Genomic DNA, 72,089 nt, shown 5'->3' with positions numbered 1-72,089 from the left:
ATCAAAGGAGGATGAGGATACCTTGGGCTACATGTTTAACTGGTGTGAGTAAAAACCATGTTTAACACAGCTTTAAAAAAGGCCGTCCACACCACATTCACTAAAAATAAATTCTTGGAGTGGTTGAGACTCTCCTTATAATTCAATCCTTATTATCACTACATCAAAAGTATAGATGACTTAGAACTTTATTATTACTGCATAATAGACATATGCAAATGGACCAAAAATGATTCAGACAACTTTTTGTTTGTTTTTGACCCATTAGTTTTCGGGCAACAAATCTGGTTCCCTGCCTGTTCAGTTCAGATGGAAATCGGCGTTTTAATCTCACATACTCTGTGGGCCATTTCCACTTCTGCCAGCCACTACCGCATCATCTTGTTCTTCATCTTCTAAATTCTGTCTTTCTCTTTTATCTTCTATCTTTGTCTGCATCTCCAGGGACATAACTTGAAATTAAAATATTGATGCTTTCGGTGACGTCCTCTCCCCCGATTGAGACTTGGGGAGATGACGTCACCGAAAGCAATGCTATTTTGGTGGAAGTTCGCACCAGCTTATGTCCGCGAACATGCGGACGACGATAGAAGATAAAAGATGAAAGAGAGAAGAATAAAGATAGAAGATCAAGAAGAAGGAGATGCTAAAGTGAGAGGAGTTGGTGGAAGTGGCCGGCAGAGAAGGTAGGGAAACATTTAGAGAGCGTGAGAGAGAATGAATCAGAATTTTATGGGGAGTCTGGCCTTATTTTCGTGGTTCTGTATGAATTTGCTAAAAAAAAATGTCTTGGTTATGACATATACATATACCAGAATTGAAATGGTAAAATTGTCTCAATTATACTGCATGTTAACATTTTGTGCACATTTGCCGGGTGAATGTTACAACTTTTTACAGCAGGTAATTTGCTTAGATGCATTTAAATATTTGTAGACAAAAGTAATTGATGGTCTCAAATTTACAAGTGAAAATATATCCATTTTGATGCACTCTATGTCTAATGGACCTGTCCTCCATTATATAAATAATTGGGCTAAATGACTACATATTCCTTTACCAAATTAATTTATTTCCACCTTTTTGCCTCGTTGCACCAAATTCTTACTCCAAGCAGAAGTGGTAGTGGTTAATACGGTTATTCAAACATAGGATGGGATAGGCATATGGCTGCCCTGACTTTAAGACAAGACCAAGGTCAGTGACGTTATAAACCAAATGGTTATCAACTGCTGTCAAATTCTGCATTTCTACCTTTCTGGGTACCTCTGCTGATTAAATGGGGGAGGAATGGGGGAGCTTCGGTGGTGATGTTGGGGGATCCTTTAACCTTAACTAATACATACAGGTGCAATGAGTTCGTTAGTTGGTAAGCAACTTGGCCTTCGATGGGCAACTCACCACACTTGTCGTGCACGAGTTGGCAGCACATTTTCCTGAGCTCTGCAAAGTCCTCAGTGTTTATCACCCAAGCAATACACAATCTTCCGAAATGAAATGATTCCTTACCATACATAAATATCAATATTTCCAGAATCCGCATCTAACGTGTTCGGCAAATAGCAGGTAAGTTCAGTAAGTAGTAGTGTCACGGTGGAGACGCATTCAAAGTCTGCCTTGAATTCTTCATTCTCTTCATCTTCGTGGTGCCAAGAGAGACACGTTACTGATTAGTACACACGCTAAAATTAATATAAACTGGTAAAACAATTATGCTAGATGTATTAATTATGTATGTACAGCGCTTGTACACTTACAGGTATGATAATGGTGGATTCATTAAGAAACAGTAGGGTAGCTTTTGATTAATAAATAATTACTGACCTGTTCTAAGCTCACTGGCCCAGCCATTTTAACCATAACCCTGCATTCTGTATATATCAATCTGCGCTGATAGAATATGATATTAAAGCCTCCTTAATAACGGCTCTGAACGTTTAATGACCAGTGAACATGCCATCATATGGCATCATTCATTCTTTATTCCACGATTGTTCTTTACGCACATCCCAAGCGTTCCTGAATCCCTTTACTGTGTTTACACAGATTATGGAAACAATTTGGTCATAATCTGCCACATCAAGGGCCCATGTCGAGGCACTGGAATATGATGTCATATACTCTTAAAGATGAAAGCGAGCCTTCAGGAGATATGAACCTGGTGTCATCTGTCCTCTGTGCAGCTCCTCTACTTATACTGCTGTTCTAAGACATCTTCAAACCTTCAAATGTAACTTTTTTTTTTTTCGATATAATTTTTTATTTGGAGTTTTTATGTTTCATATTGAAGTTGTACAGGAGAGAAACATCCAGAATTTGCTTTTACATTGTTAAAGAAGAAACTCTCCATAATTCATAGAACAAAAAGATGATTGAAAAACATAAAACAATAAAACAACTTATAGTGTAGTCCAAAGCAATATATCGGCATACATGAAGATGAAAAGGGGGAAGTATTGTGTATGTATTGTATATAATTGTACCCCAATTTGATGTGGGCTATAGATTCTTTGTTAGATTTAATATCTATGTCGGTTGCTACAGCAAATATTGCACAACCCCCTCTGTTACAGGCAAAAGGTTATTGTATATCTCAACATCCATCTAGGTCAGAGTTTCCCAATCATGGTCCTCAGATACCGGTAACACAGCAAGTGCAGCACCTCTGCATGTTAGCATGGGGGGTAAATTAGAAGCACTGACCTAAAAAAGAAGTTCCAGGTGGCTTGAGGTTGAATTCTACAATAAGAACAGTTTTAGAAAGTCAAAGGTGATGCGTGAGTGTTTGGGGGGATTGTAGGGCAGATTTGGCAACCATGGTGTTGATTATTTGGAGAATGTCATGTTTAAATACTTTAAAGGTGCACTAACTATATTTCCTCCTGCTTATCAAACATATAATAAATCCTTATTTATTTAATTGGATTCAAGAACAATTGTCCACTAAAAATACTTTTATAGTATGTCTTGTTGCTGTGGGCTGGCCAGGCCAGGTCCGTATGTGTTATTGGATCCTCGTTGTTGGAAGTTGGGATCTGATCGTACGTGTGGACGCTGCCAGTGACTGTACAGTCTCGGGCTTGGAGGAGTCAATCACTCAGGTTATGGCATAAAATAATCAATGGCATCAACCAGCAATGTACGTTATGAGATAAGGAAAAATATCTCCCTCCCCATCACAAGATTCTCTTTTTCTCTTCCTCTTCAGCTCTTCCTCATTCTCTTTTAGTCCCTTTTCTTTGCTCTTGTCTTTCTCTAGTTCTTTTACATTCTATTACTCTCATTCTCTTCCCTTATCTGTCACTCTCTTTCATGTTCTCTCTATTTCCCTTTCTGTCTTCCTCTTAAAATACCAACTTTTTTTGAATAATAAGAACCTAACAAACCATCAACTCTATTTTTCTGTGATTTGATCAGGTTTTTTTCTCCTCTCATTTAATGCTCACCTAACGTTCCGCACTGAGCATTATATTTTTATAACCCCAAGGTATAGAGTATTTGTTAGAAAACCAAACTCCATAAGGCTGCTATTTCATACCTTGATCCTCCCGTTTGCAAAAAGAGGGTTAAAAGTTAAAACTATTTCATTATTTTGTTCTGGTAAAGGTAATACATCAATTATAATTTTATGATAAAATTCATAAATGTATAAAGGCGCGATGCACTTAAGGCTTTGGTTTACTAACACTACAATGTCATAGGCAACAGCATTCGAATATACACACAGAAATATACAGCATTTGTCTGAAATGCTGTGACTTATAATGTAGGGGGTCAAAAAACTTTTTCAGGGTCCCCTACTCCCTCTTTTCAAAGGGACTGCTCAGTAAATTATCTTAAAAACCTTCAAATCATTTTATTAATGTACATATTTGTGTCTTTTTTGAAGAATTTTGACTACTGTGCCCATTCTAGTTGTATAAAATAATTATCACAGTGATAATAATACTAATGATAATAATAATAAAATAGTGATGATAACATTACTAATACTTACCAAACGGTGATGCTCCACTCTCTCCAAGAGCTGAATGGATTGCTAGCAGTAGAATTCCGGCAGCCATATAATTCATGACAGCAGCGACTGCTGCGGTCGATGCGCTCCCCAGTAGCACCCTGTCTCGCTTTTACAGAAATGTTTAAATTGATCACTTTTTAAACTAACCTCAGTCAGGAGGAATTGCGAACAAACCAATGATGGTAAAGAACAGAAATAGGAAGCAAATGTTTAATTTAGCTGTGCACAAACCACAAGTGTTTACGTGTTATTTGCCACAGAAGACTTAACCATTGCAGAACCAGCTAGCATCAGAAATACTATACAATTTGAAAGAAGTTAGCTCAGGAAAGTCTTTAATATTGAGATACAGTGACGTCACAAACGTTGGTAACCTATGGACCTCCTCCCGTACCAGACCACATGCACAGTCACGCAAGCACAGTTCTATAGACACACAAACATATACATACACACAGCCACGCACACAGCCACATAGACTGTCAGCCACTACTCTGCACGTGTAGGGGTTAAAAAAAATGGTGGCAGCTTCAGCCCTGATGAAGTTCAAGTATAGATCAAATAAGCAGCACAAGGAAACGCAACATCGGCAATATAGATCAACTGAATAAGACATACAAACCCTGTATTTGCAGATATAGAGTAAATAAATAACACATGGAAATATAGCACTGCAGGTGACTGAAAGTCACACGCAAACTCAGCATTAAAGGTTTGGGTCACATAAATAACGCATTGAAAACCCTAAATTGCAGGCATAGGTCACAGGCCGCACACCCCAAAGGGCAGCCCTGACACCCAGATTGCACACATAGAAATTGCCCAGCACCCAGATTGCATCCACGGGACTAGCTTGCCTTAGACCAGGGGCGTCCAACATGCCAAATGCGGCCCGCGGAACCTCGAGGTGCGGCCCGCGTGAGATCGGCAGCCAGGATCACGAGAGCCCTGCTGCTTTCTTGTGGGAGGGTCTATTCTCTGCTCCAGTCCTGCTTTGTGGGGAGAACGAGGCAGGCGGCGCCCCCTTCTTAAGTCTGTGAGCGGCATCGAGAGCTGTAGAGCAGGTAAGGGGGTGGGGGAGGTTGTGTGAATGAGTATGTCTGATTGAGAGAATGAATCTGTGAATGAATGAGTTTGTGTGTTTGTGTGATAGCATGGATGTGTAAGTGCCGGAACCTAGGCATGATGGGACTGTGATTGCTGTTAGCAATCACACTCCTATCATGCCAAGTCAGCCAGTACATGCTGAAACCTGGCTAGCTGCCCCCCTTGTGTATTGATGCTGCCAGCAGTATGGGGTCTGCACTTACAGCCACCCTGTACCAGCATGTATTGGCTGACTTGGGATGATAGGAGTGTGATTGCTAACAGCAATCTGCTAACAGCAATCACAGTCCCATCATGCCTTGGTTCCAGCATTCACTGGTTGCCTGGGTATAAAAAGAGTGTGTTTGCTGTTAGCAATCACACTCCTATCATGCCAAGTCATAATATGACTTGTCCAATTGTGGTGTGTTACTTTTAATAAAAGCGTGGTTACACACTAAAATTGGGCAATAAATACAATGCCCAGCCAACCAGTACATGCTGGAATCTGGGTATGCCTGAGATTGCTGTTATATATCATAATATATAATTTTTTTGTACAATTTTTGTGTGTAACTTACTTTTATTAAAAGTGTGTGGGGGGTCACTTTCAGTTTCAGCTAAGTGAACCCTGAATTTTCGGTTTTGGTCTTGAATTTTCATTTTAGTGCATCCCTAAAATGAATAGAACTATTTTATTTTTACTTATTCAGAATCCTGAATTTGTAGGCCCAGAAATCCCAGAATTTAATGAGAGGAAAAGTAAAGGTTTTGTGTCATTTACTTTATTTTAATCTGCATATTTTATTAAAGGCCATATTTTGTCTCAGTGAAAAATGAGTGCAGCCCGCGCACGTATACAATTCTGATGAAGTGGCCCACTGCAGAAAAAACTTGGACACCCTTGCCTTAGACATACTTGCCCTAACATACAAACACTTTCAAAACACAAACTCTCCATTCCTTCCTCATATGTTCTCCCCTATCTCATATCTCTCTTCCTTCTCATTACCCTGCCCTTTTCTGTCTAATGCTCCTCTCTCATTACCCTCTTTATCTCATTTATCTCTCCCCCTCTCTCTTAATCCTTCCCCTGTCTCCCTATTTTTACCTTTTATCTTTATCTATCCCTTTTCTTTTTATCGCTCTCCTTTCTGTTTATCTCTCCCGGTTTCTTCCTACCTCTCTCCTTTCTCTTTATCTCTCCCCTTCCCTTTGACCCTCTTCACATTTTCTCTTGTCGTCTTTATCGCCTTTCTGTCTCTCCTATGTTTGTTCTCTTTATCTTCCCACCCTTTCTCTTTATCTGTCCCTTTTCTCCCCTTTCTGTTATTTCCCTTCCTCTTCTGGCTTTATCTATCATCATCTTTGCTCCCCTTTCTCTTATCTCTCCTTTCTTTAAATCTCCCCCTTTTCTCCCTACCTCTCCCCGTTATCATATTCTCATCATCTCTTCATTTTCTCTTAATCACTCTTTCACCCTTTTGTCCCCATCCCTCTTCCTCCTCCTCATTATCTCTTCCCTTTCTCACTAACGCTTCCCTTATTCATCATCTCTCTCCTTTCTTATTCTTTCTCCCTACTTCCCCATGTCGCTTCTTTCTCATTACCTCACCCTTCCCACTCTCTTCCGTTTTCTTCCAATCTCTTCTGTTTTTTTTTTTAATTCTCTTTCTCTTCTCTCTCTCCCTCTCTCTCTCTCTCTATCTCTCCCCAATATATTTTCTCTATTTTCTTACTATGTATTCTATACTATGTCTCCCCTTTCTCCCCATCTCTTACCTTTCTGAAGTTATGTGGTGGAAGTGTGAGGTCTGTTCATACAGGCATCTGTCTCAGTGCTCCATCCCAGTGCACAAGGCTTCAGTGTTGAGCACCAGGGGGGAAGGTCTGTCACCTATTTTTTTTTAAATGCTACTGAGCCAGATAGCAGGTAGATGATCTCCCTAACTGGCTCTGTGTCAGGGAGCCCAAAAACCCAGACGGAAAAAGGAGATGCTGATAAAAAAAACACCTTATATTAAATAATAGAAAAATACCAAAAATAAATGTAAAGCACAATCCGGAATTAATAGCTGCAACAGCAGGAATGCACAAGGAGGTCTGAAACCACACAAGGGCAGTGAGGTACTGAACCTGGCAGCTTAAATAGCCAGAGCACAGCAAAAAGGCGCTGGCCAATGAATGAGCGATCAGGTGGAGGTGTGTACCTGTTTACTGAGCAGAAAGCAAGTAGGAGGGGGGTAGGTGAGAACCCTGACACTCTGCTTCATGAGGCACCATGTGAGTGTGTCTTCTTTTGCTTTGTACCAAGGATCCAAGAAATCCTAGGGCTGACAATGAGTATGATTTTGCAGTGTACAGCGACAATTAGGCTGCATTCCCAAACCGGAGCCATGTAGACAAGTGGGAAATGCGAGGCTCGGACCATATTTTGATATATATTTGGTATTAGATGTAATGGATTGCTTACAAGACACCATATAGACAGGTCTAAAACTTTTCTTAAGTTGACAAGTGTCTTAAATGCCTAGCCGGGAGAAGTGACATTTGCCCACTGCTTGCCCACTTTTTCCTACTCTCCTTCCCTCAAAAGCCTAACTGGGGTTAGTCCTTTTCATAGTGAGCCCTGCTCCAGTGGAGGGTTGGCACCTTCTGGCCAGAGGGACAGGTTAAGCCAAGTGTTCCTCCAGCCCCTACCCACGCTAACTAATATTCACACTCCGACACATGACTGTTATCACACCTATAACACATTACACCTCACTCGGTCCCACCTATAACACATAACTCCTCACTCCCTCACACCTATCACATCACACCTCACTGCCATCACACCTATCACATCACAACTCACTGCCATCACACGTATTAATTACACATTACACATCTTGAGCAATCTTTCCATAAGATCCTGTGGTTTTGGCAGGTCTATCTCTAAAAGCTTAGCAAGCCATACTATAGCATTACTGTAACAATATTTATAATTGGTTGTCGGGTGATGTCAGAAAACACATAAAAACCTTTCTAACTTGTATCGGTGTCTTGGAAACGCACATGTGAAAAAATATGCTGAAGTCTGTTCGATAGTAATGGTTTGTCTTAGCATTTAATTGCAATTTATATTTGGGGAAATGTTCAGTTACAGGATCACATTCTGTAAATATATTTGTGATTCTACCAATTGTGTTAAAATATTATCTGATTGTGTAAAAGATAGTTGCAGAATTTGCTGAAATTTACACATTTAAACATTCATGTCTTATGTGTATTTTGGTTGCTATAGCAAATAGAAAAAAAAGTTCTGTATTTTGCAAATAAAATTAGGAATGGTAAAAAACTGGACCATTATGAATTGAATAAACAGCTCTTGAAATATAATGTGGATTAGTTCTGACATCTCAGCTGCAATTGTTCTAGGATCACTATTAAAGTGAATGTCACCTAAAGAAAGAAACTTAAATCAGCACAGTATTTTAAAAACTTCTGTGTACTTCGATGGATTACACTTGTCTGAGACAACCGCTCTGAGCAACTTGGCCTGGAAGGAACTGGGATTTTAGTCCCCCTCACAAGGGGCAAGGGAAGGTACATCTCTGAGCAACTTGGCCTGGGGAGACCAATGGCTTTGGTGCCAGGACTTAAAGGTCCGTAAGACGGACTCTATTGGTCGCTGGCAGCTGCCATTCATTGGGTGATGCCAGAGGAGCCCCCTGCCAATAGAGTCGCTCTTACGGACCTTTAGAATCCTGGCACTAAAGCTGTTGCTAACTGTTACAGCGTTTACCCTGTGTTAACCAAAACGTAGAGAAAAACAAATACAAAGTAAAAAAACGTACATGAATATTTGACGGAAACTAATATGGGAACGGGCGAATATTCCTGGAATACGAAGGGTTATTTAGAGATAAGGTTTTCAGTTGTTGTGTAACAGTTTTGTGCTGTTTTACTAAATCAACATTCTTGCTTTTTATCTCCATAATGCCTTTTGTTTGGTTATTGGGTTCTGGAAATATTGGCTCACTTGGTGTTGCCGTAGTCATGTTTAGTAACTGTCTGGCCCTTATTTTTCTAAGTTGTATAAGGGAACACATCCATATTAGGAGATTTTCTTGTTTCCTGAAGGGATCTAGGTACAGTTGGAGACTATGCATCTAAGTAGCAAATGAGGTCTAACATATGAAAATATAATGCTATGCATTTGCGGAATACAGAAGCGTTGTACAGACATTATTGGACTAATAGGGTAACGAGATCTACATTCAATGATTAAAGTAATTATAGACCTTAGTCATTGCCATATTATAACAGCTAAGATGATAATGTGGTAGATTCAAAGGTCGGTAAATGTTACGCTGCGTAATAAGAAGCTATGACTACCTCGCCATGTATGTTTTTGGCACGGAGGCCTGTGAACTGGATAGAATGCCAGTAAACATAATGGTTGCTATAGAAACAACTACAACAAGGGACTTGGGGGGGCTTTATTATTAAAAAATGAAATAAAATAATATAAAAAGTATATTTGGATTCATTGTTCTTTTAGGATAAATGATAACGTTCAAGAATTGGCATTTTCTGTGCATTTCTTAATGTATTTTTTTGTAAATATACATTAGTAACATAGTAAGCAGAGACGTTATGTTGTTTAATAGATATTTTGTTGTCGGAGACCATAGGCTGCCAAAAACTGTTTTTGTTCATTTTGATTCTTGCACAAATTACACAACAAAAGAAACCACAAAGTGCATAAAAGAAAGTGCGTGTCCCAGGAAACATGCTGTGTGTGTGTGTGTGTGTTTACATGGTTTTAAGCTATGAAAGTGGAAACTGTATGTTCATTCCCTCTGTGTGCACCACATCAAGGCAAAATGCACGCGGTGTTTATACACGGCAGATATCAGGGATGAAACATTATTTCCTTTACTAAAAAAAACAATGTAGTGTTCTTGTAAACATATTGAAATCAAAAACACCTTCATTGTGCTAATGCTATAATTCTAATGTCATATTAAAGATAGTTCATTAGTGGTAATATGACATATTTTTTTGATTTTTTTTTATATTATTATCTGTTTAGCCCAAACATACCTAACAACCAGACCATTTTTCATGGGCTAGTTATAATTTTTGGAGCACTCTGTCTGGCTCTGCTCCTCCTTGACTCGCTTCTCTTTCTCCACGGATATGTCTGCATTATTGTGGCTTCTTGCAGCATTTCCGCATCATGGCGGAGCCTCGGCGAGCAACACAGGGACAACCTCACCGCCATTCATCCGACCAGGGGAGAGGTTGTCCCCATGGTGTGCATAGAGTCTTCGCCCTGATTGTGAAGTGCTCCAGGAGACCAGGGTGACACAGCAGGGACAAAAAGTAAAGAGAAGGTAGGGATCCATGAAAGAGCGTGACAGAGACTGAGTGTACAAAATGAAATCCAAATGAAAATTTGGAGCTTCCACTTTAATTTTTGTTTGTTTTGTTGGGACCCCTTCCTTGTTTTCAGTCATTTGTACGAATTAACAAAATTTGCAAATTTTGTTAATGTTTGTACATATCCGAATGCACAAGTCTACCGGACCCAATGATATATGGTGATTACAGGGACTGAAGCAGACATTTTTCCTAATTTATTTTTAAACAAAACATTCAGTTTTTTGTCCACACAAAAATATTCGCAACAAAATTAGGCATTGACTGTCTTGTTTAAAATGTAAAACCTTTTCCTGAGTAGTTTAAGAAAGCTGCAAGCCAAACCTGTAATTTGTGCACAAGATATTTTTTGTAATTTTCATTCTATCATATCATCTGTTATTCTTCATTGATAGATACATATTGGTGACAATATAATATAGATATGATATATAATATTGTGGAAATTCAGTCCTGCCCCACGGGGCTGCATATGACTATGATCTGCCAGTTCCTGCTGCCCAGGCCCACTATCATGGATGTTTTATTTCCTATTTAACACTTGTCTCAATCTGGAGGTTTTGGGAAATTAGGTGGTCACTACTAAGTGGGAGACAACTAGGCCCGGACTGGCCATCGGGCACACCGGGCCTTTTCCCGGTGGGCGGGGGCGGCCCAGGGCCGGATTGACGTAGGGGCTGGTGGAGCTGCAGCTCCAAGCCCCTACCTTAAAATAGGCTCAGTCAGGACCGGAGTGACTGGGCCTATGCGGCCGCATTAATGCAGGGCATAAGGGGCACCTGCCCCTTAAGCCCGCAGCAACTGCGACTGGGTCCGCCGCTCTATGGGCCGGGCAGTCCCAACCAGGATTTTTTACTTTATTTAACATCCTTCATGTTAAATAAAGTTTGTTTAACTTTATTTAACATGGAGGATGTTAAATACAGTTAAAAAAACAACAACAAAAAAACCCCGATGTTTTAATTTAAGCCCTGTGCGGCCGCGCACCCCTAAGGCCGGCCCTTGTTGAGGCTGCCCAGCCCCCTAGAGTGGCGGACCCGGTCGCAGTTGCTACTTACCCCGGCAACAAGGTAAGTAGGGTAAAGGAGGAGGGTGCAGTGAGAAGGGGCAGAGGGGGGAGAGGGGTTAGATAGAAAGGGGTAGATGTGATAGATAGTGAGAGGGGGTACATAGTGATAAGGGGGAACATAGTTAGAAGGGGCAGATAAGAAGGGGATGGGGAGAGGGGGTAGTGTGAATGCGTACGAGAATGAATGAGTAAATGTGTGGATGAAGTGTGTGAATGTGTATGAGAATTAATGAATTCATGTGTGGATAAATTGCTTGAATCATTTTTGAGACTGCATTAATGAGTATGTGTTAATGATTTGTGTGAATGAGTGAGTAAGTGTTTGTGTCTATCATGAATGTTTAAGTGATTTGGGGAAATGCAAAGATGGTACATAAAGTGTGGGCTTTAACAATAAATAAATAAAAATGGGCTGCTCAGTCTATTTTTTGTCCCAGTCCGGGCCTGGAGACAACAGACACTTTTATAGGGGTGAGGAGAATAAAGCAGTTGAAGGAGGCTGCCGGCGAGGAGAGGGGTTGAGGTTGATATGATGCTCAGTTGTAACACCTAGTTAACCTTGAGAATGTCAAAGCAGGAAGTGGTTTTCATAGACTCAGTCTAGAAAATGATTTTCTGTGCAGTACCCCACCCCTGCCAAAAATCTTTTGTTTTTCATTTTTGCAGCGTGTGGCAATACTTTTATGGTTAATTGCTCTTTCCTCTCCTTTTCTCTCTCTACCCCCTCTTCCCCTTCTCTCCTTATTTTCTCCCTTCCCTCCCCTCTTTGCCTTCTTTGTCCCCCATTTCTCCCCTCTCTCTTGTGTTTCTCTTCCTGCTTTTCTCTATGCCTATCCTCACCCCTCCTTTTCTGTCTCCTATATTTTCTTTCTCTCTCAACTGCTCATCACCCTTCCTCCTCTTCTCTCTGTCTCTATCTCCCTCTACTCCTAACATCCTTCTCTCTTTCTCCTCCTCACTCTCTCCCTCTTTTCTGTCTCCATTGCTCCCATCACAAAAAATGCTTCTGCCTTACATGGATACCTGTGCACATCCCAGGGTAGAATGCACAGAACAGTCTCTTTTCTGGGGGAGAAGCTTTATAAAAGGGTGAGGCTAGCCATGGGACAGGGTTAGCCAGGCATGAGGATAGACCTAGAGTGGGCGGAAAGTAGGAGGAAGGGGCGTGGCTAACAGCTGCTCCTGTTCCCGGGAAGGGGAAAGGGAATAAGAGGAAGCAGGACTCCACACAGAGATTCTAGGCACTTCTGTGTGCTTAACTTGTAAGGCACCTGCTCCTTTTCTTGCTTCACTATTATTTAAAGAATCAATTTAAATAATGCTACCAATTACTACTATTTATAAGAAACATGACGTTTATGGGAAAATGAAATGCATTTGATCCTTTTAGGAAGAGTGTGGATCACGTTCTCTCCATGCAGTGACTCCAATGCTTTTATTGTGTTCACTCACTTTCCACCTTCCACTAGCTGGCTGTACCGAAAGCAGGAAGCATACTTAGGTACACTTCCTGCATATGCATTGTAAGATTTTTATTGAAAGTAGTGAGGCTTGAGGCATCTAATTACACGAATGCTAGCTTAATGCAGAATTGGCTTTATTAATTAAGGGGGGGTAATACAGCAAATGTGCACGAAGCAGAGGCAGACAGGAGAAGGGTAAAATAGGAGAAAAGACAAATTCTCTGAATCCAATAACCAAAGAATGCATGTATTGATTTGCATGTAGTGATTGTATGACACCAATGAAACTAGGACTAGAGTGTTCCTTTAAAGTAATAAAAGGGGCCATTACAACTTTATTTGTAAGAAAACTATATTACAGCATTATATCTTTTTCAACGATTCTGCATCTCTGCTTGACCCTCCAAGGGTCCCATTAGACGAAAAGAGGCCCTAAGCAGTGGTCCCTGAATAAGTAGATCTTTTGTTTCCAAGCCGCTAGTTCATTCAAGCTTTCTGGAAGATGTAAATGTGCTAATGCTAGTCTCTCTCGTTGAAGCAAGTTAAGATATAATATGAACCTGTTTCTTTGAATAATACAAATTCTAGCAATGCATCTCCTGCTGCATTAAATTCTTAGTCTGAGTGACCTCTGCATTGCATCTTGTTGGGTCCAGGCATCTGTGAGTGGGGGGAACAACTGATATCTTGTCTTCTGTATTGTTTTCTGGGTGGGATTGGGTTTGTCCAGCTGATAATTTGACTTGGCTGATCTCACGGCTGATCTCATTCCTGAGGGGCATGTAGCAAGCTGCCCCCCATTTGGGTTTCCTTGATTGGAAGGGAGAAAGCACAAATAACACATCAATACTTTGAGTTTTTGTACCATAGGAATATTGAATGATGTTCTCCAATAGCGACATGATCTGCGCACCAACTAAGGTGGTAGAGAAGCCGGCGTGATTTAATGGTGAACGCTTAGACCTTCACCTCTATTAAGCTACACCACTGAGGCTGAAGGGGCCCTGGAGCACAAATGGCTGCGCTTGGATACTTTAGGGGGCTGCCCACTAGGAGAAGCTTACCCTGGGCCTCGTTATGATTTGACACTGTAACTTAACCCTTATATCTAGGAGAGCCCATTTTTTACATATGGCCCCTAAACTCCTCTGCCAGTGCTTAAAAATGGTCACAGATTCAAAACAGGCCAAACGAACAGAAATTCAGAGTGAGGAGGCCTGGGGTACTGTGCTTAAGAACACGAGTGTAAAAGATTATGATACAGGCTTCAGAAAAGGAAGTAAAATGAAGGGTTAAATTTAAACCTTTTAACAGCCTGTCAGCGGTCTGAGATACATACTTTCAACGCACCTATCATGCTTCTAGCACTCGCAAGGTTAACGTGTGCCAGGAGCATGCCCAGTCAGTTCAGTTAACCCTTTCAGTTACAGAAGCGTAATCAAATCGGTGTAAAGAATCAAAATGAATACAATTAATTAATTAAGGTTTAAGTCTTTACATCAGGAACAAAAAGCAGACTAGATGTGCCAAATGGGTCTTATCTGCCGCCACATTCTATGTTTCTATGGCATCAAAATTTCATACGCCCCTCTAATTTAAAAGGAAACACATTACCTGAAACAAGCTGCGTCTGTAAATGTGACAAGTCTCTAAAGTATCCCTGGGTAGGTTTCCCAAACACTGCGTGTCCTTTCGAGTCGGTCGTGAAGACATTACGATCAAGCCCTGGAAATTCCTCTGCTTTTTCAGGCCGGTTTTTGAGGAAAGGCCACTTTTGAATCACTCCACATCTTATTTTCAATTCCAGTTCTCGCTGTGTAAATTGAGGATACGTGGCAGTTAACACCACTGACATGCAGACAATCGGAAGCAACTCAGCCAATGATTGTTCCTTGAAAGCGGGTGTAGGGCAGGGGGTATTACAGACTGCCCCACCAGAAGGACACAGCCTGGGTAAGAATGCCATAGAACGGGATCCAATGGAAAATTGCGTCTTTCAGCGTGACATAAATTTCCTGCTTTGAGGGAGGCCTCTTAATAGTATATTTTTTATATTTATAGTTGAAGATTCGCCTCCAAAAGTTCTACCGCCAGATCCAGGCTTCTCAGATACTGTTTAGCTGCCGAACAGTCACTGATAGTTCCTTAGATTAGTGTTCCTTGGTTACTAAGGCATTGTCCTCAGTTGTTGGTCTGAATAGAGTCTTGGTAACTAGGAATGCCATGAATGGTGAATTAACTGTTTCCTTGCCTGCTGCAGTGTGGTAATGGGACAGCTTTGCTTAAAGTGTGACATGACCAAATGGCTCCTTTAATTAGATAACAAAGGAAACAGCCGTAGTTTTAATCTAGGTGTGCAGTACACACACACGGCTACAGCCTTATGTATCATAGTATCTCATGTGCGCACCGCATTACTTCCTTGTGTGGCTTCAGGCAACCTACCCTCTGAAGTATGATTGGGAACCTGTAGGCTGTCGTGACTCACATCTTTTCTACATACAGAGGGTAGACTTGCGCATTCATTTTCGGATGAATGCATTTTCGTGTCTCATTTTACTGTTAAGTCCATTTGTCCGCATAGAGAACGAACAAATGCAATATTGGACAAAAGAAACGAAAAACTAACGTGCACAATATAAAAAATCTTCGTTCTTTCGTTCCGTTGCCGCGGCCGCCGTTTTAACTACACTAAGAAGGAGAGACATTGAGTGAGTTTGTCCAATCAGCTCACTCCTGTCACATCATGCTGACAGCTTGTCCAATGGCTGTGCTGCATCTTTCAAAGAAAAGAAAGCAGAATAGTAATGGAGAGCCTATATAAGAGCAGCCTAGCCAGGGGATCCGTTCATTTCACTGCTTTAGTAACACTTCTCTGCTGAGCATTTTACTTTTTGGTGAGCTTCAGCCTGCCATTTCTCACAGTGTCTAAGACTCTCTAAAGTTTAGATTTTTAAAAATTTAATTTTATTTCATTAATAACACCTATTACAAATTAAGTTCATTTAACTCTAAGTTAATTTTGATCCTCTTTCTTCCATCCATTGGTCTCAAATTCCCTATTGAACAACTTCTACATGTTTATATCTTGTTTCCATGGCAACTGGGCAAACACATGGGATGTCTGAAAAGCAATTTCGCCAAATACAAAGACAAAGAAAATGAACACGAACTTAACGCCTGTGCCCACGTCTACTAGAGGGTCAGATATAAAAATTTATCCTTGAGCAAAGTTAAAAAAATTGTGTTATCCAATGGAACAAACAGACCTAGAATGTTTTTATATATAACTCTTCTGTTACAGGCCTCAGTAGAAGTTAAGGTTAAGGATTTAACTACGCAGAACTAGTAGTTTCTGTTACATAAGATTTTGTTATGTTTTAAGATTAGAATGTTTTTGCTATTCTGTAAAAATGATCAACAGTTTGGCCTTGGTAATTTTCCTCTCCTGATTCTCTCCTGATTTTTTTCTGACTGTTGGTACTCTTTTTGAGGTAGCGATACGCAGGTCTAGTTACAAAACCTTATATATATGCAAATTTTTGTTTATAACCCGTGGCAGACCGAGGGACTGAAGCTAGACTTCATATCGAGACTGACTGGTATGTTTATTTTTATTTTTCATGCATATAAGTTTTAATAGGCATTCTATGTTACACTCTGCTTAATTTTGGATTTCTGTCATTTTTATTATTTTTAATAAATAAATAATTACTATTTTGAATTCTCAGTCCTTTCTTATAATTGTGCTCACGATTTCATTTATTGAATGTGAGACCTATCCACATGTATAAAATTGAGATTTGGTCACTTAGGGTGGAGAATAACCTCTTTTTAAGACGTTACATGGGAGGAAAGGTGTGAACCCATCACACTTCCTTGTATTATAATCCTTGAACAGGCTAAATAAGAACCGAGAACAGCTGTAGAAAATGGTTGCGCAGTGGGACTATCGATTTTCTACTCTATCTTCCCTGTTTCTGGGTTAATAATAAAGTGATATCATTAGTGGTAGCAGAGCTGTGGCTAATTTCTCAACAGTAGTTCCCCCCGTGATCCCTGCCGCCAGCTGCCCTTTCATGTAGCACCATTTATGTAGCAACATTGCGTATGCGTACGTCATGTGGTTCTGAAGGAGGAGAACAGCCTCTAAACATAATATTGTATGCTTGAGGTTATTATTACCAAAGGAGGTTTGACCAGTTATTAAATCCAAGGGTTCACTTACTTTTCTTCACCAGCACTGTGGATGTTTAATGGATGTGTTCAACAGACATGAAAGACTACCATTGTTTGTGTGTTATTAGCACATTGTGTTTCTCTATACTTGTGACTTACATGCAGATCAGATAACATTTATAATGCAGAAAAATCCTACCTGGAAAAAAACACATTTTTCTTGCCATTGTCTATATATAATATAGAAATATACACACAATTTACACCCTCTTTGAATTGTATGGTTTTACATATGAGAACATAATCATCTGTTCCTTAGCAGGTCCAAAAATAAAACACATGACCTATTACACTGTGTCATGATTAATTCAACAAAAATAAAGCCAAAATGTAGAAGCCATGTGTGAACAACCTTGTAGTCCACCTTGCATTTACAGATTTATTAGACTTGCTAAAGAATAGACGATTATTGTGTCCTTATATGTAAAACCATACAATTCAAAGATGGTGTACTTTCTTTTTCATATATATATATCTTCCTGCAGTTTCAATAAATACATTTAATGAAACCAAAACCTGCACTGATGACAGCGCCTAAGTTTTTTCGGTATGACGAGAAGTGTGCAAGGCACCTCAAAGATAACTGTTGCTCGCTTTCTCAAAGTGTAAGCTTTGCTTTCATGACTGCGCAGACACATCCGTAGATAAACCCATACCATGTCTTAAAAGATGGTTAAGCATGAACACTATGCAACATCAACACACGAAAGGGCCTATAGTATCTGATCAACATAAGTGGTGTTAGCAAGTATGAGTAACTAAAAAGGATATTGTGGTTTTAAAGTGGTTCGTTTGGGCAGAGTCAGGTTTTTAGCTGTTCCTGAGATAGAGATTATGTGATGTATTCCAGCACTGTGAGTTTAACCATTTGAGAGAAGGTAGCATACGCAATGCAGGACTCGGCTATCCGACACTCACAAAGCTAAGATGCTTGGACAAAAATATTCAATATCCTCAACAACACCAAAAATCACTCATTGAAAAAAAAAATCACACAAAATAAATTGTTTATTTTGTATAGATAAAAAACAACAATAATAGTGTAGTAAATACGCACACTCTTAATGTGTAATGGTGTGAAATGCACTCACAAAAGTAGCAGTAAACGGAGGCTCATCAAAATTGACCATAAAGACTTGGATTCTTCGTGCAATCTGGAATATAGGCAAATAACCCCAAATGGTGCAGTTTCTTTTGTATCAGTATTTAATAGTTAAAAGTAAAAAACTTCCAAAGATGGTGGCATAACCGAGAGATGTTATGCAAAACAGGCAGTATACATAAAAATCCCGAGTACCGGATGGTGATGGAACGTCCGTAAATAAATCGGAATCCAAGGTCTCGATTAAATCGAGATGTTGGATTTCACTAATATCGTTGTTTTTTGTTTTTCCACATGTCCTTGCGCCCCATTCTTGATGTATATTCTGTATGAACATTTGTGAGGGGTGTTTTTTCTGGGAGCTGCAGAACGTGTTGGGTATTCTTTTTGTATATTTATTTCACTTTGATTCACGTGACTGGTGAAAGTCTTTTTGCTTCTATATTCATTTTATTTTGTATAGATTCCTTACAGAAAGTGCCTCTATAGGATTTTTTGAGGTCCACAAACAGAATCAATAGTCACATCATTTTTGAATTAGCTAACAAGTTCGGCAGTTGAATTCTGTGATGTGCTAGTATTCCCAGGCAGAAGTTATTTACAGATAATTGACCTGATTCATTTGCATCCGACAGAGGCCTTCGCCTGCCTGAGACCAAGATGTCCCAGCTATGAGTCTGTGAATATGGGTAACATGAGATTATGACAAAAGAAATACTTAACACCTCTCTAAATGTATTTTCCATGATATTTTGCGGAAGTTACCTTGGATAAGTCCCTTATAGCGAATTTACTGGTATGTATGGTATATAAGGAAGTATTTTGCAATGTCCTGCTCACTTCTTTTGAATTACTATGGTTTCTTTCTTGAAAATGGCTTCTTAACTGTTTTTTAATGAAATAAGGTTTCTTTAATGAGAAAGGCTTCGTAACTGTTTTCTACTTAAATAAGTTCTTGAGAATTGTTTCTTAACAGTGTTTTGGAATGCAATAATTCTTCTTTCTGATTCTTCTGTAATATTTATAGGTAAAAAGTCATTGAGTGCAGCCTCTACATATCAAGGGAACACTTGTGTCTACTGAAGCACTTGGTAGTAGAAGTGGTAATAATAATAATAATAATAATATTATTATCCTGAATTATCATTCACTGTAACAAAAGCCATAAAAATCATCAGTCATTTTATTATTTGGAAAATGAATATGTTATGTTTACATAAATGGATGAAGCTAAATGTTTTGATTAAGAAATATTTTATTTTTATTTTTATCTCTTAACATCAGAAGAATAAATGAGGATAAAAAAACCATTAGACTAATAAGAAGCCAGAAGTGTCTGTGTAAAGTTGTTCAGCTATTGCTGGAGGTCATACTTTCCCTTTCGCTTGATTGAATTGGCCTTGACTTGCCGAGGATTCCATGGATATCCTAGAACAAAGAATCTCAAATGTGAAACATGTTTTAATATAAAAACTTTGTATTATAATCAGAGAGATGGGAATAAACTAAGGTTTTGAGAATAGCTGACTGATCTGTGTGTACATGTCTGTTTCTAAGCTAAAAATAGTAAAAACTCATAAAATGTCTCATCAATACTTGGAAACATTCCTTGGCCATTCCATAAGAGGTTAAGATGAAGCCAATCTAGCCAGAAATGCAAGATCTTTTTACCAATTTACCTCTCAGTGAATATGTACTTTAATTCACTTGTATCATTACCGACGAAAATAGTCAGCATTTAAGATCATACCCGTAAAGGTGGTCCTGAAACGCCAGGCAAATTTCCTCTGTGAAAAATGTACTCTGTAGCCTAGACCTTGCTAACGCTCCTGCCCGCGTAATAAGGCTTAGAGTCAGACCGCGTACTCATATGTATATGTTGTATGGGGTATAACAGGTTAGTGTGAACACATGAAACAACCTGTCATAGGCTCATAATGTGAGTCGCATTGGTAAAGACGCATTGCTCTCTGGTTTTGTATACTTTCCAGTGGTTTGTAATGCGCATGCAATGGTTTGCATGTCATGACATTTGAGGTCTGCGAGGCTGTGTCACCATGCTAACGGTAAAGAAAGCTCCTTCCCGGCATAACAAACCAAAATGTTTTAGAAAAGGAGGACATCTCAAGTACAAAGAGGTCGAATAGCTGCCAAGATCCACCAAATGTCTACGGATACACAACATTTGGTCTATACTTAACAAATAATAACCCACATTAAAGAGACACTCACAAGGCTCAATTCCCACAAAGCACAATCAGTGCAGAAATTTTCAGTCTGTCTTTACATTTTACCACAACTACATAGAAGGTGTCCATAAACGATCAAACTAACGGGCTTATACATAGAAGGTGTCCATAAACGATCAAACTAACGGGCTTATACATAGAAGGTGTCCATAAACGATCAAACTAACGGGTTTATACATAGAAGGTGTCCATAAACGATCAAACTAACGGGCTTATACATAGAAGGTGTCCATAAACGATCAAACTAACGGGCTTATACATAGAAGGTGTCCATAAACGATCAAACTAACGGGCTTATACATAGAAGGTGTCCATAAACGATCAAACTAACGGGCTTATACATAGTTTGATCGTTTATGGACACCTTCTAACGGGTTTATACATTAAAGCCAGAGTCTGCAGGTTTAAATCCTTCACTTCACTATTACTGTATTGGGTCGAATAAAGGACACACCCTTAAAGTTTGGTGCTATTTTAAAAAAAAATATATTTTTAAAGAAAAAATACACATTAGTGGAATGGTAAAACAGAATTGTATCTAATGAACAGCAATACATGTATTTTAACATTTTTGGTATCTATTATAGTTTGTCAGCATATGTTATATACAAACAGAAAACCAATAGCCATTTTATTCATAATGCACCTTACTTTTCCCCTCTGTGCCCCAGATATGCTTTATAACCCGATATGCCACTCTGCCCCCTAGATATGCTTAATAACCCCTGATATGCCACTCTGCCCCCCAGATTTGCCACTCTGCCCCCACATATGCCACTCTGCCCCTAATATGCTTTATAACCTCGATATGCTTTATGCCCCCAGATATGCCACTGTGACCCCCCAGATATGCCACTGTGACCCCCCAGATATGCTTTATGCCCCCTAGAAATGCCCACCTGCCCCAGATATGCTTTATGTCCCCTAGAAGTGCCACTCTGCCCCCCTGATATGCAAATCTGCTTCCTAGAAGTGCCCCCCCCGACTTACCAATGCACCCCCATACTCCCTGGTGTCTAGTGGGGCCGGCCGGTGGACGCCTGTGCGATGCACACAGACAACCTCTACTGCTGGGGCTTCTGTGGTGGAGCACCGGAAGATAATGTCACGCCGGTGCTCCACCATAAAAGCCCCGGCGGAAGTGTCGGCAGCAGAGGTTGTTTACGCACATCGCGCAGACGTCCACGGCTTCTGTGGCTTCATGACTGAGCTGTCTCTCCATTATGCATGGTTCAAACAGTAACGTTACAAGAAACCTCACTCATTCAATGGTGTATTATGCAGGGCCATCTAAATCTATGGTTGCTGCAGGAGTTCATTTGGGTTGGCCCTTCATAATACATAGTAAAGTGAAGCCTCGTGTGATAGACAATTAACAGAGTATCCTGAGCTATTCAAATATGCATTCTGCAGGGCCTGCTCAGTATTTGTTAAAAACGTGACCGGATAAACTCTATATAATTTATACCAAAGTTGGTGCATTTACATCACAATTCTCACACAAACTGAATTATGTGTTATGAGCCCAGCGCTTCCATTGTAGAAGCAAAAATCCCGTGTACACTTACTGGGAGGTTATACTGTATACAGCTGTCAGCAAGGTCTTGAAAAAATGGATGCTTCATAAGTGCAGTAACAGCGACAGGTTCCAAATTCTCTGGGCACAGCTCACTGAAGATGTGTTTAAGGCTCTATAAATATAAAACAGGAACACGGTGTTAGAAAATAACAACATTTACAGAAAACTATAAATTTTTACCTGGAACAAACATGGCAAAACCTTTTTTTGGCATTAAATCTCCCATGGTGACACCATTAACATCCCTACAAAGACTACTGATGGGCAGCCGAGTCCTTCCGAGATGATCTTAGTAGGGTTTTCCCAAACTCTAAACACATACTCAGGATTCCCACAAGGCACAGTATGAATGTTACTTCCCGCATAGCAACTTCTGCCCTTCTATTCAGTATTCTATTAGTTGGTAACCTTGTTTCTGAACATACCATTGGCTGTGGTGTATTGTGGCCTAGGACCAATCACACATGAGGGATCTGATGTCACCAGCCAGCCCATTTTTACGACGAGGACTCTGTCAATGAGGCAATGCCTGCATAGCTTGCTGTACCCTGTGCAGCGTGTCCTTCTGAGCAGAACGCCTCAATATGATGTCATAGCCCAGTGGCCATTAGAAGAGATGGAGGCTGAGGTAGACGTGGGACAGGCCTAGGACATTGCCTGATATACACACAGCACTGGTGCTTATGTTTATTGGTGTGATAACAGTAGAGTAAATTAAAGTCTCCCTATACACTGTTTGCATGTTTATGGACAATGTGTACAATTTTGACTTGATTTAAATAACTGTATATGAGCAACACCATGGGGGGTTAGAGTGTGTGTATATGTGTACGTATGCGTGTCACACACACACTATTTATATATATATATATATATATATATATATATATCCTTACAGAGTGGCACAGAAGGCCCCTACTTCTATCCTCTAATCCCTATCTCCCTACCTCTATCCTCTGCCCTGCCTAATCCTCTCTACTCTTCCTCCTCCATTGTTAAAGAACCTACAGTTTACAGCTCCAAGTTCCATTGCCCTATTACTAAAATCTGATTGTATGTACATTCATTAATATCAAGATACCTAAACTGGATATGGCTCGCCATACTGTGGGCAATGAGAGTCTAGTAATTGTAGTCTCTAGATTATTCAGCTAACTGAATGACGCTTTCAGTACACAGATCTGTCAGTAAAACATTCATTGCTGCTATCTAAGTACAGAGTAGGTGACATCTGACATGGATTAAACCCCCGTCTGTCTGTCCTCACACTACTTTCCCTGAGAATAGCATCCCATAAAATAATTCCAATGCAGTAAACAAACCTTGGTATAATTATCAGTCTCTTCTTGCGAAGAGGAAAATCTATGGTTTTCTCCATCTGTGCTCGCTCCGTGCTGAAACACGCGCAGTACTTGTTCTAAAGTAATCGTTACATCTTCTGGGTTAGTCAATAGGTTGTCGTCGTCTTCAGAAATGTCTCCTCTGCTCTGTGGCCGGACATTCATATTTGGGAGAGACTGGAAATGGAGAAACATCATTAATATAAAGGCGCAGGGGCATGGGGTCTGTGGGTGGTTTGAAGAGGACATTTTGGGGCTAATAACCAAAGCTGGGACAATCTAACAATCCAGTAACTTTTAGCAAACAATAATATAAAAAAAACCCCACTCCCAGTAAAGATGACATCATAACAATTTCAAGATGTTATATTAGCAATATAATTAGCAGATTTTCCCTGGAAGTCTCACCTTGGTGAATATCCAATTCCAGCCAGGTGGCCCAGCAATAAAGTTCCAAAACACATTATCCAGTCCTTTGTGAAACATATTTACAGAAAGGGGGCTACGTAGGAAACCCTACATACAACAGTTTACCTGGACTAGACTAGAAGCAGAGTATTAGACTTTTTTTTAATGTGTACCTTAAGAAGGATGCTATCATCTGGCGTCCTCAGGATAGGTTTTCCCGCCATAACACTCAATGCTCGATAAAACCCTTCTTTGGGATCCGGATGTGAGGCGAAATACAGCAGCATCTCTGTGTAGTCAAGCTGTCTTTTCTGATCAGCAAACATATGACAGAAAAACTGCAAAAGTACAACAGAAATAGCAAGTATTTTATACTTTAATTATTAGTGGCAAATCATTTTAAATAAATAGCATTTTTACATTTGGATTTCTTTATTAGACAAGTATGTTGACGCATCTCTGAACATCTATAGACAAAATACAAATATACCAAACATGCTGAGCAAACCAAGCGTATGTAACAAATGTTAGGTTTTAAAGGTGCCGTTCCACCTACTCCACTGAAGTTCACACTTGGGCCTGATTTTATGAGCTGTCCAAAAGTTAATTGGTTAGTTATCATATGGTTTGTATCAACTATATTCTAAAACCAGGTTTGGCCTTGTAATATCTAAATTAATATATATGCAGGCAGTGCTTATAGTTAACTTAAATATCTTAAATATTTATATATCATTAAATAGCCAAAACCTCCCCATAGGTAATTCTTTCATCATGTAAACTTTTCATGAAACTCCAAAAATGTGACCTGCTACACTCAGTAAAGGGGTTCTGATAAAATTCTTATTGGATACATTTCAGTTATCCCCAATTTATGTTTTTTTCTCATGGTTTCAAGCTTTTCCAAAATTTCTGGAGGTCAGATAGGTTAACTTGGACACTAACGCATGATGATGTGATGCACCACTGAAATAATATGGTATACATACGGGTAATAAGTAATAAAACCAGTTGGCGGCCCATTAAGGATTGTCTGTTGTATTCCTAGCCTGACCGAATACCTCTGAAGCATCCTTCTCTGAAATGTTAGCTTTCTGATATAAAAATGCTGGAATGTTCCCATTGACAAAGATCGGAATATTCTCATTCCAGCAACAGAAGCTGCAATACCTTTATAAGATGTTCCAGTCTATTAAATGGTAACGGTTCTGCCACATTCTCAGAAACACATTTGTCATTTTTCCCAGTAAACCACAGATCGACCTTAAAGGGGAAAAAATATAATATCATACAGCATAAACACATTTCATATAGACGCTAAAGTACAACAATGGTATGCTGTATAGCATTAACATGAATGTATGTATTGGTGGATAAATGTACATGTACATGAATGTACCAGAAACTCATTGGCACCATTGGCTTGCTAAACAGGACAGGAGATGAGGTCGGTGGTACATGTATGTTGGATTCCAGTTGGGGATATCAGATTATTATTATTTATTGATTTATACAGCAGCATACCATAACGCAGTGCTGTAAAATGGTGCAAACTGGGCATAAAACGTAGTGCATCACAATCTTGAGACACAAGGTGAGGATGGCCCTGCTCCATCTAGAAGACCATTGCGCTTAATGTTTCTAATGAGTATGCTAGCTACAGCTATTAGAAGGGCAGTTGGGATTTAATATAATTACATTAATAAACAATGTTGACATGAATCTTTCTTTTGGCAATGATTGCAAAATAGGTGTCACCTAACCACATTTGCACAACAGCAGGGATGGGGTGAATGTACGCAGCACCATATTCATAAATACTTACCTGGCCATAGTCTTCTTCAGTGATGAGGCCACATTGATTCCCATCCATAGCTTTAAAGCCGTTCAGCGTCTTAAGGAGTTGGCCGACTGAAGGATATGGCCACGGCTGAGATGCTGCTAATAGGAATTTGTGCCAATCAACTACATCTGAGTTCAGTGATAATACAGAAGTTATCTCTTGTATCTGGAAACAGAGACAGAATGTTTTAGAATATTCTTTAAGGGTTAATTTATCAATGTAAATAAAGGCTGGAAGTAAAAAAAAGTATGCTAATGCCACCTATGTGAATTACATTCCATTGATTTATATATGTTACAATCAGTGGAATAACTAGAAAAATCACACACATTAACAAACTGGTAGAAAAGGAGAAGAGGACCCTGCTCTTACAGGCCGAATATACAATTAGATCACGGCCTAGGGTCTGAAACATTTAATGTGACAACATTTAGCACACAGAACTTTGGAAGAGAAGTGTATATTTAATAGCATCCTGCTGAAAACCCATTCAGTACTTAATTGAAAGATAGAACTTTAGTTTTTTAGGTAAAACAATTTGAGCTTTACATCAGTTCAATATGGTCCCATGTTTTTGGATTCAGATGTTTCGACTTTTTAATGTGATTCCATATTTATTCCTATGGATATACTGCTTGTTGGTTCCTAGACAATCTAGCCCAAAACTGAGTCTGACCTCTGGGAGTGTTAGATACATCCATGCGTCAGGGAGAATGTCCTTTCCGATGTTCATTGACGTGAGATCCAAAAGAATGTCGGTGAATAATTTCTTTGATATTAGACCTATTAACAGAGATATTTATTAACACAGCATTATGCCTATGGCATGTACACTGTATGTTTCAAATTGTTATGTTACATACTACTTGTTATGTCCTGTCTACCCATTGTACAGCGCTACGGAATTTGATGGCGCTATATAAAATAATAAATAATAACAATAATATGTTTTGCTTTTTTTTAGTGTTTAGAAGCATTAGACAGTATGACATGCATTTTATTGTTTAGGGCGTATTAGAAATGTAACATTAATTATTTTATTTGATAATTGTTTATTATTCTCCGATGACCCTCTTTGAATTTTTGATGGCTATCCTTTTCGAGTTTCCACTCTTTTGACTCACCCTGCTGATAACCCGTCCAGTCCTCCTCCATGCTCCCCTGCCCACCCTCCTTGCTTTCTGGAACATGATCCTTAATTCCAAGACATTCTGATTACCCTCCCTATTTTCTTGTCCACTGCACACCCTCCCCATATGGCTAATTATCCTTTCTGTATGACAGTCTTAAAGAATTAAGCGAGGAATAAGTCCTGGAGCTGCCAGAAGGAAGAAGTGATAATGACTGGGGGGAGAGACACAGAGTTAAAAGAATATTTGAAGATAATAGCATAAATATTATAGGGGTTGCTGTGTTAAGGGCTGAATAGGTAATAATCATCAGTTTACATGGATGTGCATGATGGATGATGGATCTGGATTGTTTGCAGGGGCATAACTAGAACCCACAAGGCCCTGGTGCAAAAATTGCCCCGGGACACCCCAACTCCAACAACTGGTCAGTGCCATCATTGCCCCCAAACAACTTGTCTGTGGCTTCCCCACCCATCAGACACACAGAAATGTAAACACACATACACAAATTACACACACTAATACTCACTAACACACATGTACACATTCATTCTGACACACACTCCATCTCACCCCCTTACACATTCATGCTCTCACACACACAATTGCACATTCATGCTCACACACACACACTGTAGTTATGGCAGTGATTTTATGGAACGAGAGTGGAGTAACTGGTACAGTGGGACTGCAGATGAGGGCAAGTGGTTAGGTAGATGAATCTAACAGAGGACAGGAGGGATTAAAGGAAGAATAGGGGATGTGAGTTATTAGGGAGTTGCAATAATCCAGAAGGGATGTCACAAGGAATGAATTAGTATTTTAGCTGTATTTTGTGTGAGGACAGGAAGGAGTTGTGAGCAGATTAGCACCAATAGCTCGCTCTTGAAGATACTGAGCTTTGGAATCTCATTCAGGAAACAATTTTAAAGAGTAAATGTAAATATAAAATAGTGTCTGGCACCGAAATCTAAAAAATCAGTTTACTGACAGATAAGATATAGATTGAGAAGTCTAGGGTCCCCAGAACGGAGCCCTTAGATACACTTAGAAGATTAGCGTCTTGTCATGAAATATTTTGATATATTCTACCTTTGGGTGCCACCTTCACAAATTGCTGATGCAGGTTGTTGAGCTGTGAAATGGTTAATGTTGCGTTGATTGACATTTCCACTGGTGGAGGTCGAGGGGGAGGAAGCGGATCTGGAATTACTTTCACATCGGAACTGATATAGAATTCTGTCTGCTCCAGAACCAGCTCGTATTGTATCTTTTGACTGGTTTCAATGTGGTGACGAGCAACTTGAATCAGCTTTTCAATACTGAGAAAAGATAAGAGTAAAGAGATACCCGTTTACACAGAACACGTCTAGTTAAAGGGCAGCATGCACAAGAAAAGGAATTAAGAAACGATGAGTCGCGCACCATAGACACTATTCACTTAAATGTAATAACCCAATCTATTGGCCTTTAGATTATCTAATTTTAACATAATTTCATCCTATATCTCAACATAATAACGAAGATTTTTTGGTAGGATTATGTAGAAGAAACACTAAATAAAAAGGTAATCTGGGATCTGTAGTCATCTAACGCCTACTTTCCTACTCAACAGATACATTAAATGAAGTCCCCGGACCCTACCGTCCAGATGAAGACTTTTACAACAAGAACGTACAATTTTGGCCGGTGCAATATTTCGAAATCGCTGTTCTTTACCTTGACATTTCTGCTAGAAACCTGGCTCCCAACCACATTTCCATGTCTCGATAAGCGTCCTGAGATTTCAGCGTTAGATCCTGGCAAACTTCTACGGCTTTACGTTTTATCAGCTCAAGTCGAAACTTTGTAGCAGCCTCTAGAAAATTGGGCAAAGTATGACACACGTGCTATATAATATCACCTCTAGTACATATGGTACTCGCAATATTCCCCCTATTTCGCCATCAACCTTACTATGTTTGCCTTCCAAAGGATCAAAGATATATCGGCAGCGCATTCAGTGTCCCTCCTTTTTGTTTGCATGTTCCTAATTGAACATTTTTTGTATAAAGTATATATATTCTGATAAATTGTTAATTTCACTGACCTTCCAGTTCTAGAGCGAAGAAATACTCCCGCCGGATTTTAAACTTTAGGTCCTGTTGTTTTTGCAGCATAGCACTTTCTTCCGGGTTCTGGGGAGAAGGTGTCGGAGCGGACGCACCCGGAGATTTACCTTATAATGTAATTTCATGGTTATTTTGCGCCTTTCGTTTTATGATAATTTAAACAATCTTTATATTAACAATGTATTCAAATCATGAAAAATAGCAGATCAGATAAATCATCGGGAAAATGTAATAACATTCTGCTTTTTTTTTTGTGTTCTCTAGAGTAAGTGTTAAAAATGGTTATTCCCTTTACTGTTAACGTTGCAGAAAAGCACATTATTAAACACAGCGGGTGTTACTGAACCTTTTGGGACAAATTACTAGTCAACTGCATTGTGGGGAAAATGCTCTAAGGACCTTATTTAGATTAACCTGTTATTAAAAAATGTCAGCACTACAACACACACAGCTTTATATACTATATTAATGTATGCATCTAATAGTATGCACCAAGGCACCCTCCTCCTTAATGCTGTTCTACCTCTCCATTGAAAGGAGGAAATAATTAAATGACAGAGAGAGACATCGCATAGAATGTGGGCCCATTTAGTTATCTTTCTTACTTTAAAGTCTCAAATCTTAATCAGTCCTTGGTCGTGTCTTAGAATCAGGATATCCAGTTCATATGCCCATGTATTTTTAAATTCCCTTAATGTTTTAACCTCTACCACTACTGCTTGGAGGCTGTTCCGCTTATCTAACACCCTCTCAGTAAAGTAAAACTTCCTTGCATTACAGCGCAGTTGTTTCTGTCCATGTGGAGCAGCATCATTTAAAACATACAAGCTACTAACATGAAATATCGCCTACATATAACTTAGTTCATCTTCACTTCACTGGAAGCGAGTGACGGTACCTCTTTTTCCTTTAGGTGATTTGGGGGTCTTCTTTTTAGAACCCCTTGCACTGCCCCGTGAAGCCCCCTGAGATGCTTTCAAACGTTCCTTCTCCTTCGTTTCCGCAGCCATTTGTTCTTTTTCCTCCTCTGCTTCCCTGGCTTGTTTTTGATGAGCTACCTGCGTAAAAGGTGTAATTGGGTCTTTGCTTGCTGGTAAAATGTATCGATATGTAGCATTACAGACTATGTATGATTACGGACTGTGTACGCTGATCCAACTAAATCATCTTAAACATGATTGTAATATCATACATTAAATTACAATTACATAGAGTACATTGCTAAACTTTACAAGAATACTCATTTTATTTTGTATACTCATTTTATATATATATATATATATATATATATATATATATATATATATATATACACTGTTTAAGGACCCTGAATTAAAGTAAAAATATGGCTCATCAGGCTTACTGGCTGGATACATATTCAGATATTATAGGAATAAATATGTTGGGTTTTCGAGTGTTACAGAGTTAAAAAAAACTCAGACTGGTTCCAGGAAAGGATAACAAATTAAACATTTCTGAAGAATAGAAAGTAAGGTAGTTTCCAACCCACTAATATAATAAAAAGATTATCTGCGGTACTGTGCATTATCACATTGAGAAAAAACAGATCATGCAGGGATGTCTTGGTTTTTGGTACCTGAAAGTATGAATTGCTCGTAATAATCTGATGCTATGGATGCAGACTGAGTCTCTATAATATAAACTTTTGTATTATTATTGATCGATTTTTATAGCGCCATCATATTCCGCTGTATAACAAATATGAAAATTACATTAAAAAAATTACCATGTTTGCAATGGCAGAAACGGCCACTTGCCAGGTGTCAGCGATCAGCTTCTCGTCGGTTTCATTGATCGGTTTGCTGTTCTCGGCTGTCTGATCGTCTCTGCTTTTCACCTGAGCCGATTTACTCTTCTGTTTACCTAGATTTTCCGGGGTCTGAGCTCTTCGCGGGATAAGAGGGATTCTGGAACATGTGATAAAGTTATATCTTTAAAATAAAATATAATCTGTATGTACATTATGGTTGCGATCTAAGAATGGAAAGACTGAAACATTAATCAGTCTGTGGTTTTCGTCTTAGATTCAGGATAGCCATGTGCTTATCCCACCCATGTTTAAATTCTCTTACTGTATTAGCCTCGACCACTTCTAATGGGAGGCTGTTCCACTTAGCAACCCTCTCAGTAAAGTAAGACATGATTGCATTATATCTAAGCTTCTGGCCCACTGTTTGATTTGCCAATTTGTCATTTTTGCATGCAAGAATAATGCAGAATTTTCTATACCTTTTAGGCTGTTCCATTTCCCCCTCCAGGTCTGCGCCGAAGATATCAAGCAGCGGTATTCGTGTGAAGTCCTGACCAACATCTGAAGGAAGCCTTCCCTCCATTCCTTGGTAATAATCATGTAAAAGCCTCGCTGTATCTTGAAAGCGGTCTACTTCTGCCTTTATGTACAGGTAACAAACAAGATAGGTGAGACAGACACAAGGACGCAAAACCCAACAGACCTAGTTGAGGAAGGGCTGTTCTTAAATCAGCCACCAATAGAAGGTATGTTTCGCAGTGAGAGCCATTCATGAAGGCAAGAGACAGGAGGGCCAGGGCCAGAAGCGGGCAGGGCTCGAGGCGTCCTGGCCATCTTACGCAAAGAGCCACCTCAATGCTCTTAGCTAAAGAAGGTTGTGAGAAGGCAACACGGAAGCTGAAACAGAAGGGCTCTCCCCATTAATTTTAAAGCTCCCTGAGCCGTTCGGAGAAGATCAGAGGGTCTCCCCAACCAGTTCATGATCCCCAAAAGCTGGACAGTGGAGCAACTACCTGGGACAACAGGACTAAGAAAAAGGGGTAGCCAAAAGTGATGTGAAAGGCATGCCCCTAAGACAACAATAATACACAACGCCTACTCCATGCAGACATTTAAAAGCAGATAACCATGTGCAAGATGACATAAAAATGGATAAACTCACAAGAAAGGCTCCAGTGATAACTTGGAGCTATGTGGGTGCACGTCGAAAGGACCTCCAGGTCCTTATATAAATACCACCTGATGGAGCGGTGTGCTCTATATACATCAATAGACTGTTTATATACCATGACCTCTTAACACCTTAAAGAGTCAGGATATGATATAATATACTCAGGCACTCCACCTTAAAAGGACTCGTAGCAACAGGTAAAATACTGTGGAGGTTTCAGCTCTTAATAGTGCATAGTTTACGTTTTCTCTTCTCACCACAACCCCTCTTTTAGTGAATAAACCCCAACAGCTCCCGAAATAACTGTTCCTGTAGAATTCTAGCAGCGGCAGCAGCACCTGTCAGTGAGATTTATTTGTTCACAAAGTGAAAATAAAAATGAGCAACTGACAAAACCATAATGAGCGTCCCTGGGAATGTTAGAGAAACCACATTCACAATCATTAGAAACACCATTTTTTTTTACAAACCTGTAAATGCATTTATTTTGTTCTTTGGGAAAAATGACAGCTGCAGTTTATTTGATATTTATCTGGATTATGGCAAAAATTCTGACTCTGCAAAGCCATTTGCCCAAAACCTTGTACTTTTTTGTCGTTGTTGTGATTATCAGGTATGCAAAAGAAACAATTCAGAAAAAATACAATTGTAGCCCATAGTTAGTTATTCATAAAGAAATGACTATTGATGACTATTTGCCCAGATGTCGGGGGTCTACAGACACATATTGCATTTGGTGTAGAAAATTAGATTATATTTTCTTAACATCACCAAGTTTGTGATAAAAATATCACAAAGTACAAGAACCGTGGTAAGTAGACCTGGCCCTTTCACCAGTCTTATATTGTACAGTTCTTCATCCTTAACGCGTTAAGATAACAAATTAAAGTTCTTCTTCATCTATATGACAGAGGAAGCTGATATTTTTCCACCACGATTTGCATGATTACTCCAATCACATTAATTTGTGCCGTTTGGTGAACTCTGACTGGCATACCTGCATTACTGTAATAAAATGGTTGGCCAGTATTCCCAAGTGATCTTGAAGCCACCCTTCATTCATGATATCAGCGCGTTCTTGTTCTGCTTCCTCCTTCCTGTTGTCACAGATGTCCCAAAGACGGTCTCTCAGGTCCTATGAGGTATATATAAGGGGTATAGTAAATGTGCAGCGTGACGTGTTTTGCTTTTGTAATCTAAACATTCATATACAGATTTAGAGATCATTTTGGGTAAGATATTAGAATAAGATATAACACAAAATAATACAAGGCCCTCGTACGTCTGGATCTGTGCTGTAATATGCTAGTATAGTTTTGGAAAAGGCTTCACAACACCTAATTTGCCAATATTTTCAAAAAAGTGTAGTGGCTGCATAAAATATACGGTTGTATCTCTCCTTTTGCATGTTGGGATATATACAGCACCTAAAGACAGCAGCTATTTTAGACAGTATGGCTTCTTTAATAACAATTTAATCACCCTTCCTGCTATCTTATATTTGTTGCTGTTATTAGACTAATATCCCATGCAGTTACTTGTTTGCCTGTGTGATCTAACAATCTATCCAATGTATGTCACTAATGACATTGTACATTGAAAAGTACAGTATTGTCCCAATTATAGGCCTGGCCTTTCCCTCTAATTTAAATCTTTTAATTAGGGTTCAGGTCTATAATCAGGGTTTAGATATTCAGGATGGCGAGCAGTGCGCTTTTATCACTTCTGTACTGTCTCAGAGGTCCCAAGTCTCCAGAAAATGCAGTTGTTTCTCTCGCCTCCCAGATGCACGCTCTCTCAATGCCTCCCTACCTTCTCCACCGACTGCTTCTGTGTCCCTGTCTCCTTTCCTGCAGCCTCTACTTCTCTTACCCCTTCTTGTTCTTCTGTCTTCTTTCAGCTTCTACCCATTATCTGGTCTCATAACCAGGCCTCCTGGAGCACTTCCTTAAAAGGGGCGGAGCTCCAGACACACCCTCTGCCTCGATTGGAGGAACGGGGAGAGGCTGTCCTTTTGCTGAAGTGCTCTGGGAGGCCAGATTAATGGAGCGGATAGAGGGGAGAAGTGGACGAAGAAAGAAGACAGAAGACCAAGAGAAAAAGTTTATAAATTGTTCTACTGAGTGTAACAGAGCTGCGGAATCTGCCGGCGCTTTATAAATAAATGTAATGTAAATGTAAGCTGGGCTGTCGGAAAGGAGACAGGGACATGGGAATGGTCAGTGGAGAAGGGAGGGAGACATTGAAAAAGAGCATATGAGAGTGTGAGAAAATGTGTGAGAGTAAGTGAGAGTGTGAGAGAATGTGAAGAGTGAAAAAAAATCTCTGCTTCATTTTTGTTTGTTTCTTTGGGGGTTCCTCCTCATTTTCGGACATTCGTGTGAATTAACAAAATTGTCAAATTTAGTTAAAATTAAAATTCATACAAATTGGAAATCTGAGCTGCTGGAAAAGAGACACATCAGGGGAGGAAAAAAAGACAGATATGACTCTCAAAGAGGGACTGCCACGTGTTTCTAGGTATCTCACATCAACACGCTGGTGAAGCTCTGCTTTTGTTTCTTCATCCTCCCTCATGTCATCGGGAACACTGCTGAAGTCTGACTGCCACTGAGACACAAATTCCTGCTTGTGGTCTGGCCGTTTTATATAGTCCTTAAATCGGTTCCTGCAACAAAATATGATTATTCAGCTCTGACGAATGAACTCCATCTCTATTAATGTGGGTGGCTGTTACAGGGTCACCGTACCCAAGGCTGGGTACCCCTGTTTGAGGGCTGAGGAATCACCAGTCAGTCCCTCATACGGATAGCACTCAGCTATCCACGGATCATCCAGACCACCATTCGTAGTAAACCAAGAAGAACTCTCTTTTATTTACAAACACACAGAACTTATATACAATCTCAATGCAATGAGTACCGAACCCAACCCCCAATCCCATCAGCCACATCCCATCACAAATCCCATCAGTATACAGGGAATGTATCAGGTGAGGGGATTACAGAATACAATGGGTTCCCCCACCTGTGTTATCCCCCCTGTAGTGCGGGTGCCGTCTGGGCAGACAGGGCTGTGCTGGCTGATTAAGAGCCCCAGCCAGATTATAGGATCGTCTCTTTGAAGGCTGGGGCTGAATCCACATCAGTCTCTGGGCCGGTTACACATTAAACACAATATAATATATTACCGGGTCACGGTATACGGAACCGGACACAAAAGTGCTCCGTGACCCGGCTAAACTTCATATGACATAAGAGCCAGCTAGCCTGGCCCTGTCACAGATCTCCCCCTTGACCAACGGTCCGGCAGACCAGGCAGATCCACACGGGTCTGCTGCAGGCTGTCCGAGTGGACAAAGTTCAAAGGTGCAGGCCTTAGTTCATGGCCCCCTTTGTCAGAATCATCCATTGAAGGTGGGCCAGGGCCCTGGTTGCCCAAAAAGATAGTCAGTAGTCCTCTGTGAATTGGAGGGCGGACCCAGCTCAGCCGGGGGCACATGGCTATCCCCCTCACCGGGGTAACAGGGGCACGTGGGGACTCTTGCTCCCTAGTCTTGGGAACTGAGTCTGGGGCAGCTGCCAGGCCAGGGTGGTTGCATGGAAGGAAAACCCTGCTGATCGGGCCGGGGGCACTCGGGGAACCAGGGAAACACGTAGAGGTAGTAAGCGAGGCCTCTACCGGGACACTGGAGTGACCTAGGGGACACTCTGGGACAGGAACAGGTGCCCTTACAGGGTTATTGGGTGAGCTAAGCAGCTCTGCGGGGTACTCAGGGGACCCAGGGGAATACTCCGGGGCAGGGACAGGTGCCAATACTGGACCACCGGGAGGGTTAAGCAGACCCTCGATCTTTCTCTCTGGGACAGGTGCCTCTGCCTGGGCACGGGGAGAGTCAGAGGAACACTCTGGGACAGTGACCTGGGCTTCTACCAGGACACTTGGGGAACCAGGGATCACTTCGGAGAACACAGGGATAGGAACCAGGGCCTGCGCCAGGCTACTGAGAGGACCCAGGGAACTCGGCAGCCCCTCTGGCGTCCTCGCTAGGTTAGGGAATGGTGCCTCTACCGGGTCACCGGGGACTTCAGTGGGAACCTCTGGGGCAGTGACCCGGGCTTCTCCCAGGACACTCGGGAAATCAGGGGGACAGTCTGGGGCCCTGGCTTCTACAGGCATAGCTAGGGGTTTGGTGAGGGGGGTTGTGCCACTTACTCGGGCGGTGGGGACAGTCATCTCTTCTGCCGGGGTAGAGCAGCCAGGGTTGTTGGTGGGGACCTGGGTCGAAGCTTTTGGCTTCCTCCTCCGCTTCTTCTTGCTGGCGAGGACCTCAGTTCTTCTCGCCAGGGCAGGGGCCGCGGAGTAGGTGAAGAGGACCTCGGTCCCACTCCTGCAAGTTGTAGTACCATGCTCCCAGTCTCCTTGTAACTCCTGAAGCTCCACTCTCCGCAGCAATTCTTTATAGTCCCTCTCGAGCTGCCATTCCTCTTGGACCAGGCAATCCATAACAGCCTCCAGCTCGGGGGGAATAGCATAAACCAGGACTTCTGCACGGTTGTCCCAGATTGTATCCCTGCGGTACTGGCAGGGGCTTCCGAAGGACGAGTCAAATTGGAAGGCATCATATATCAGTCCTGGGTCGACGGGGCTATACAGCATCAGAGGGTCGCTGTGGTCTTCACCTGCTAACTGCTGGGAGAATCCCTGGTAGCGGCTCTGGAGGTCGAGCTCTGCATATATGAGATCCCTCAATTCGTCTTCCCACTCCGGCAACGGGTTCTCCCCCAGGAGTGGAACTCGTATATCCCACATTGTCCAGTACTGTGCCCAGTACGTTTCAAAGTGTGGATGGGAGAAATCATCCCTCCAGTCTGCAGGCGCAGACTCTAACTGCCATTGCTGGTGTTCCAGCTCACACACCTCGGCTGTAACCCGGTCTGTCTCATCCTCTGGTTCTCGGAAGGGTTGGATATCCTGGTATGATATTTTGGGGGTCTGTTCCCCTAGTCTGGGAGATACAGACCCACTCTGGCTCAGTTCCTGGTGACACATTTTAATCACCGCCGTCACTTGCTCCGATGTAGCCCCTCCTGGGTACAGGGATAGGTGCCATAGAATGTTCTTTTGTAGAGCACTCAGTCCGAGGCTCTCCTCTGGGGCATCCTGGTGCCGGTCCATCTCTCTGCAGTCCGCAATCAGAGTAGCCTTTCCTTTGCTACAAACCTCCAGGAGCTCTCTCGGTGTCTCTCGTCTGCAATCCCAGTTGGTGGTTTGGATTTCACCCAAGTCGTGGGATTCTTCCCACCGCTGCCAACCAATGTTACAGGGTCACCGTACCCAAGGCTGGGTACCCCTGTTTGAGGGCTGAGGAATCACCAGTCAGTCCCTCATACGGATAGCACTCAGCTATCCACGGATCATCCAGACCACCATTCGTAGCAAACCAAGAAGAACTCTCTTTATTACAAACACACAGAACTTTATACAATCTCAATGCAATGTGTACCGAACCCAACCCCCAATCCCATCAGCCACATCCCATCACAAATCCCATCAGTATACAGGGGATGTATCAGGTGAGGGGATTACAGAATACAATGGGTTCCCCCACCTGTGTTATCCCCCTGTAGTGCGGGTGCCGTCTGGGCAGACAGGGCTGTGTTGGCTGATTAAGAGCCCCAGCCAGATTATAGGATCGTCTCTTTGAAGGCTGGGGCTGAATCCACATCAGTCTCTGGGCCGGTTACACATTAAACACAATATAATATATTACCGGGTCACGGTATACGGAACCGGACACAAAAGTGCTCCGTGACCCGGCTAAACTTCATATGACATAAGAGCCAGCTAGCCTGGCCCTGTCACAGTGGCCATAATAAATTATCCATCACGTGGTGGTTCCATGTTGCGTCCCCCAGGTGGGCTTTGTTGATCACTGTAATGTTGTCACAAAAACCCAAATGTATTTCATGCATGATGGAGGCCGTAGAGGAGCTCATGTGGCCTGAAAACAGGCCTAACTGTTCATAGGACTTACCCTTAAATATGGATGAGGGTTATAAAGCTCCACAGCAACTAATTAGCTGACAAACTAAGTTGCAAACTACGTTTATTCACTCAAAGTGGCAGAAGCGTTGTGGTTTCAATGCTTGAATTACTTTTAATTATGATGGGCCAACACTGGCAAGTTTCTCCACCACCAAGGCCTGGCCCTGTATAATGTATAATACAATGTGTGAGGAGAATGAAGACATCTCATTGATTAAACTTTACATTATACAGGGCCTGCCAAGCCCTTCCTGCAGCAGAAGCTCAAAATGTAAAGTGAAGTCAAGGAGTCCAAGCTCTCCATTTAGTGAATAGACGTGCAATAATATCAAAATTAGTTTATTTAGGTAAAATTGACAAAGCTAAAGCGAGGAATATTTAGAGATTCTTTGTTTGTAAGGACAAAATGGCCACATGAATAGAACACTTTTCAAACAATCTTTTTGTCTCAAAACAAATTTTTTGTCTCGAAACGATCAGCTTTCGAGTGACATCAAATAACTTTACCTGATGTTATATAAGTAATGAATCACAGTCAGCCGTTCCTGTCTCATACTCTTCAGAGCCGCCTTAATGGTATTTCCATAATTACTTTCTATAGTTTCCCAATAGGGTACCAGAAACTCTGGGATTTCCTACAAAATAAATAAAAAAACGAATATATTTTATCTATAAAAGACATACATTAATCATTATATTACCTGCAAACAGCAAAGGCAAAGTTCTCATTGTTCCTCCTTGATATCCAATCATTGTTAAGTGCAACACGGACGAGATACGGACACAAATGAAATCAGCGTACATATTTCATGGGAAATTAAGAGCAAACAAAATGAATATACCCCTAAATTAAGTAAATTCTTAAAACCAGCTGACAGAACACTTGCACTGATGTGCCAAAATAAATATGCATTAAAATTGCTCAATTGCTATTTATTTACGTATAGAAGTTTCGAGGTTTAGAACTTTTCTCAAGATTCACCAAGATTTCAGTGGTGATTTCGCCCAGTATTTATCTTGTAAATGCCAAGAAACTGCTGTTTTTGTTGTTTTATGGTGCAATTATTTTACCAACTGCAATATTGAATTAAACTCCTAAAACAAGTTTCTTTAGTAGAGAATTCACTCTTTTATTTACTGGTGTTTTCTACACCCTTTAGCTTCAGATCATACCACTTAGGCAACAAAATGATCCTGAGGACACGTTGTCTACTATAGTATTTTACGCACCTGTGGAAGAGGTTCATCTACATACACCCAGTCTGGAGATCCTGGCTGAATGGGTGGTGGGCCGACAGGAGTGGGTTCCGGTGGCTCTGGAGTAGCAGGGGCCGAATGAGACTTCTTTCCTGGTGATCTTCCTCGTGGAGTGCCTGATGCATACACATAATTAACATAAATGTTGGATAATGTGAGGAAAACAGCAGTAAATAACAGCATTGGTGTGTAAAAAAACTTTGTCTAATACCTAAAGCACTTACTTTACTTCAAATCACATATGGAGAGTTATAGCCTACAAACACTACAGCTGGACTTTATAAGTGTTGCAACCCAAGGAACATCAAGTCATCGTAAGGTACATTAACATTAAAAAAGTTAAAAAAAAATGTGAAAACGGTTACATTCCACATATGTGAACATATGTTTCCTAAAAAACACAGCCTCTCTTCTTTATGCTTCCTCATTCATTGTGAAGACCAACGTAATGATTATTTGTTAAGGAGTTTGACCTACACTATACTAAAAGATTTAAAGGTCTACCATCTTTACCTCCATTGATTGTACGAAATTTACCCATCACACTCATGTTACCCGCACAAGGTACAAAAAGGATACAAAGGAAGAATAAAACATTTTAACTTATGACAAGTCAACAATTGTATCTCTTTTTGTTCTTATGTAGCACCTACTCAGATTTTGATTTTAGCGTGAAAGAACTAGAATAGGTTTACTTATATATCTCCCTGATAGACTTAACCATAAATAACACTGGTTCCATTACCTAAAAAAAGATGAGAAAAAAAATCTTTCTTTATAGAGGCCACAAAAACAGATAGAAATCTTTTTGAAAATTATGCACAAGCGATTTGATATTTCCTCTTAACATAGAAAATGTGATGGCAGACCCAGTTGGCTCATCTGGTCTGCCCATTTCTCCTGATGTAGGGACTCAGACCTTAATAAGTCCTTGATCCTGTGTATAATTATTTTTCAAAATAAAATGACATCATAGATTACATTTTACTACTTAGATGTATTTATTTTTCTCAAGAAAACCAATATTGCCCGATTTTAAGCACAGAGCAAGTCTTCGGACATATGTCAGAGGTCACGGAATGGAGTTCTTAATGGTGTTGTCTCAGCACGTATGTGCCTGAAACAAAAGGATGACAGCGATGTATTATGTCTTTGGAAATCTAAAAAGTAAGTATAAAGTAAGAGGAAATGATACGACGAGAAATTGGTTAGGGAGACTGATCCTCTCATATAACTATTATTATTTATTGTTTTGTATAGCGCCATCAAATTCTGTAGCACCGTGCTTTGCAGGCCACATGGGCCAAGGAGGATGGCGTATTTGAAATGGATGGTAATTATCTGTTAAAGTAAGACATTTCTTGAAGCCTGAAAAACTGTATATATATATATATATATATATATATATATATAATATATTTTTGGGGGTCACTTAGAAATGTCCTTTTTTTTATAAAGAAAAGCAAATTTTGTCAAGATGTTCTTAGTGTTGTAAATGACTACTGTAGCTGGAAATAGCTTTTAATAGAATGTTGTATATATATATATATATGTATGTATCAAATTCATCAAAATACTAAAAGTATTTGATAAACGTTATTCTTACAGCATGGACAAAAGGCATTGTCAGTTCTTCCTATAGCATATAATAAATTGTTTTACGAATTATACTTTCCCGACCGGGTGTTGAGATGGGTCGTATTAAAACATAAAAGAGTCTGTCACCAAATATAAAACAACATGATGGTTTTTAAGACCCAGATTTCCTGTCCCAGCTGACAAGAGGATGAACATCCCAGCAAGTAATTCATGTCCTGATTGGCTGCAGGGGATGTTTTGTAAGAGGCGCAGTAAACAGGAAATGACGTCAAATGCTTAACTGTGTCCAAAGGAAGCTGAGTTTGTCAAAACGTAGTCTGAAATCTTAAAAAATCTCATGTAATGTATGAAAAGGGGGGGCGGTTGGGGACAAAGTCATTTTACTTCTGATTTCTCATAAGACGCTTATTTGGATTTCAAAATGTATTTAAACCAATACACTTAAACTTTTTAAAAGCGCTTTATTTTTTTATCAGTAAAAAAAGCAATAAACATATAGAATATGTTAATTTAAAATATTATGATGGCTGCAGTGTTAATTACCATCATTCAGGTACAATATTACTCCATCGCATATATTGAGATATTTGAGATGTTTTTACTTTATGACCCTCTTTTTTTTAGGAAGTTAACGGCAACTCCCGTAATAACCTTTTAGAGCAATTTATTTTTGCTCTAAAACGTTTTATTTTTTGTGTGTGCGTAACATAGATGTAGTTACCATGGACGGGGAGAACTGTATTCCATTGATTCATATAAAGCTTGTAAAAATTACGCAAATTATATTTGCGTAAATGATATTTCCTCTTAAGATTCAGTGTAATGATTTTTGCTTTGGTGAGCTGAATATTAATCAACGTAATTAACACTTTACATTTAGGTTTGACAGACAAGTGATTATTATTTCCTGGGACCTTACAGTATTTAAGTAAATACATACATGTATACATACATACAGAAACCAACACACAATTGCAGATGGTCATTGTAGGCGGTCAAACTGGTTCTATGATACATAACGGCATAAAGAAATAAAACATATAACAAAGCTGCTTTGTGAAAAAAAAAATATAAATATAAATTGGAAAGGGGGGTTTACTTAATTTGAAGAGCTGGAACCCAAAACATGGATTAATTATTTCCTATGAGTTTCCATATATAAGAAGATTTGTAACAATGTTTTGGGAGAAAACGTTCCTTCTCCAGTCTAGTAAAAGGCTCCGAGGGTTCATGCAGTCACTGGAGAGGTATTAGATTATCGTTCAAGAGAGGGATTGCTAGCAATCCTTAAGTATCTGTATCTTCAGGGTGTGAAGCAGTTGCAGTTTATGGGTTGAAGGGAGTGCGATGGAGCAGGGAGTAGCATGAAAGAAGTCTTCAAGATGACAGTGGGAAGAATTCGCAAAGAAGAAAGATGGACGCCATTCACAGAACAAAATGGGGTGATCTCATGTATTTGGAGATATGTTATAAGAGACTGAAGGAGAAATGGAAAGAAGTAGCCAAGGAAACGGTGAAGAATTAGAAGAAAAAAAAGTAGCCATCCTCTGGCAGGTCATTTCTGCATTTTCAGTTGGCATCATATCACCCCCTTTCAACCAATGCCCTCCTCTCCCAAGGACACTGAAATAGTCAACTTATGGTAGGATCCACGCGTCAAATGTTTTTTTTGGATCCCATATTCCTAAGCCCTTTATTTGGGCATGTCTCCCGCACCGAACGCTGCCAGCTTGCCACTGTGTGAAAAGTGGAAGAAAAACTACTTATATCTGGAGAATAAACTGTAAATGTATAGATATAAAGTAGAAAAAACAATACGTAATACGTTAATGCAATGTACAGTGTAAGACCTTATATCATAATGGGGCATGTCTATTTTTTTTTATTTAGGGATCAATCGCCCCCCCCCCTGCTGAGGGTGATACAAAAGGGGGCAACAACACAAAAGGGAGGGTCAATGACTATGCGGTGTGGAAAATTCATTTCTTGTTTTTTCCTTTTATTTTTGTAGCTTAGCCCGTCTGGATGTGGGTGTACTAATGTACTTCCTAAACCATCACATAAGATCCTATACTATGTGCCTAGCACTGATGTCATCTTTATCCAGTACACATGGATGCCGAGGAGTTAAGATTCTGTTTATTTTATTTATTTCCATAAAAAGGCCCACCAAAATCTTCAGCACCAGGCCCAGGGTATGTGTCAAGTTGTCAGGCCCTAGACATCTATGCCGCCACCACAGGGGTCCCTTAACTTGTACCAGGCCCTCCAGACCCTCTGTTCACTGCCAGAACGTTGCACTAGGCCACACTAGGCTGCATCCCCAGACTTGCGTGATTCGTACGGCCCGTTCTCAAGGCAGTTCGATCGCATTAGTATGTAAACACAGCCAGGAGGGCGTGCCAAGGTACCCAAAGCACCAGGAGAGGAGGGAGGTTCCCTCTGCACCAACTAATCACAAGAGAGGAGGAGGGTTGGGCTAAGGGGCTGTTCAGTAACGCCCAGTCAACACTCACTATATAAACCCTCCTCTCTCGGACCTCAGTGCTTGATTGTTCTCACCCAGTGTGTTCCTCTGTTCCCATTCCCTTGCTTAAACTCTGCTGTGTGGATTCCCCGGTTCTGACCTCGGCTTGCTCCTGATTCTGCTCTGCCTGCTGCCTTGTCCGGATCCCGGCCTCTTTACTCATCTATCGCATGAACTCTGCCAGCCCTGACCTCTGTCTGTTTACCCATTGTTGCTTGTTTGCTGCCTACCCAGTCCCTTTGGACTGTCCTGACTTGTTTTCTGCCTCACCCTTGTCTGTACTTCGGTGCTACTTCACCCAGCCATCCCTTTTTTCAATTTGCATTAACTTTTCTCTCCTGCAGTGAAATGTTACTGTATGCAAAGCCTATAAACAATTAATAAAAATAATAAAAAATATGCTACAGCAAATGAATAATACCAAAGAAGCAACCAGTGCAGAAACTGCACTGATTACAGTAATAGCTTCTGATCAGAATGCAGTGCCTCGAGCCTGGAGTATGCCATTTACTTATAATTACGACCTTTGATGATGTCATGATAGATGCAATGTGACCTGAAAATCATGATGGCATGGAAGGCTGATTTTATATAGAAAGGGATTAAGCTAAATGTATCGAAAACAATTACATTGATTGACAAGCAAAGGGCACAAGCTCTATGTATAAAAAGATAAAAGCTGTAGTGGTGAAAAGATAATAGCTAATCAATATAGAAGCAAACTCAGTGTTTAAAATGAAATGAAATCTGAAGTTGTACTCAACCCGATTTTGGAGATTTCTGTCCTGCATCTTTCCCTCGAGGAGTATCTGGTTTCTTTTCTTTCTTGTCTTTAGATGTATCAGAACGTTTCTGGGAACCTTTTAAAAATGAAAGACACATAATCTGTTGACGCATGATATATATATATATATATATATATATATATATAACAAGTGGTTGCAGGGGTCGCCCAGGCCCCCTAGAGAGGCAAGACACATCGCAGTTGTGACCGCTGTAACCCCTATAGTCACTGGTGTACTTAGTTTTTCACACATGGCTTCTCCATTTTGGCTTTATTTTTGTTAAATGAATCATGACAATTTGCAATTTGTCATGTGTTGCCGTTCATCTGAGGTGGTATTTACCTATTTTTTAGACCTACTAAGGAACAGATGATTGTTATGTACTGATATGTAAAACTATAGAATTCAAAGAGGGTGCACTTTCTTTTTCACATGACTGTATATATATATATTTATTAACAAGTAGTACGTTGAATTGTCCTGCTTGCTGATTTTGAATTTTGCCAAGCCTGCCAAAATAATTTTTATTCTTCACTTTATTTGTTATTATAACTAACATTATTAATGGGTCTTACAAGCTGGGTATTCTTTAATACTGTTTTATATGCAATTTGTAAATACTAATTACTGAACGCTCTCTCGTTATTATTTGCTGAATAGGCACATTCGGTCACAAGATATGCAATAACATTTCTGCTTATGACAGAGTTTTTATATTTCAAAGAAGTGAAACAATATAACTGATAATGAGTACATAAAATTATACACTTATAGAGAAAAAAAAACCTTTTGGTGATTTGGACCCTCCTTTTTCTCTTTTTGCAGATGTCTGCTTTGGAGGTGATAAAGGCCGTGGATCAGTGGTGGTTTCTTGAGGCGGAGGCGTAACTGGGGGTGGAGGTGGTGGTTCTACCTCTACTTTCTTTTCTGTCTCTTTACCTGAGTAAAAATAGGCATAATGTAACAAAGGAAATACACTTTTTGTTCAACACCACACATAATATGTGGTGAAACATTCTTATTCGAAAGAAGCTTGTATTATGAATGTTTCAGAGATGCTTGTAAGAAACATAGAATTTGACAGTAGATAAGACCCTTTCGGCCCACCTAGTCTGCCCATTTTTCCTACTGTAAAAACTTTGTTGGTCTTGTCTTAGATTGAGGATTGAGATATGCCTATCCCATGCTGTTTAAATCCCCTTACTGTATTAGCAGCTTGTATTAGACAGGTATGCCTGTCCATATCTATCTATCTATCTATCTATCTATCTATCTATCTAGTCTATTAGTATGTCTGTCCTTATCTATCTATAACATCTATTAGCATGCATGTCCCTATCTATCTATCTATCTATCTATCTATCTATCTATCTATCTATCTATCTAAATGAACATCGGTTCCTCATACCTTTGTTTTGCTTTTTGACTACAGCACTTAAAAATACTTCTTCGATTTTCTTACGCAGGGCATCTTCTTCCACTTCGCCATTTACTTTGATCAAAATGTTTTGCTCATCTGAAAACCACATCTGTAATTTGTGCCAGCTGTCATGGAAGCCTGTAATCCTGTGCCAGCAATATCACACAAGAAAAAACATCATGGCGTGCGTAAGCCACAGTAACTCTATTTATCAGTCACATCCACAGAAAAACGTGAGATGGAGGCAATTTACTCTTTTATATTAGTAATAAATGACACATTAACTGTTTTGTAAACATCATGTTTTATGCATATAATGAGTGTGTTAAGTAAACGTTCTTCAAGTACTACTAAACATTACTTTCTTGCATTTATCAATTAGATCAATAAAAATGCACCTTTTATCTGGTCCACCATGAACACTGTAAAAAGATCTGAAGAATCTGCAGAAAGTGAGACCTTCTTGACTATTTGGGGAATGTGTGTAGCCATAAAGTAAATAATGAGTATAAAAGAAACCATTTGACTTATATGAACCGACGTTTAAATGTACAAAACAAAACAGCTGTGAAAGATGTAACCTGCTATTTCTGCTAACATTGGTTACAAACCTGTGCTGTATTTGACTTCTTGCTTGGTCAGGATCATTAATCTTAGATAGATTACCTTCCTGGGCTGCAGATGGCATTGACTGCGCTGTGAAAAAGAGAATCAAAATATATAAGACACAAGCAGGGTGCTGCTGTGGGCCCGGTCTAGGGCCACATCAGAGATACATATGTTACTGATTACAATAACCATACGCTAGGCTCTAACCTCCCCAACCCCAAGGACCGTCTCTCAGGCCAGAACACTATTTAGTCCAAGCGATCGTATGCCTTACCAATCTGTTCAGCCGCACGCTGCAATACTACATTGTCAGAGATGTCTACCAGCACAGCGAAATCAAGAGCCGGGGAAGGCGCTGCTGAATCCTTTGGCCCTGCTGGATTTTGTACTAGGGTCGATGCCTTGGATCTCCTGTTCTTTGCTTTTTCGGGGTCCGTTCCTGTAAGAGACTTCTCTAATAATCTGGCCTGACCCACTGTAGCTGGAAAACCATCCAGGATCCATCCAGTATTTGCTGGGATTCGCCTAAAGTACAAAGAATACAATTTGTTGATTTTCCAACTTATATGAAAGGTGTGCATGGGATGAAGTAGACAAGTAACACTGAAATGAAAGTAAGAGAAAGGACTGTGTTCAAAGGTTTAACACATGTAGGGTTGGGTGGTCGACACAATGGGGCAGGGCACAGTTAAAAAAGGCTAATTCTATCCTGGCTTTAGTTTGCATCCCTCCCCGCTTAATGAGTTAGATTGAGCAAAGACAACTAAAATGCCTAGTCCTCCTTTAGTATTTTAGTCCATTTGCTTCTCATAGTCCTGGTCTGTAACCTCTATAGATTTTCAGTAAGGCTACCTTAGACTGATTTTAAAAATTACTTTACACATTTGCTTTTTAATTCAAAAGAATTGTAGGGCTACATGTCTAAGAACATTATAAAAAATATTTTAATACATAACAATATTAAAAAAAAAATGTAAGACAAAAAACACAGTTTGACTGATTAAAAATGCAAAGGGATACATGTAAAAACAGCTCCAGCATATCCCTGCTTGTCACAACGCTGCGTCATGTATATAGGATTCATGGTAATGAAAAACATTTGAAATATGGTGATAAAATGAGGTACATACTTGATGGCTTTAATAATAACCTCAATGAGCAATTCGTCAGGGGCTCCTTTTCCTTTCTTTAAGTGCTTCTCCAGCATCCCACCAAGCTGAGCACGTTCAGAAAGCTACAAAAAAAATTATTATGGAATCAGATCAACGGAATGGCCCAGTAAATAATGAGTCACAAAAACACTATATATGAAAGTACATGTGATATGATATAGCTAATAAAAATCATTGTTTCATATCGCACAACCATAGCAGGCTAATGGAGAAAGACAGTTTTATTACCAGCAATGGCTCCAAAAGAGTTTATAAACAGAGGAGAAGACAAGATGGCGCCCTGCAGGATTTTGCTCCTCGTGAGCTCCTTAGGGAACGTACTGATGACTTTCCTTCTGTTCAGGTACAGCCCAGAAAGACAGACCTGGAGCTCGACTCTGGGGTCACACAACGGAGTTGCTAGAAACAAGAAAAGCCCTTTTCCAGAAACACTGGAAAGGTCTGTGGTCTGAATGAGCTTCGGGCACCCAATAGCAGGCTTTACCTTTGGTCTGGCATCTTCATCTTTAGACATCTTAGAGGTTTGATGCTGAGATCCTTCATCTTCAGGCTGATTGGGTTCAGATTCTTCAAATACAACATGGAAGAGTGCTTAAATTAACATGTCAAATATAACACAGCATATGCTCAATATATATTGCTATTATTATTTCTAACTACCTTAAGCTACTGGTTTAGTTGGTGTTACTGATTTGCATATATTGTTTCAAAGTGACTATAACACAATACGGGCGATTGCTTCAATGAAACAACCATTGGTACACAGTTTATGGTGCTCAGCACTGCATGGGCGTAAGAAGTGTCTACAACAAAACACGTACGACACGTTAGCAACTGAAAGTGAGGACATCTAGCAGTGAAGAGACCCATTTTAAAGCCAAGCCCTGTGCTGGTGGAATACTGAAGACCTTTTAGCCGGGTTTCTCAACACTCACTAGGACATTGGTTGTTTACACGGGAGAATGAAAAGAAATACAGGTAAAGTAGCTAATATTTCTATGTATTCTATATAATGGTTCAATTCTGATAAATAACTTACGTTTAGTAATGCTGTCATCAACTTCCAAGCCACTGAGACCAGAGAAAGAACTTTCCAGGAGCTAAAATACATGAGAAAACATTTAAAAATATCCTTGCAAATTATTTTGCTAAAACTTGTCTTCTGCTCTGTGGCTGAGTTGCTGCTGTTCCTAAACTAGGAGTTTGATTTTATACATCTGTGGCAATGGGTCTGAAACACCTGAATTCAATAATCAAGAGGTGTTACAACAGGGCACAGTGAAAATATTTAAGACAATAGTATTAAAATGCGTTACACATACTGATACAGAAGGAGAAAAAGGTCTTGAAAGCTTGGAATCTATCTATCTATCTATCTATCTATCTATCTATCTATACCCCAAAGGAAGAGACAACTTGTTTAGAACAGACATGTAACGCTCTCTTTACCGCACCTTCTCTTTTTCCGTCTCCGATTGCCCTGCTTCGGACGAGCCCGTGGCGTTTTCTGTTTCAGACTCGTGATACGCTTGCATCGCCTCCTGGACAAGGATGTCCACATTTAGCACCTGTAGACTGTAAGCTGCCACAATACAACAAGCCAGTGTAAGTAAGTGAAAAAACACATCATTTATCATAAAATTAAATCATAAAATATTTTGTCTATTATTTAACATAATTTTTTTAAATGTTATGTAAGATGTAACAAAAATAAATATTCTGCAATACATCTGTTCCTCTCTGATACAACCCTACTATATAGTTACTGATTAATATGATATTACTTATTAATTCAGATTACATATCAATTTATGACAGTTTGGACAGATTTTCTGCCATCCTCAGTTAAAACTAACTGTATATCCTCATCAAGTTGGAAATTAATGTTTTGAGTTCCTCTATACAAATATATTGGGTAAATGTGAAAAAATGTCCATTAAACGTTATGATCATATGGGTGGGTGAGCTCTACTCCTGGATCAGCTCAGGTTTGGGAAGACAGGAGAGGCGAATGTGCCGCAGACCCTGTCTTGTCATGTTTTGGGTCCATACTAGCCTTCCTCCTGTTTATGGCTTGTTTTGCTCAGCTTGGGCACTACTGTCTGAGCCAGGCCTGGTGTACTGCTATTCACCCCGATACCCTATTAATTATATATAAGTGAGAGGACATCAATTGCAAGACATTAATACTCAGGTAAACATCTCAGATACCTGGGGAGGCCTATGGAATCTACCAATGAAATGAAAACTGCCAAGTTGGCATTGGTACATCGCACAACGTGTGTTACTCAAATAGATAAATGGAAATCATGAAATCGTCTTGTACCTTGCGCCAGATGGTTCACACACGTGGTCTTTCCTGAGAACAGCTTTCCGAGAATGCACCCTTTAATGGGGAATGGAGGGAAAACAGGTGGTGGTGAGGGGGCTTCTGGCGGATGGACAATCTCCAACAGCCGGGTAACCACATGTCCCAGTACGTTGTTGTTGGTTGCAGGTGCTTTCACGCCAGCGTCTTCTGGTGCTATCCATTCCCCTGACATTGTCTGCATCAAAGGGAACCAGCTTTAAACATCCCACCACAACAAATTCACACTCAGTGAACATACTTTACATAAATAAATTCATTTATCAACACATATATATATATATATATATATATATGTATATAAGCTCTACAGGGGGAGACAGCGTTTTCAGGGGGTTTGCTCTCCAAGGGGGCTTCAGGCTTTTAGGGCTCAAAAAATAGAAGAGTTTAGAAACCTAAAATATAATAGAAGAGATTAAAATGATATATAAAAAAATAGACAGAAAGGGAAGCCGACCCTAGGAGGCATATAAATTCAGATTCCGGGGTTCTGCTAAAATGACCTAGGTGTACATACAACAAAGCAAGAAACACAGCACATACTATTTAATAGCACATATCTGAGGCACAAATACTTGGGATTATTATATATAACCTAAGTAATAAGAAACATATATCCCACCCCTCCCCGACTTCTGAACCTCTTAGACCAGTGGGACCCATAAGCAGCTGCTCAGTCTACTTTTGGTGTAGCGCTTCCTCTGTCTCCGGTTACAATCAATATAATGGCATTGTTAGAATCCACATAAAAGAAAAAGCGTGCGTTTCGGTATTCATTATACTTTGTGTGCAGCAGAGTAACCACAAGAGAGTTCGCAGGAAGCAAAAACAGACGATGCTTGACAAGACTGCTATTTCTTGGTCTGCTGCTGCATACTTTAGGGTATGTCTCCGATAGTATGTAGCTCTCTGCCGTCCTTTCATGTGGAACACCTCACGGTAGCAAGTTGTGATACAGAACCTGAGACAAGCAACATGAAAAGAGCCGCTGACATCAGCGCAGGTCAGGCCAGAGGTCACACCATGCGCCAATATCACCTAGCAGCTTTGGTGGATGGAGGCATAGGGGCACGCGTTCCTCATCGTGTGGCTCCTGGGACAACTACCCCCCTCTTGCCCCGTGCAAGTTACAGCCCTGTTATGATACCCGCTCACAATCCTACTAAGTTTTAAGTTGCCAAATCCCAACTATCTGGCAACTATTTTGCTTGATATGTAAATTCCATACAGAATTAAGAGAAAAGTAGCCGCGTGAAAACAATATAAAATATTGATCTTTCCAACATAAGTATACACTCTCCATAAACCAATGTTGTTTTTGGGTGCATGCGGAGTAAGCATGAACAGTTACAGGTCTATGTCATAAAATGTATAAGATACATGCTCTTTTTAAGAAATGGAGAAAAACTAATATTTTCTTAAATATTTTTTGCCCAATAACTTAAGCACAATGGGAAGAAAGGAGCTTTAATCTTAAACATAGAGAAGGATTCTTTACTGTAGGCTGCCATCGGAAGTCGTTCTGGCCAATTCGATGAATATATTATTTTTCTGTATATGAAACGCATACAGGGTTATCACCAGTAAAAGTAGATAAGGGAATGATGATCCAGGGAGAGTCTGACTGCCTTGGAGTTGAGAAGGATTTTTTCCCTTTGAGATGACATTACTGTCTCAGTGGGGTTTGCCTTCTTCTGGATCAACTAATATGGGTTTTTTGGAATGATTAAACTTGATGGACTATATGTCTTTTTTCAACCTAATTCACTATGTAAAAGACAATCTGACAACACATACTTTGGACATTGTTTTAATGTTGCTTAAAGTGTGGCACTCAATACTCCAAAAAAACTTTTGTGATGTTGCCCTGTTTGATTGTTCGAAACAATCATAGTTTTCACATAGTTCTCTATACTTATCCTTAGTCTACATATAGGGGAAAGGACTTCAATAGCATTTCCATAAATTAGCTGCATGTGATTGAGTTTGAAATGTCACCAAAATATCACATGACCCCATACAACGGTGATCTTCTGGAATGCAGATAAGAAAAGTTTGTGGGAACAAAATTAAATAAAACCTTTGTTTCTTAAGTTTTAAATTCCATTTCCATGTACAATACTGTTTAAAACATCAACATAAAATCCACGGGACTTTCCATTTAATACAAAACAGTGAAAGATAAAGTGAAACTATACAGTTCTTCTTCAAAGGGGGATATTTGAGCATGTAGTAGTAGTCCAAGAAATATACAGAACAATCAATTTATGGTTATATTAATCTACAGGAATAAATAGGTGAACTTCACCAAATCTATTTATGCCACATCGATACCTTTTTATGAAAAGGTTCCTTCTTGAACAGTGCAATCAAATAACTGATTTAAAGCTTATGATATAAAATATAATGTTGCCTATTGTTAGGGATCTAGAAATGAGCAAAATGTTTAGAACTTCACAAAAAAAATGTCAATCAACAAGATGAAGGACCTATACCCAAATCACCCATCGTCCTCATGTCTATCATTTTCAACCCTAAAAATCACTTCCTTAAATTTATGAACTGTTACAAACTATAGTGAAATATACACCGATCATTATGACCACCTGCCTAATATTGTGGAGGTCCCCCTTTTGCCGATAGAACAGCCCTGACCCATCGATGCATGGTCTCCACTAGACCTCTGAAGCTGTGCTGTGGTATCCGGCACCAAGACGTTAGCAGCAGATCCTGTAAGTTGTGAGGTGTCGCTAGTTCAACGCTTTTCCTTCCTTGAACCACTTTTGGTCAGTTTTGGAGATGCTATGACCCAGTCGTCTAGCCATCACAATTTGTCCCTTAACAAAGTCGCTCAGATCCTTACGCTGCCCATTTTTCCTGCTTCTAATACATCAACTTTGAGTATGAAATCTTCACTTGCTGCCTAATATATCCCACCCACCTGATGGGTGCCATGATAACAAGATTATCAGTTTATTACAAGATTATTCACTTCACCTGTCAGCGCTCAGAATGTTATGGCTGATCGGTTTATGTTAGTCGAACTAGTAATAAGGAAGAAAAATGTCATGGGGAGGAACGATCATGCATATGTAACGTATACATGTCATGTGGGTTTTTATTATAAAATACTTTTGTTTCTCTTAAAAATGATTACATATTTTTATTTAGTGTACTATGTGTGTATTTATTGATCTAGAAACACATGCTGTTTCCACACACATTATTGTGACCATCAGAGCTGTAGAACATCAGAGCTGTAGAACATTCCGAGCCTCTAAGTAAAAAAGGCAAATCAGACAACGAAAGAGAATAGGACAAGGAGGACACTTATAAAAAGGGACACTTGGGAAGTCTAGAAAAAAAGCTTTGATGTGTGACCTTATTTCGTCAAACACAAAAGTACATTTTGCACATTTGCTGGTAAAGCTTTTTTTTCTTTAGAAAAAAACCTAAAATAGGGCAGTTTGACTCTTCTTTGAAAGTGCCTTATAAGCATTGTGCTAGCGTCTGAATCATTCAGGTCATGTAATGTGGTATGGTATTTAGTGTGTTAGAGTGAGTGAGTATATGTAGGTGTTAGTGTAAGTGGATGTATATGTAAGTAAGTGTGTGTGTGCTTGTGTGTACGCTACAGGGGAGGGTGAGGGGCCACTCAGCTGTACTTGACTCTTGCACCAAAGATGTCCTCCGCTGACTTTTATATGTATTTAATTAAAATGATTCCTCCAAACAGGGGCGTAACTAGACGCCTCAGGGCCCGGGTGCGAGAATCTGTTAAGGGCCCCCCCACCCCCCCCCCCCAAAAAACATGACATTTTTACCCAACAATTTTTTTTCAACTAATTCAACAAATTCAATTTACATATTGAATCATATTTGTAAAAAAATCAAAGAAAAAGGGGCGCATGTACAAAGGGCATAATCCAGGGGTGTCCAAGTTTTTTCTGCAGTGGGCCACTTCATCAGAATTGTATACGTGCGCGGGCCGCACTCATTTTTCACTGTGACAAAAATATGGCCTTTAATAAAATATGCAGATTAAAATAAAGTAAATTACACAAAACCTTTACTCTTCCTCTCACTGATTTCTGGGCCTTGAAAGTTTTGCGACTACAAATTCAGGATTCCCTAGATTTATTCTAGGGATGAACTAAAATGAAAATTCTGGACCAAAACATTCAGGGTTCACTTAGCCAAAACCGAAAATGACCCCCACCTTTAAAAATAATAATAAAAACTCACATGTTTAATAAAAGTAGGTAACACACAATTGGACAAAATTAGCAATATGACTTGGCATGATAGGAGTGTGATTGCTGTTAGCCTAGGCAACCAGTAAATGCTGGAACCTAAGCATTATGGGACTGTGATTGCTGTTAGCAATCACACTCCTATCATGCCAAGTCAGCCAGTACATGCTGGTACAGGGTGGCTGTAAGTGCAGACCTCATACTGCTGGCAGCATCACTACACAAGGGGGGCAGCTGGCCAGGTTTCAGCATGTACTGGCTGACTTGGCATGATAGGAGTGTGATTGCTAACAGCAATCACAGTCCCATCATGCCTAGGTTCCAGCACTTACACATCCATGCTATCACACACACACACACACACACACACACACACACACTCATTTATTCATATAATCATTAATTCACAGATTCATTCCCTCAATCACACACACTCATTCAAACATCCTCCCCACCCCCTTACCTGCACTGCAGCTCCCTCGATGCCGCTCACAGACTTCAGCAGGGGGCGCGGCCTCCCTCTGCCTTCTCTGCTAAAGCACAGAGGAAGTAGGATGTCACGTGAACTCCGCTTCCTCTGTGCTGTCCAGAAGACCCTCCCACAAGTAAGTAGCAGGGCTTGAGGTGCGGCTCGTGTAAGATCGGTTGCCCTGGCTGCCGATCTTACGCGGGCCGCACCTCGAGGTCTCGCGGGCCGCATGTTGGACACCCCTGCCTTATTAAAAAAAAAAAAAAACACGTAAAAAAGATTTCGGGCGGCCCCTTGGCTTGGGCCCCCCTGCCGCCGGGGCCCGGTCGCAGTCGCGACCCCTGCGACCCCGGTAGATCCGCCACTGCCTCCAAATGATAGCAGGTAACATTTGTCTACTTGATTAATGAAATCTTTCTAAAATAATATTTTTTTCTATTTTCAAGGTAAATGTGACTATATCCCATAATGCAATGCCTGCGATCTATCTCTATACTTTACTAAACTATTGCTAACAGATACTTCCATAAACTTTCCTTTTCAAGGTTCTGTTCCACTTAAGCAACACATTCATTTTAAAGCATAAAAACTGCAGATTTTTATTTTTTTTTATCTGAAAATGTTATCAGACGAAATAAAAATGGTCATGGAACACGCAAAACAACCTAGCAGTGCCTCCTTTAGTGTCACATGGCAATTTAGTATCCCCTGAAAAAATTATGAATGAGAAAAAATGTTATATTATTAAAGAATTATTTCAGTAATACTAAGAATGATGTTCCTAAAGATGCATTTGTTAGTATTACTATTTAGAGATTTATATAGCGCCCTCATATTCCACAGTGCTGTACAATGGGCAAGCAGGGCATAAAAAGTAGTATATATTTAACTTACAGAACCAAAGGGGTAAGGAGGGCTCAGCAGAATAAATAGAACCGCACCCTTAAATATTTAATGGTTTAAAAATCACATCATAGTTTACTTTATTTGTTTTTAGTGCGGCTCCTTGCCACATTTTGTCATTCATATTTTTTATTCCTTTACTTATTTTTTATTTTTTTTCTAGTACTTTGTACAACTTCTACAATAAACAACAACCTAAGGAAGGGAGATAAAAAAAAAAAAAAGACGTTCAGGTGACAACAATCTGCTAATTCCAGCCTCCCTAAGAACAAAACATGAGTGTAGTGTCAGGAAGTGGGTAAAACACGCGTCACTGTCGTGGTAAATATTTCACAAACAAGACAAAAAGGGATCAATAAATTCATGCTTGAAAGTCATTATATACACATAATAATGTGTTATTAAATCTTAAACGGTCTAGACACAAGGCTATCCTGATTATAAGACAAGATCAATGGCCAAATAGGGTTTGAGGTTCTTATCTGTTATCAGATTCTATTTTTCTATGTTTCTATAAAAGCTTAGCGTGACAGAAGGAACAGCACGTGGGATTCCACGTGATCTACAAATCATTTTTTATTAGCTTCTTAGGTAGGTTACTGATGAAAGGTTCTCTCATGTGTAATACTTTATCATTGGCAAGCCAATGACTGCGGAAGATAGCTGTGACTACGAGATTTATCATCCATCCATCACCGAACCTGCTGTTATTATGTGGCAGGTTCAGGGGGGGCTATAGCCCCTCTGCCACCAAACCAGGGGCAGATCAGGGTTGCTGGTGCTCAATAAGCCGCACACCAGGGAGATCTCTAATCTCGCCAAACTGCTCATTTACCCTACGAAGCACTGTGTACTATTCCCATATAACGTATGCCCTTTATGACATCACATCCCAGCACACACCAGATGCCATTAAACAGTAATGGCTGCCAAATGAATACAAATGTTCCTTAGACTTATTCATAAGCATATACAGTATACTGCAACATGCCCTTTTTATTTCATTACTGTGGATTGAATCAATGGATCGGTTTTTAGATTTATTTTTGTGCTCTGCTTAACATTCTTTGTTTGTTCTCGAAGAAGGGGGACACAGTATCTCCAGTGGAGACCTTGGTGACGCCAATAATATGAAGGTCTGTTAAAGTCATGCCATGTATTAGTTCCGTGTGGTCTGCATCTTCTTCCATTTGGTATCTAAACCACATTTGGTGGGTCAAAGCACAGCACAGCTCACGTAATAGAACGAAAATGAAAACTATGTACAAACAAATGACCAATGCAATAAAAGCATAGCATTCAACAACTGATACAAAATGCATGTTTTATTACGATAAAGCAAATTATTTTGTGAAAAGAAACAGGGCTGTTACATTTTAACATACTGCATTTGTCAGGGGTACCTTGTATTCTTCATAATCTTTCTCATCCAATAGATGCTCTTTCTCCAGTTCTGCAAGCTGTTCTGGCGTCGGTTCTGAAGGCAATGGGTCGACTGGTTCTCTTTCATAGAGTGTATACCCGGTGAAAAACAGTTCCTTCCACTCACGCATTAACTTGATAGGAATCATTCTGGGGAAGAATCAAGATTATACTTTTATGGAACATCTATATAAAGAGGTGGACAGATCAAAAGCTTGTTGTTGCTATACACTCCCTGATCTGTCTAGTCTATACCGTATTATTCCATTTAAAAATCTTCTGGAGCAGTACATTAGTGGCTTGTATGGGCTACTCTACAGGAATACTTGGATTCCTGAGTCAAATACCTACTTATCTAGTAGTTTTAAAGCTGCATCTTGGATAAGTAAACATTAGTGATTCCTTTTACTGACTAGCACATTCAGAAAGTAAAATATTGATACTTAGGACCTCACAGGTCTTCAGTCTGACTTTAGATGAAATGGTTAACAGATCATTCCACCAAATTTGCAATTTATTAATACCATGCATCCTCCACTTGGCCTTTTTAAATGTAGGATCTCCGATTGGGATTCCAACACCCTGCATCAGTTTGTCTCTTAATCCGAGTTACTTTTCCATATTCATCGCTTCCAAATCTCACTGGTATACTGATATTAGCATCAATATTTGTATTGTGCCACGGTAAAACTAATCTGAACACAAAATCTTATTGGCAATGGCTTTGATATTTAAAAATCAATCATTATCCCCAATAAACGAAGACTCTGTATTATAGCACTATATGGGACTGAAAAAAAGAAAACTGAAGAATGATACTTACAAGTCATAAGGGGCCAGCATGGATACAGCCAAACGCTAAAGCATGTAACCCATTCCTTACACTCATCCAGATTCTGGAGTTTAGAGATGAGTTTTAAGTTTTAACACCCTAAGTCCATTAAGCATTAGGAAGGGATGACAAGAGTACAAGACGGAATGAACTAGTCCTGCATGATGAATCGGTCTATAAATAAGCTGATGTTTGAGAAAACCTAGCATGTTGCACTGAAGACCAACCATTAATTGCTTATTATTCTTTCCTTTGAAGGTTTAATCACCTTATCTATGGCAACAACCAATGAGTGTCTGCTTTTTGTGTCACGTGGCAATTAAATGCTCCTGCAAACATTATTAATGAGGCAAACATGATTTTTACACGATTAAAGAAGTATTTTTGGGAAAAAGTTTAGACACACAGCAGTGGTATGAATATTGTTTCTAATGCTGCATTTAGTTGCCATAGTGTTAAAGTTAGAGTAAGTGGGACAATAACTATACATTCTGCGTTACGTAGGACCAACCAAGGTCACTGGGAATGAGGTCTTCATAACGCACATTGAAGAAACTCCCCTGCGCTCTAGTGAATAGACCCCATGCCAGTTATACGATAACTGGTAAGAAAGATTAACTTCAGCAACGCAGACATATTCATGATTTGCAGATCGTGACCTAATTACAAAGGAAAGTACCTGTTTGTCAGCTCTCTGTATTCCCCTGTTTTAGTGACCAGATCTACAATCTGGCTCATTATCTCTTGACAGATTAAATAGTGCTTCTTATACCGAGCCTCTGCGCGCTCTGCGGCGATCAGCTCGTGGATCTCTTGCACTTTACGTATCTCATCTTCACGGTCGAGCTTTGCCTGCTTTTCAATGGCCTGTTGATAAAAGAAATGTGTTAGAAAACAAGCAGTTATAGAAAAGGTATGGGCAGGTGGCTTCAGGAGGGGTGGTCCTCCTGGGCACTTCATCTGTCCATGAAGGGAGCCTTATCAGGGGTTTGGGGGTATTTGGGATTTTATGAAGGTCTTGCGGCTATGCCAGTCCTGTTCAAATGCTTCAGATACGACTATTCTTGAGATAATGATGCTCTCTTTGGAAACATCAAAACTTCCATGACAAAGGTTGGTAGCTACAGAAAAATAGGTTTTAAGAACTATTGCGCATGGGTCCTCTTCAATGAGTTTAGGGTAAAATAACATAATTAAACAGGTAATTAAAGAAATCACTATAATTACTATGTACCGCTTCTCTGTCGAGTGCTTCTCGGAACTCTCTCTCACGCCGCTCTTCGTACTGCTTCTCCCGGAAAATTCTGTTCTGCTTCAAAATGTCCTTCTCGTGTCGAACGTGCATGAGGTGGACTGCGATTCTTCGTTCTTGCTGAGATTGTCTCATTAAGCGATTGATAAGTTGCTCCTCCCGGAACGCCTCCTGAAAAAAGAAAAACTCTGTACTTTATATAGCTGTAAATCAAAATAAATGCGGTGACCAAGTTAATCAGAAAACTCATCATATTTAACAAGAGAACTTTCAGCAAATGTTTGCCCTTCTCGGCACCCAATACTTGTTTCCTCTTGCAGGGAAAAAGTGGTCTGTTTTAGACTTATTAGACTCTGGGAACCTCAAGGACACACATGTCTGCGCCCCAAAATAAATGGGGAGCAATGTGACGCCCCACACTATCCACACTAGAGGTCAAGGTGGGTTTCTCCTTGGAAATTGATCATTTGATGAGGTGAGAAAGATGCAATCATCCAATTTATAACATGTTATAAAATGCAAGTTGTATTTGCTCTACCAGCTTCCCTGGCCTTAAGTTGCCAGTCTGTCTTTCACTCTCAAAACGTCTCTTTTTAATCTGTGATTCTTATAGAGAGGGGGCTTTAAAATGAAGCCATGTTAAAATAAAATCTTAATTTAACCATATTCCCTCAAAATGATACATAAATATATTTCTGTATTAACACAAGCCCTAGACGTAAATAGTGGTCATTGTGCGATATCTTGAAGGTCATTTAGTAGGTATCACACATTGTGCTCCTTTAGAATGGTGCCATAGGAATCAAATCAGACCCAGGAATTTCATAATAATAAATACCAGCATGTTAAGGTACTAATCTAGCCTTTAAACCATGACTAAAATCAATATTTCAATTATAAAAGAAAGGGTACTTCAATATACAAACACTACGTATTGTAAGTATGTTCTACATGTGCACCTACTGTAAAAAATGTGTACAAAATAATTTACTGTACATGTTCCAGAATGCGGTACTTATTTAATAGCAAAAAAGACATAGCACTGATTATGTGATTCGGAGGCTTAGATGCAAGGTAAAGAAGTTTTACTTTACTGAGAAGGCTGGCCACCCAGGAGACGTGGCCGATGTGAGGGAATTTAAACATACACGGGACAGGCATATGGTTATCCTGAAACTTAGATAAGACTGAGGACTGATTAAGGTCTGAGTATCTTCATGGGCAGACGAGATGCGCTGTGTGGTTGTTCGCTCTCAAGTATGGCAAAGTCAACAAAAGCCGCAATACAGCAATAAACATTGGGTTTTGGGTTGAATTTTGGGCTGTATTTGCGAATCATAATGAAGAATATTGACGTGTTTTGAATAGACTTGTTTAAAACAGGTCACCCTGGGATGGTTTGGGCTAGAATTTTGGGTCTTATGTACATTTAAGTTTTCAGTTGTAGTGCAATCAGTATTGTCATTCACAAGACTGTCCTTTATTGTTTAATATATACAGACATCTAGTGGCAGATCACTATATCTACAACTTCTAGAGCCCAAGACGTTCACATGTTCCACATATCCTCCTACTGTATTATCGGTATTCTGTATCCCCCTTAACTTCTAAACCTAAATAAGGGTACACATTTAAAATAGCTGCCTTTCCAAATGAATAGTGGGATTCATCATAATCACTGTATCCTAAGCACTTTAGTTCTTTTGGGTCTTAGACTGTACACACATGTATACCATATTTTACATAATTAAATAAACTAAATATTTAATATGGTAATGTGAGCTACACGTCAGCCCAAATTATGAACTCATAGATTTAATATTCAAAGTAAATCAGAGGAAAAGGTATATTGAATATTCTTCTTACCTCCTGCGCGCCATGAGCGGTCAGCTGTTCCATCAGGATTCGGCGGCGTCTTTTTTCTCGTTGATCGCGTGCTACGGTGTCTTCTTCCAGGCGTTTCTGGATTCTCTTGACATAATCATCACTTGTATCCGGTTTTAGCAAAGCAGTCCCAATGCTAACCGTTGATTGTAGTCTTTGTAAAGTCGGGCTCCTACAAGACGGTTCCACCAATGCCGTTATTATTATTGCTATTATTATTAATCTACTCTATGAAGTGAGTTGGTATAGTGACATTTGGTTTACATATTTTATACCCGCCTGAGTTAAATGGCTGCTCTTCCAGATATTTCATTATTAAAAAAATTTAATTTTAGCTTAATCTTTTGGGGTTACGTAAAAAAGGAAGATTGGTTAATTGCCACCTCCTTGTTTAATTGGGGGTTCTGGGGAACCCTTTATCATTTTTAAAATATATTTATTTTTATTAACTTTTTTATTTTTAGTTTGAAGTTGAGTCAAGGCAGGATTATACATCGTTGTCAAAAATTTCATAACTGGAGCAGATAACAAGAGGCGATCATTTTAGGAGTATTATGAATAGAAACATCTCATCAACTAATCTACGTTTAAAATTTGAACAAATATATAACATTTCTCCTATTGGAGAAAATCTAAATAATTTATTGTGGTGCACCCCAGAAGGACATTTCATCCGAAAGACAAAATGAATGGCAGACCGGTGTGTAAAAATACATTACCTAGAACTTGGAGACACGCTGTTGGACAAGCCGTCCCTTTTCACCGTCTTTTCGAATTTCGCCAACTCTCTATAAACATCCTACAAGCATAAAAACGTGCGATTTATTATGAAGCCATATATTTATGCAGACATGCAAGGCTTATAAACTGTAAAAGAAAGTGTGAGACTGTGTTTTCGTTGTCCTCGCACATGGTGATACGGTTTATTTGTGATATAATTTTTTTAGGATAATAATAATAATTAATCATTTATGACATTTGCAGTTCCGAGACTGAAACAGACCTGTGCCTCTTTCTTCTTCTTGAGCATCTTCTGCGCTTCTATCGCTTTCACCGAGCGATTTTGAGGCGGTTTTGGAATCTGTACAATTGCAGCCTGAATTCGTGCCATAATTTCATTTTGTCTCCTTCTTGCCCTGCGAAGCTGTTGGAAATCACATTGTCGTCATAAACATGAGCCAACTCAAATTTTTTTAATTGCAAAAAAAATGTCTTAAAAGGCCGAAGATCTATTTGCTTTACACAGCTTGAATGTAACTCGGTTGTATGAAAGCTCAATCTGTTTGTGAGAATTTGTTGAATTCAAAGCAGACTCAACTATATAGCTGGACTTGCTACGTAGCCGGTAAGATTCTGATTCTTCCGGGGTTAAGATGAATAGATTTCACGGAATGTGTCCCTATTTCAACGTATATGCTTGGTAGGTTGTAGGAACTCTATTGATTTCAGTTGTGCCTGAAATAATTATGTTCTCTCTAGGGTATTAAGGCTAACCGTGACCTTGTTGAATAAATAACAGTGGGGAATGATATTTTGGGCTAGTGTTCAACCAAAAAGTAGGAAGAGAAGAAAGGAGTTGTTACCATTTTCGGCACAGTATAACCTAAGTCATAGAAGGTTACCATGCAAAACACATTTGAGATGCTCTACAAGAACGGACAGCCGCCTCATAGCCTGTCCTACTGTACGTCGCCGCTTGGGAGCATCTCTGGTTTTAGCTCTCTTGTCCCATTACAGAAAAATCTCCATCCTCCATGCTGTCTTGCATCTGGAGTGATACCAACCGGACCCCACTGACGAGGGCCATGAAGGAGGAAAAATACATCTAGGGTTATTGGTTCACTCATGCGGTGGGAATCTGCCTCACATTTCGGGTTCAGGACTGAATTTGTGGACGGGATCAGACTGATATGTTGATTGAGATTTACACAGAAGGTAAAACCTGAGATGCTCCCAAGTAAGGAAGGACAGGGTATCAAGCAGCTGTCCATTCTTGGCAGGCGTCTCAAACTTGTATTGTATGCCAGAGAAGATTGTTGAGGCTGAGCTACACTAGACCAACTTCATAAAAGGTATTGCAAAGAGCACATTAAAATGGGTCAAACACACACACTTTTTTCAATTTACTGGAACTGCCTTTTGCTTATGCACACATTTAAAAAAAAATCTGAAATTAACGACCGTTTTAAGGCTGCTAGAACAAAAATTACCTTCCACTAAAGCGTGGTAGGGCATCGGAGGGGAAAAGGAAAATTCATCCTACGACGAGTAGTTAAGATCTATTTTTGGATGCTGTGGACTTGTAATGCACATTTATACAATCTTTGTTTGAAAAATCCCCAAAATACACGAATTAAAGACCATTTCAAAGCATTTTACCTTTTCTATGTCCTGCAGCCTCAGCTCTTCCTGTATCTTCTGAATCTTCTGCAGTTCCTCACTTTGTATTTGAGCTATTTTTTCATTCATCTCTTTGCTTTTTAAATTAAACTGCTCGGTGACTTGCTGCAAGCTTATATCAGACTGGCGGGGCACAATGGATTTTAGACGCTAACAAGAAGAAAATCAGCAGTTATCATTTATTTTTTTTAAAACTACAAAGAATTAAAAACAAGCATAAATATTATATTATTTCAATGTTTCAACTCATCCCAAAACTTTGGCTAAACAAGTAGCTGGAAGTTTTCTAATTTTCTGTAGGGAACCATGATACATGCATACCACAGTACATGACTAGATGAATATATTTACTATATATTGTAAATATATTATGTATATATTTACTATAGCATCCTACCTCTCTATACATTTCAGAGCCCATGCTTTGCAGTTTCGCAGGAGCCGCCGGCCTCATCGTCTCCATGGCTACTCCCGTCAACCCGGTCTTCTTCTTCTTCTGCAGGGCAATGTACATTTGGTACAGGAGTCGCGTGGCTGCTCCGTGATGTTCTGACATAATACTCTGAGCCACGTTCTGGTCGAAAGGGACACCCAGAAGTTGGAGTGTGGGCTCAATGCGAGTAAAGTTGTTTAGTTTGGAGATGGCGGCTCTGGAGGGAAAAAAAAATTTCTTTCAAGCTATATATTACATGACTTTTTTAATTAAAATAATGCCTTGTTCCTGTGGATAATATAGAAGCATATAGCATGAAGACAGATATGTTGAAAATCAGCCAACCTCGCTGGTAGAGTTTGTCTGAGTTTTCGCTGAATAGAAGTGTCGTGACGTATCATGTATTCACTCATGAGGGACAGAAACTATGGCCGCCATTGGGGGTGAGAGAACAGTTGTATAGGGCTCATATTTTTGCCCCCCCCAGTATACTTCCCCCTGTAGCACTACCTTGAATATTGATGCATTGTTTTAAAGGTAGGAACTATTTAAAGTAAAATAAAAGGCCAAGGCGAGCTCTTCTGTAACATGTGGGTAAGGGGGCTTTTTTTAAACATGGACAGCAGTGGAGGGTTAGGGTCTCTGGGCCTACGTAAACACTGGAACCAAACCTTTCTAATTTCAGCCCTGTTGGAAACTGCCTGTTTCTGCCCACTTTTGAACTCATCAATAAAGGAAAAACTTTTTTAAAAAAGTATTTTGCACGCTCTACACTCTAGTCTGTCTAAACTCACACAAGTAAAATATCAGAAATGATGTGCTTTGCTTCAGTATGATATTTATATTATTACCATACCTGGGAACTCTCCGAGTCAAGACCCGAATCCTCTTGACACGCCCAGCTCCCCGCCCATTTGTCATTTACATGCGGGAATGCCCCTGACATCAGAGGGAACTTCCCACGATGTCAGTGGGACCGCCCACCAATATCAGCGGGACCACCCACTAACATCAGCGGGACCTCGTCCCACAAGGGATGGCTCCGGGTAGCCGGAGCCCAGAAGTTCCCAGGTATGATTATTACTGTTAATTCTATCGGTAATCTATATAAAAAGACATATACTATATAATGTACTATAATGTCATGTGATGTACTATAGGGTAAAAAATGTTCTAAACCTGCCCGGACAGATGGAAAGAGCTCCTGGCTCGGTATATCTCGGAGGCCCACCTGTTTTGTGAAAACTGATCAAAGTCATTTTGCAATTGGTACTTATGTAGGACTTCTCCGATGAGATACCCCGTGGCAAATTCCTTCGCAAAACACTTCGGGTCTGAAAACGAAATAGGATTAGAGAGACCGCAACAGCGTAACTGGCCTTATGGTATAAAACGGGGGAGAAAATATGTAAATATTAAGTAAATAAGGTAACTGGGAAGCAAGGTGACCACACTGGACATAAACACAAATTTAAATCTTGAGTATAATACGAACACATGTATACAATGCAAGTTACGTATAGCACTAAAGTTGCTGAAAACTTTCCATACATCCGTGTGTTTCCACGCTTATTATTATTATTATTATATACCCGCCGCATGTCTGTTGTACCTGATCAAACAGTAAACATTTAACATAATTCTGGGCACCCTTCCTTAAAAAGGACATTATGGAACTAAAAAAGGTGAAAACGAGGGCTACAAATCAATAAGGAGATTGAAGTTATAAAGAGAGAGTTTAAAAAGTTGTATTTATATATACAATAGAAATGTATAATATAGGGGATATTATAACATTGTATAAATATATGCAGGGCCAATATGAAGAGTCTTCGGTGATCTGTTTATTAACAATCTTGACATATTTAAATGATTGGGGAAAATCTGTATAAAAAAATCCTGTATATTATATTAAAAGTTAATTATCTGGTAAACGAGACACTACTTCCAGGAGCCTGTTTTATTTGTACAAAAATGTGTAAAGTGTATCAGTGGTCGCAATCTGGGTTGATGCTTTGGGTACTGTGACATATTTTTGGTTAAATACATAAGTGTCAAAGAGGGCCGGTCAGAATTGGGCTAGCCCAAAGAAAGAGTTTGGGTTGCCTTGTATAATGCATAGTTAAATCTAGAGTTTTTTGGTTTTTTTACAAGGATTTGACTCCAGTCAAAAGTTTGTGGTCAGTTTTGTCCATAAAAATAACATGAAATGGATGAGAAATCCAGCGCAGACGGTGTTAATATTGTAAATGACTATTGTTGCTGGAAAAGGCTGATAAAAGATAAAGCATCAAAACATGTCTGGCCACGCATGTGAACATTAAAATAATAATAATAATAATAATAGACTTTAATGAAATGAAAATCCAGATTATATTTTCATATTGAAAGTATATGAAAGTATATCCAATTACCATTATTTATTGAATGTATTGAATTTTTTTTTTAAATTAAAAAATACTCTATTGGTTAACAAGTAAAAACAAACAGAATAATACATATATTAAAAATAATATTAAATAACAAAATATATAAATGGTCCCTGCATGCCGGTTTAACTAGCCTATAATTTCATGGTAGAGTATAAATAAAATGTATTCTCAGTATTATTATATACCAGTTTTTACCGAAGGATGGAGATCCAGCACTAAAAATCACAGTTATGGTGTATATTCAATGCAAGGCTTTGGAGCTGAATTCTATAGGGACAGAATTGTTTGTCTTCCCTTGTAACTCCCCTTAGCTCCAGTTTGCTTGTTAGAGATGGGACTTCTTTTGGAAATAAGCCAGTTCTCAGCAAAAACAAGTATTTGTGTGTATGTGAACTTCTGATGAACACAAGAGTTTGTGTAACAGAAAAAATATAAATTTGCACTAAAAATAAGTATGTATTAAACCCTCCTTAGAACTAAAACTGACTTTTATGCAAAAGCATTAGCTGAGTGTCTATATATATATAATATATATATTTATATATATTATGTAAACATGTATGGAGCATGCGGTACACGTTAATAACATTTAATAATAATATATTTCCCTATGATTTAAAGAGGAATATAGAGAAGTAACAAGGTGGTGACAGCCATGCAACGTAATCACCAGAAAAGCCTAGGTGCTGAAGGGCTGGCAACAAAGTGATCCCCATGGATGGAACCTGGACAACCCAAAGCCACTTCATGATGTTATCTACTTATCATGAAGAGTACAGCACAGATCTCCTTCCCTCACTCTACATAGTCCGCTATAGTGATCACCAACAATGGCTTCTCACGAACGTGAATTCAGTCGCACTTCAAATTGGAGCTGGACAATAGGTTCTGTCTAAGCTCAAACCCTAAATATTTCAGTACGAAAGGTACGTGCCAACCATCCTCTGCACTTTCCTGCACACTGTAGCTGAGTGTTACATTATATTTTATCTTGTTTTGCATAGAAATGCATCAAGGGATTTGTACTGATGTTGTCTATAAATCTGCTGTTTGCTTCTCTCTCTCATTGGTCTTGCTGGAGAATGTGAATGTGAAGATACTTATCACCAGCTGGTTCTAGCGCTCGCTCACGTGTGAGTTCCAGGGTGTCTAATGAGACCTCGTCACACATACCCTGAAGACATTCCCATTGATTTAAATGGGAGATCCTCACTGCCAATGCATGGGCGTAGGAACCGGGGGGGACAGATCCCCCCTATTAACTCATGCGGGGGGGACAGATAATGAAGAAATCCCCCCAGGGCCCTAGCAACCCCCCCAATAAAAACTCCGCAAATGCGGCCCGCGAGACCTCAAGGTGCGGGCCTCGTAAGATCGGCAGCCAGGGCAACTGATCTTATGCGGTCCGCACCTCGAGCCCTGCTACTTACCTGTGGGAGGGTCTTCTGTACTGCACAGAGGAAGCGGAACCCAGCAGAGTTCACGTGACATCACATTCCGGTTCCTCTGTGCAGTACCAGAGAACGCAGAGGGAGACCGCGCCCCCTGCTGAAGTCTGTGAGCGGCATCGAGGAGCTGCAGTGCAGGTAAGGGGGTGGGGAGGGTCTTTGAATCAGTATGCATGAGTGAGGGAATGAATCTGTGAATGAATGAGTATATGAATGAATGAGTGTGTGATAGCATGGATGTGTAAGTGCTGGAACCTAGGCATGATGGGACTGTGATTGCTGTTAGCAATCACACTTCTATCATGCCAAGTCAGCCAGTACATGCTGAAACCTAGCTAGCTGCCCGCCCTTGTCTATGGATGCTGCCAGCAGTATGGGGTCTGCACATCACTTACAGCCACCCTGTACCAGCATGTACTGGCTGACTTGGCATGATAGGAGTGTGATTGCTAACAGCAATCACAGTCCCATCATGCCTAGGTTCCAGCATTTACTGGTTAGATGTGTAAGTGCTGGAACCTAGGCATGATGGGACTGTGATTGCTGTTAGCAATCACACTCCTATCATAGTAACATAGTAACATAGTTCATAAGGTTGAAAAAAGACCAAAGTCCATCAAGTTCAACCTATATACATATTGTGTCCCTACTGTGTTGATCCAGAGGAAGGCAAAAAACCCTTATGAAGCAGATGCCAATTGCCCCATACCAGGGGGAAAATTCCTTCCCGACTCCAAATATGGCAATCAGAATAAATCCCTGGATCAACGTTCTGTCCCTATTAATCTAATATCCATAACTTGTAATATTATTGCTTTCAAGAAACACGTCCAGGCTCCTTTTGAACTCTTTTATTGAGTTTACCATCACCACTTCCTCTGGCAGAGAGTTCCATAATCTCACCGCTCTTACTGTAAAGAACCCCCGTCTGTGCTGGTGTAGAAACCTTCTTTCCTCCAGCCGTAGAGGATGTCCCCTTGTTATAGATACAGTCCTGGGTATAAATAGGTCCTGGGAGTGATCTCTGTACTGTCCCCTTATATATTTATACATAGTTATTAAGTCCCCCCTAAGCCGTCTTTTTTCCAAACTAAATAACCCCAATTCTGATAATCTTTCTGGGTACTGTAGTCCTCCCATTCCCCTTATTACTCTGGTTGCCCGTCTTTGAACCCTCTCCAGCTCCACTATATCTTTCTTGTACACTGGTGCCCAGTACTGTACACAGTATTCCATGTGTGGTCTGAATAGTGACTTGTACAGGGGTAGAATTATTTCCTTGTCGTGGGCATCTATGCCCCTTTTGATGCACCCCATGATTTTATTTGCCTTAGCAGCAGCTGCCTGACACTGGTCGCTACAGGTAAATTTACTGTTAACTAAAACTCCTAAGTCCTTTTCCATGTCAGTCGTCCCCAGTGTTTTCCCATTTAATACATATTCCCAGCCTGGATTTTTCTTCCCCATGTGCATAACCTTACATTTATCTGTGTTGAACCTCATCTGCCACATCCCAGCCCAAGCCTCCAACCTATGCAGATCCATTTGTAATCGTGCGCTGTCCTCTATTGTGTTAACCACGTTACAGAGCTTAGTATCGTCTGCAAAGATTGATACTTTACTATGCAATCCCTCTACAAGGTCATTAATAAATATATTAAAAAGAATAGGACCCAAAACTGACCCCTGTGGTACCCCACTAGCAACAGTCACCCACTCAGAGTATGTACCATTAATAACCACCCTCTGTTTCCTATCACTGAGCCAGTTACTTACCCACATACACACATTCTCCCCCAGCCCAAGCATTCTCATTTTATGTACGAGCCTTTTATGTGGCACCGTATCAAATGCTTTGGAAAAATCAAGATATACGACATCCAGCGATTCACCCCGATCCAGTCTTGAGCTCACCTCCTCATAAAAGCTGATCAGGTTAGTTTGACAGGACCGATCCCTTGTAAACCCATGCTGATATGGAGTCATACACTTATTTTCATTGAGATACTCCAAAATAGCATCTCTTAGGAAACCCTCAAACAGTTTACACACAACAGAAGTTAAACTAACAGGCCTATAATTCCCCGGGTCACTTTTTGTCCCCTTTTTGAATATTGGCACAACATTTGCTATGCGCCAGTCCTGGGGAACAGACCCTGTCACTATAGAGTCCTTGAATATTAGAAATAGGGGTCTGTCTATTACACTACTTAACTCCCTTAGAACGCGGGGGTGAATGCCATCTGGACCTGGTGATTTGTCTATTTTGATTTTTTTTAGGCGGCACTGCACTTCTTCCTGCGTTAGACAGGCGACATGTACTGGGGCATTTATCTCATCCTGCTGTATATTACCTGGCATTTCATTTTCCTCTGTGAATACAGCAGAGAAGAATATATTTAATAGATTAGCTTTTTCCTGATCCCCGTCTATAACTTCTCCCTCATTACTTTTTAAGGGGCCAACGCTTTCATTGTTAACCTTTTTACTATTTATATAGTTAAAGAACATTTTGGGGTTTGTTTTACTCTCTTTGGCAATGAGTCTTTCTGTCTCCAATTTTGCTGCTTTTATCTGATTTTTACATATTTTATTTTTTTCCCGATAGCTTTTTAGTGCTTCCTCACTGCCTTCCTGTTTTAGTAGCTTAAATGCCTTTTTTTTGCCATTTATTGCCCCCTTTACATTTTTATTTATCCACATTGGTTTTCTCTTGTTCCTGACTCTTTTATTCCCATACGGTATGTACCTTTCACAGTGAGAATTTAAGATATTCTTAAAAATCTCCCATTGAGCGTCTGTACTCTTGTTTTTGAGGACATTTTCCCAATTTACAGTGTTAAGGGCTTCTCTTAGTTGATCAAACTTTGCCCTCCTAAAGTGCATAGTTCTTGTGGCTCCTCTAAGAGTTCCCTTATTGAAGGACAAGTTATAATGCATCATATTGTGATCACTATTTCCTAGATGTCCCCTGACCTGCACATTAGTTACTCTGTCAGGTCTGTTGGTTAATATTAAGTCCAGTAGGGCGCCCCCTCTGGTCGGGTCCTGTACCATTTGGGACAGATAATTATCCTTACTTATAGTCAGAAACCGGTTTCCTTTATGAGATTCACAGGTCTCGGTTTCCCAGTTTATGTCGGGATAGTTAAAGTCCCCCATAATAACCACCTCATCGTGATTAGCTGCCTTGTTTATTTGCTTTAATAATTGATCTTCTGCTGCTTCCATTATATTTGGTGGCTTATAGCAAACCCCGATCAGTATTTTATTATTTTTCTTTCCATATATTTCTACCCATAATGACTCCACATTATCATTTCCCTCACATATATTCTCCCGCAGTGTGGCCAAGTCAGCCAGTACATGCTGAAACCTAGCTAGCTGCCCCCCTTGTCTATGGATGCTGCCAGCAGTATGGGGTCTGTACATCACTTACAGCCACCCTGTACCAGCATGTGCTGGCTGTCTGCGTATGATAGGAGTATGATTGCTGTTAGCAATCACACTCCTATCATACCAAGTCATATTGCTAATTTTTTTGTCCAATTGTGGTGTGTTACCTACGTTTATAAAAAATGTGAGTTTTTATTATTACTTTTAAAGGTGGGGGGTCATTTTCGGTTTTGGCTAGGTGAACCGTGAATGTTTTGGTCCAGAATTTTCGTGCATCCCTAGAATAAATAGAACTATTCAATTTTTACTTATCCAGAATCCTGAATTTGTAGTCACAAAACTTTCTAGGCCCAGAAATCAGTGAGAGGAAAAGTAAAGGTTTTGTGTCAATTACTTTATTTTAATCTGCATATTTTATTAAAGGCCATATTTTCTCACAGTGAAAAATGAGTACGGCCCGTGCACGTATACAATTCTGATGAAGTGGCCCACTGCAGAAAAAACTTGCACACCCCTGGTGTAGACAGTGAGAAAGGGGGGTAGGGAGAGGCTAGCTAGTGAGAAGAGGGGTAGGGAGAGGGTAGCTAGTGAGAAGGGGGGGTAGGGAGAGGGTAGCTAGTGAGAAGGGGGGGTAGGGAGAGGGTAGCTAGTGAGAAGGGGTTAGGGAGAGGGTAGCTAGTGAGAAGGGGGGGTAGGGAGAGGGTAGCTGGTGAGAAGGGGGCAGTAGGGAGAGGGTAGCTAGTGAGAAGGGGGCGGTAGGGAGAGAGTAGCTAGTGAGAAGGGGGCGGTAGGGAGAGGGTAGCTAGTGAAAAGGGGGGTAGGGAGAGGGAAGATAGTGTGAGAAGGGAGGGGGTAGATAGTAAGAAAGGGGGAGAGGGGTAGATAGTGTGAGAAGGGGGGAGGGTAGATAGTTTGAGAGATGGGGAGAAAGTGGGGATCTGATGGGGAAAATGCTGCCCCCCCCAGATTTTTAGGGGTTCCTACGCCCATGTGTGGATGGGTGGTATGGGATGGGTGGTATGCCTCAGACCAGGAGCTGCAGCACCTTCAGCAGTAGTAGTTCGTAGTTACTAAGTATTGCTTGGTGAGGCTGTTTGGGGCAGTAGATCACTTTAAGCCTAAGAATACTTCAGCGTTCATTCAACTTCTACAAGAACTCACAGATCTG

The 72,089-nt window shown here is 40.1% G+C and overlaps 1 protein-coding gene across 1 annotated transcript; it reads right to left on the bottom strand.

The window, feature by feature from the left end:
• Nucleotides 1-25,126: 25,126 nt before the first annotated feature.
• On the bottom strand, nucleotides 25,127-68,578 carry LOC149283763 (sperm flagella and cilia-associated protein 2-like). The gene is made up of 31 exons (XM_089497284.1): nucleotides 68,510-68,578; nucleotides 64,877-64,977; nucleotides 63,610-63,862; nucleotides 63,192-63,362; nucleotides 61,816-61,956; nucleotides 61,532-61,611; nucleotides 60,795-60,966; nucleotides 58,911-59,099; nucleotides 58,356-58,543; nucleotides 56,826-56,994; nucleotides 49,756-49,975; nucleotides 48,884-49,011; nucleotides 48,469-48,529; nucleotides 47,914-47,996; nucleotides 47,388-47,491; nucleotides 46,315-46,344; nucleotides 45,637-45,794; nucleotides 44,208-44,303; nucleotides 39,291-39,433; nucleotides 38,568-38,695; nucleotides 34,542-34,680; nucleotides 33,010-33,147; nucleotides 31,321-31,481; nucleotides 30,818-30,998; nucleotides 29,969-30,128; nucleotides 29,049-29,177; nucleotides 28,679-28,817; nucleotides 28,052-28,281; nucleotides 26,503-26,609; nucleotides 25,809-25,991; nucleotides 25,127-25,246 (listed from the first exon to the last, which is right to left on the bottom strand). Exons 1-31 carry the CDS (start codon nucleotides 68,576-68,578, stop codon nucleotides 25,127-25,129), a joined length of 4,371 nt encoding a protein of 1,456 aa, XP_089353410.1.
• Nucleotides 68,579-72,089: the final 3,511 nt, after the last annotated feature.

Source organism: Sceloporus occidentalis, unplaced genomic scaffold, assembly GCF_023333645.1.
Source record: "Sceloporus occidentalis isolate IW3139 unplaced genomic scaffold, rSceOcc1.0.p SCAF_101, whole genome shotgun sequence".
Lineage (NCBI taxonomy): Eukaryota > Metazoa > Chordata > Lepidosauria > Squamata > Phrynosomatidae > Sceloporus > Sceloporus occidentalis.
Note: the sequence above shows the minus strand (reverse complement) of the source record. Positions and strands in the feature narration are given on the sequence as shown.

Bases quoted from the DNA above. Each gene is read 5' to 3' on its own strand.
- LOC149283763 (XM_089497284.1), bottom strand. From the start codon at position 68,578: ATGTATAAATATATAAGGGGACAGTACAGAGATCACTCCCAGGACCTA. The intron at 45,795-46,314 runs GTAATCTATCTA...TTGCTGGCACAG, and splicing joins GCCATCTGCAGCCCAGGAAG to GATTACAGGCTTCCATGACA. The intron at 25,247-25,808 runs GTAAGTATTTAT...TTCCCCTTTAAG, and splicing joins CTGAAGAAGACTATGGCCAG to GTCGATCTGTGGTTTACTGG.